At 39.0% G+C, this 63,910-nt stretch overlaps 2 protein-coding genes across 4 annotated transcripts; one reads left to right on the forward strand and one right to left on the reverse strand.

The window, feature by feature from the left end:
- The first annotated feature begins 10,814 nt into the window (after positions 1-10,814).
- On the forward strand, positions 10,815-11,968 carry LOC131684152 (protein Mpv17). Its single transcript, XM_058966744.1, has 3 exons — positions 10,815-11,066; positions 11,139-11,358; positions 11,427-11,968. Exons 2-3 carry the CDS (start codon positions 11,173-11,175, stop codon positions 11,841-11,843), a joined length of 603 nt encoding a protein of 200 aa, XP_058822727.1. The 5' UTR covers positions 10,815-11,066; positions 11,139-11,172; the 3' UTR covers positions 11,844-11,968.
- Positions 11,969-24,874: 12,906 nt separating this feature from the next.
- On the reverse strand, positions 24,875-56,254 carry LOC131684153 (voltage-dependent calcium channel gamma-8 subunit-like). 3 transcript variants are annotated; one of them, XM_058966746.1, is made up of 4 exons: positions 56,043-56,254; positions 46,455-46,656; positions 45,532-45,816; positions 24,875-28,145 (listed from the first exon to the last, which is right to left on the reverse strand). In XM_058966746.1, the coding sequence occupies exons 2-4, from the start codon at positions 46,546-46,548 to the stop codon at positions 28,048-28,050; spliced, it is 477 nt and encodes a 158-aa protein (XP_058822729.1). In that variant the 5' UTR covers positions 46,549-46,656; positions 56,043-56,254; the 3' UTR covers positions 24,875-28,047. The 3 variants fall into 3 exon arrangements, with proteins under 3 accessions (XP_058822729.1, XP_058822730.1, XP_058822731.1); XM_058966747.1 differs by lacking the exon at positions 46,455-46,656 and having other exon boundaries at positions 56,043-56,251; XM_058966748.1 differs by lacking the exons at positions 46,455-46,656; positions 56,043-56,254 and adding an exon at positions 46,022-46,385.
- Between the last annotated feature and the right edge of the window lie 7,656 nt (positions 56,255-63,910).

Genomic DNA, 63,910 nt, shown 5'->3' on the forward strand with positions numbered 1-63,910 from the left:
TTTTTTTTTGGATTCTCAAAGCCCCCCCCCCCCCTCTCATATTTTGACAAATGTCAAGGTAAGCTCAGATGCCAAATTTCACATCATTAAATGATTTTGGACAATTCTAGACTCCCGCCCACTTCGCTTGAAATTTTCGAAATTGAAAACTATGGGAAAATGTGGAGGAAAAATATATTAAATGCTATAATTTTTGAAGTCACAATCAGAAAATTACAATTTATATCTCTTTTTAAAGAAAATAACCTTAGTATTGGAAAGGAGATATTCCTGTTCCTAGAAAAATACGGGAAAGTGGGACACTGGGTCATTTTGGCCCCAAAATCCCCCATTTTTTAAATTTTTCTGCTCCGTGATACAAACCATACATATTTTGCAGTTTTTTCTAATGTGAAAAAATCTCAGGAATCGAACGGAACCTTTTGAACCTTTGTCCGAATACGAGAAGTTGGGGTTATAGGGCCTTTTGTCATTTATATTAAATTTTATCATTTTCTCGTGTATCTCTATTATTCTTCATTCATTTTTAATAAATTGTAACTTGTTGAACGTGAAAATTCTTAGGAATACAACAAAAATAGATTCGCTTGCGTTAAAATTCGAAAACATTAAATTTTTTGACATTAACTCTACAAACCACATTTTTTTCATTAAATGTCCTAAGTTGAGGTAACTTCACCTATTTTTCCAGGTATTAAACTTTTCTTATGTGATTCCTAAGCGCATTTTTCACTATAAGTAGTAAATTAAATATGAATTTTGTTGTTAAATGGAGTTAATATGTGCGATTTTTTTTTCGAGAGTTGTCCTACTGGAGCTGTAGAGCTAGGTTCTCGGAAGGGCTCCCCGTCAGAATCACATACTACAATTTGCAGACGAGACAGGCAATGTCGCCCAATAAAACACTGCATTGGGCCAATTGTAGCGGGCCGTGATTCTGAATGTGATATTCATTGTACGGTTCAGGTATGTGCGGACGTAGGGACTCGCGATCGCATGTATCATCGTTTGTATGTGTGCTAACGTGTATGTAACCTCGCGTATATAAAATCTATTTTATAACCGTGTGCATTTCGCATATTCGCGTGTGTTCTTTGGATAATCGTGCGCGGACCGTGAATCTAATACTTTATATTTGGTGTACGGCTCAGATGCTAAATGAAAGTGAGATCTTCCATATCACGAGTTCCCGGCGATGTCGCCGTAGAGCGTGTGGTCTAGTGGATATGAGCTTTATTTTTTTGATTGGTCCAACTGAATGTATGGACCTAAATTACTAGAATGAAGGCTAAAGATTTCCGGACGTGACCGATTCATGATCGCGCGCGTTTGCGGATTCGCGTTCGTAACTTCGTAAGTACTAAAACGTTCACATAATTTCCGGAGTGTTATCAAGTTTGCGCGATAGCGGGCATAGGTGCAGTGCAGTAAAATTTCATTTCATTCAATCGAAACTGAATGAACGCAGTCAATCAGTTGTCTACGGTAGCATTCATATTCATTTAACGCATCAGTTGCTGTTGATCTGAAGCTCAGTTCGTGGCACTTCACTCATCGATGCTTTCAAATGAGTTGCAATTCATATTCAACCTCCTTCGTTTGATCCTCCTCTGGTTTTCTTGTGGTAGAAACTAAACAGGCAAAAACGTCAAATAACCAGAACCTGTTATTCAATTGACAGTGAACTCTGAGTGACTCAAACGAAGACGGCAGCAGAACTCAATTGATATAGTGGTGGTATGCTTACAGTGAAAGACTCGCAGTTTCACTTGAAACGAATATTTTCGTTTGAAATTGATATTTTACCGCACTGCATAGGTGTGCGTAGATGATCGCGAAGGGCTTAAGCGTTCGTATGTTGACGTGTTTGTCGCGTGTGCTCGCGTGTATGTGACTTCGCGTGTATAAATTCGATTTTGAAACCCTGCGGCCATTCATATATTCGCGGACCGTCATTCTGATATTTAGTTTGGTGTACGGATCACATTCTGACAGGGAGTGAGTTATCCCATATCACTAGAGTTCCCGGTCATGTCACCATGGAACGTTTTGTCTAGTGGTTATGAGAGCAATTTTTTTAATTCTTCAATTTTATTTATTTTTTTTTAAATTAACATGGACCTAGACTGTTGGTACCGAGGATAGAGACTTCCGGACGATTCCGATTCATGATGGCGCGAACGCGGGAGTTAACTGAGATGTTAACCTTATCACCGGGGTATAATCATGCTTGCGAGTTGGTGGGCGTAGGTTGTTTAGAAAATCGCGAGGGGTTCTAACGTTTGTACGCTAACGTGATTTTCTAACATATTTGCGTGTGTTGTGTGTTCTTGAATGGTCGCGCGAACCGTGAGTCTGATATTAAATTTTCGGTGTGCGGCCAGAATTCTGGCAGAGAGTGGGATCCCTTATATCGATAAGCTTCCCGGTTATGTCGCCATGAGACGTGCCGCCGAATAGGTATGAGCGTATTTGCCCAATTGGTCCAGCTAAAGGCATGGACCCAGGCTTCTGGGATCAAGGGTAGACCTCCGAACGTGACCGATTTGTAATCGCGCGCGAGGGCATTTTTGTAGGTTCCCGCTTGAGACCGCGTTTGAGAATGTGTGAGTGTTAAGATGTTGGCTATCACCATCTTTGCTGACCCAGCTGAAGGCGAGAGTAGAATGGCAGTATAGGATTCGAAAAGAAGAGATAAAAAACAATATATGAGAGATAAAACAGGTACAAGATACAGCTAAAGTTATGATCATAACATGAAAGACATACATTAGTACTACAAACACTACTAATACTTGAGTACCCAACCACCACACATAGCACATCCTTTCTCAATTATCTATTTGTTACTAGTTGATTGTTGTTTATGAGCGGGTGAATAGAAGAAAGATAAAGAACAGAAAAAGGCTCCTATCAGCCCTCCCGGCCTCCTCGATACACCACTATCGAGGCGTATTGTAATCAACATCTTGAAGCGGGCTTCTTATATAAATAAAATCTTGCGTCATAATGATTGGTGGATTATTGACATAAGAACTAATTAACCTCTAGTAGTAGCACTTGGTGCAAATAGAAACAAAAAAGAGCGAAGGGTCCTTATATTTAGATAATTCGATTTAGTCTATTGTGACCTGATGATGTTTACTATACCGTCAATCCTCCTGCGAGAGGGATAAAGAAATAGATATTAATAGATAATAGAATAGATACGATAATAGATAACACAGAAATAGATATTACATGCATCTAAACTACTTTTAGGTGTTTGGTGATGTGGTTCACGTGGATTGGATTTCTTCAAAAACTACGTGTTTCAGTTTATTAAGTTGATCTAGTTGAGCATTAACTAGTGGCTGAACAGTATGTTTAAGAGAAGGTTCCATCCATAAGAGATTGTCATCTCTGTTTCTGAAAACAGTGAATCCACGAGCCAGAGCGACAGAGCGATTTAAGAGATAAAAACACCCACCTTCAGTCTGATCATCTCTTATAGATGACAGTCCATCGATCCGAATCGAATGACTCGATCACTATACTCAAGATCAAATGAGTCCACGAACAACCGAACCAGCATGTTCCCCCATTTGAAAGTAGAAACATCCATATCAGCCGCCCGCCAAAACACTCGATCGAATGATTATTAGTCATGAGATTCAGAGGTCAATGAACCAGCACTCGCTCGGATCTCCCACGCTTATCGACCAAGCAAGAGTACGCGCCCATTAGGCTCATCACCCAAGCCCAGGGAAGTTAATATGTGCGATTTTATGATAAAAATGTGAAATCGAGACTATATGTCAGATAATTTGATGTTTCTGAATTTTACCGGTAACGAATCTATTTTTAATTTGTTTCTATGGATTTTCTACGTTCAACAAGGCACAATTTATGAAAATTTGATGAAGAATAATAGAGATATATGCACGAGAAAATGATAAAATTAAATATGAATGACAAAGAGCCCTATAACCCCAACTTCTCGTATTTGAACAAAGGGCAAAAAGGTTTCGTTCGATTTCTGAGATTTTTTCACATTAGACAAACTTCAAAATATGTATGGTTTGCACCACGGAGCAGAAAAATTAAAAAAACCTGTTTTAATCCACCTAGCGGTGCAATTGTGCCTTTCTCATTTCTCTAAACTATGGCACGGAGACTTTTTATGTTCAACATAATCGTGGAAATGTCCATTACATTCTTAGTACACTTTGCACTTATACACAATGGCATGCCAGCCACGAACTTGATGAGCTACGTGTCGACGGTGAAACACTTGAAACAAAAAAATATCATGCTCCATTAGCCTAATCAGCATTAGATCAATGTTATCTGCTTGCTAACTCATTTTGTCATGCGGGGGAGGGTATGTGAGGAGGGCGAAAGTCCCATGAACGAACGACTCCCCATCTTAAATTGGTATGCTTTGTGATATAGTGGTGGTTTAAAGATGATGGGGTTGAAAGGGAGGGGTATGAGGGCTGGATGGGGTGGTGGTCTGAGGGGTGATTTAAGGAGATTTTTAAAGAAGGGGAGTGTACAGTAGAGGGGGGTGTAACCCCTCTCCGTAAACCATCAACTATGCCCCTGTTAAAATCCAGAATCCTTATGCGAGTCGAAAAAAAAATTAGGTTGACGTTTTTCAGAGTGATTGCATAACCTTTCTATATGAGAAAGGCAAAAATAGGGGATTTTGGGGCCAAAATGACCCAGTACCCCACTTTCCCGTATTTTTTTAGGAACAGGAATATCTCCATTCCAATACTAAGGTTATTTTCTTTAAAAAGAGGTATAAATTGTAATTTTCTGATTGTTACTTCAAAAGTTTTAGCATTTACTATATTTTTCCTCCATATTTTCCCATAGCACCAATTTCAAAAATTTCAAGAGGTGTGGGCGGGAGTCTAGAATTGTCCAAATGATGTGAAATTTGGCATCTGAGCTTACTTTGACATTTGGCACAATATGAGAGGGGGGCCTTTTAAAAAAAAAAATTGCAATGCTCTACTGTCTTTCCAATAAATTTTTCGAAACATTTACATGTTTTAATTGCTACAGCTTTTGCATTCTGAGCGAAATTCTTTTTTTTTCATTTTCTCCCACATCAAATAATCTGATTATTTCCTCAAACATACTTTATGTATTATTACTAATAATACAAAGCACTACACGCGTTTATCAAAGCAGTCGTCGGCTACTGCGAAATGTTACTTGAAAAACATTTTTCTGCAACTTTGCTGAAGTAAGTACCTTCCTATACCAGCTATAGCTCAAAAAATAATTTTTTGAGAAGAATTTAGCTTTAAAAGAAAGCTAATTTAATTTCCAAAAATATTCTCTCAGACATAATTTCTCTAAAATGAACGGTTTGGAAGTTATTGCTTTTTGTACCGAAAAACCGCCGTTATTCCTATACGATTTTCACTAAATTTTGTATTGTGAAAAAATTAAAATTAATTAAACAATAAAAAGTAAGAGTTGAGCCAAATTACCTAAAAATAAATTATGAGCTATAACGTCGAAATCGTATAGACGGCAAAAGTTTTGAGTTGGACCAACCCATCACAGAGAACAGACGTCCATCTTCAGCATTCAACTTGTGTACAATCTCTAACGGCTTCGAAGGTAGTTGGGATATCCAAACCAGGTGCGCTACTGTCGTCATGTTTTTTTTGTGGCTGAGTTCGACAGAATTGACAGCGGTTATTCCTCTACCCTGTCAAACTAGTCCGGAATCGGTTCAGACTTCTAGCAGGAAATTCCAGCTCAAATGCATCAACCGAGTCGGAATCGGTTGTTTTCTTTGAGCAAGATTCCATACTGATTCCATTCAGGATATCGAACCGGTTCCGGAATGGATTTGACGGGTAGTTGGGATAGGTTGGTGTGGCGGCGCTAGTGTTTATCGTATATTAATTCAAATGTTTACACACGTTTTTTAAATATTTTTGTTCGATCATGGATGTCTGTTCTCTGTGAACCCATATTCTATTATTCACACACCGATTAAAAGAAAAAAGTTGATAGTCTCGCTTACAACAAGCTATTAAATAAAAGATATTATCCTGCAGATCCAAAACCACTATAATGCATTTGGCTTAATATATTGTTGATGTCAACAAAAATCTTGTTTTTAAGCTTACGCATTTTTCAAAAAAAGCGCTCGAAAACAACAACGCCCCTAGCGCACGCACACGAAAACTGCAATATTTTGTGAGATAACATTGTGAGCTACATGACAGCCAAAATATTATCATTGCTTGGAAACACCTGCGGGTCCGAATTGGCCAGAGGTCCGAATTGGGCCACTTCCCCCTACAAACATTGACTTTAATATATAGCGCATTGCGCACATAATAAGTGCGACTAAAAGTGCGGAAACAAACAAAACTGCGCTTTTACATTGAATTGTCTTGGTGTCTATTACGCACTTATGTATTATCCAACGAGGAATAAGTGCGCCTCATACATGAAAACGATTTAATGTAAAAGCGCACTTTTATAAGAAAAATCGCAGTATTATGGTGTCCAGTTTTAAATGCCATCAATAATATATAGTGGTAAGGGCTTGTTCAGAAGCGTTTTATGTTGTATAGGAGTTTCAAAGTAGAACTGGAACTGAAACGTTCACATCCCCAGCAGAGCGTTTTGTTTTATAATTTCGAACAGTTATGTTTTAAAATTTAAAATTGTTATACGACGCCGTTCTATTTGTTGCTGATTTTAAAACACGTTTAGAACTGTGTTTTAAATACATGCAAAGTTTTCAGCAGAGACACTTGGACCCGATAGACTGGGGAAAAATAAATTTGAATGCAGTGACGCTGAAAGCATGGCGGAAAATGAATTTTAAACTGAATAGAACACCCGCTAAAATTGCTGCTGGGGACAGCAAGTTCTAGTTTTAATATTTTTAGTTTTATTCTATAGAACTGTCAAAATTATGAATCTGGTACTGAAACACTCCAGAACATGCCCTAAAACATGTTTTCGTCTGAGACGGGACTCGCGGAGAGCAGAGTGTATGTAAGGAGAGTGAAGACAACTGTCATGATTATCCGTCAGTGATATTCCAAATGAACAAACGAGCTGTCAAAATACATGAATTTGACTCGTTTGGAATGACACTGACAAATAATAATTGTTCCAATTTTGACAGTGTCGTCACTCTCCTTATATGCACTCAGGCGGAGAGATGGTTTTTTCCTTTTTAGTGTTCATTTTATCGTACGTCTCGCATCGCCACTTATCCTGCATCACGGACTTGAAGCGGACTACCCGTATAAATAGATACCATTCCAGAAATCAGAACCATTTCTAAACTATTCATATAATACTCACCATATTGGGAATACTACTGATATGTACCATCATTATAATTGAACTGTTATACTACCATACCCATTTTAGTTACCATTTACAATACCTTCCGTGTATCCTATATTGGAGATTTCTTGAGCGTTTTTTCAAAACGTCATATCTGCAATGAGTTACTCTCTTTGTTTACTTTCTCTTCTGTTAATAATTCGGTCACTTTAACATTTATCCCTCAGCTCTTTGCATAATATGCTAGTTAAAACCACCGTCTTTCGATCTGTACTGTAAAATAGGTGAAAAGTGTTATAGTGACGCTGTAAAAATCGAAAGAGAAAGTGTAAACAGAGAGTAACTCATTGCAGATATGACGTTTTGAAAAAACGCTCAAGATTTGTATACTACATTGTACTTTTGTGCCAGAGGTATTGCATATTGCTCTGGTGGTCTTTGCTATTCGTATATCTGTTTACTGTTCCAAAAATCTGTAGTTTAAGATGGTCAAAAACCTCGTCTTCCAATAATATGGTGATAGCTCAATTGGATAAAGGGTCAGTCCACTAAGTGTCAACGAAGCTTCTTCAGAAGATGGCGAGAGCAAAATAATATTTCATCAATCGATAGAATTGAAATGTGAAGGGCAAGAGATTTTTTCTCCAGCTAATATTTTATCCATCGCTAGACCTAAAATATGCATGCCACCATAATCTGTATGTTCCTTGAATGGTATGTTGTCAAAATGTATATGGAAAACAGCACATTTTGGTATGGTGACTGTTCTTAACAACCCGTTGTTTGTATGGTTGAGTATGGAAACACGACACTGGTTATGTTCGATATTATACTAGGCAATGGTTAATCTATTGTTGAACGAACCATATTGAAAATGGTTTTGAAACGATTGATGCAATGGTTGGCATATGGTACACATTTATGCGGGTAGCTGCGTATGATATAGTCTCCACTGGTTGCATGGAACGTTAGGTTTTTTCGTATCCGTCAGAGGTTTTTACTATTTGCACTTTTAACGCCATTGAGTGTTTGGTCACACATTTTTGAGTTATTTCAAATGAGCGTACAGAAGGAATGATCAAAAGAACAGTGACTCTTCTAGGCCCAAACGCAATGGCGACGGAAGCGGAACGGCAACGGTACGCGGAATTGTCGCGGTTTGTACTAAATAAAATCTGCGACCATTGCCGCATATTCAAAACGCAATGAACATCAGCGGTTAGAGCGCGGTTAGCGCTTGACATTTCTTTGTTGACAAATTTGGGCCAAACCAAAGCGACTTTCCTTTTACAAAGCTCATTGCAGTGAATGTCTGCTTTACCAATCGTGGTCGGTCCACTCGTTTCCTTGATTAATACAGCAAAGATGTAGTAAATAATGGCACAACACTACCAAGAACTACAATGCGACAACCTTGTTCACGGATTCTAATACAAAAATTGGTTTAATCATTGCATGCTCGAATAATATAAACCTGGTTCAATCATGTGAAATATTTTTGTTAGACTGTCCTTGATGCTTTCACTGAAGGGGGAATAGATTAGATATTTGGTGATTGATTGCAATCGCTTCATCTGCTGCGGGGTCGCAATGTAGATTTGGATAAAAATATAAATTATGCAAATTAATGCATGACATCTATGTTTTTTAAAGAAAAACGGTTGTCAATTCTACCAAGTGGGTGCTATCGAAGGACATAGACATTCACATCACATTTTTCAAAATAGCTGGTCATACAACTTCTTTGCTGCGTTTGGGGAATCCGAACCTAAACTGATTAAAATAATGAAGAACGCCAATAAACCAACGAACCATGAAGAACGCCATCGATTCGAAAGCATCCAACGCACCGACTTCAGATCTTTTGACCAAACCTGTAACATTGAGAACATTAGAATCGCAGGTTTTATTATATTCGAAACTTTCTACCAATGACCCAACCATGAACCGGTATCTTTGATATACTGCTGATAAATGGTTTACGTATCGTATCCGGTAGCGGGTTTCTCCTTTTCAATCAATGTCAATTGGTTTATCCTGGCTAACGCTTGCTTTGTGCACTTGCTTGCAAAGTGGCTTAGGAAGTTGGTCTGTGCATCCAAATGGTTTTTCGCGTTCGTCAGAACGTAAACTGTGAACAAAACTAGAGTAACAAGAAACGTAGCTGTCTAGTAGATAAAATAACCACGGGTCCGTAGTGTACCCACCGACGTGCCAAAGAGAACAAATAATGCGCCAGTTGTCCTAATTGTTTAAATTAAAATACGTTGTTATACTAGTGGCATCTGTATAATGAATGGTTCGTGTGGTAGACGACGATAAATCAACAGTACGATAAATCCAAAGTGTATTGACGTTGTACCAGATATGCTAGAACGAACAAACTATTTTTTATTCTTGTTAAACAATCGTTTCTTATCTTTCCCAGCTTTTTATTATCTGTTGTATGCACTAATTCACAAAACTGTTCGTTAAAAGAACAAAAACTAACAGAGCTCTTTTCTAATGCGTACAGTTTCAACAGTGAATTTCGTTCATGTTTTTCATGCCGCCATCTTTGAATTTCATCGGGTCCATTAGTACGGCATACGAAAATTGCTTACTTGGGTTCGATTCCCAAACCCGCACATATGATTGGAGATTTTTAGAAAAAAGCTTTTTCTACCCCACAAAAGACGAACGACCCTCAAGTTAAAACCTCTAAAATCGAACGAAACAAAAAAGCTGCTATTAAGTTCACTATCTGCCCAACCTAAATATCCGCAATACAATACGTTAGATTCCACTGAATATGGAATCCGGTGAATTTGAATTAAAACAGTCTGTTTACCGCGTTTTCGAATGCCGCTCTTTTTGAATTTTTTCAAAAAAAAACGCGGTTTTGTTCTTTTAGTACAACGCCGCGTTTACCGTTCTGCCATCATTGCGGACAACCGCATTGACTTGCATGTATTCAAAATTATAATTGACAGCCGCTTTCCGTTGCCGTTCCGCTTCCGTCGCCATTGCGTTTGGGCCTTAATCGTTCCGGAAGGAATGAACGTCTTGTCTCTAAAATTTAGAGCTTTTAGTCAAAACCACATATCTACAATGAGTGACTCTCTTTGTTTACTTTCTCTTTCGATTTTTACGGCGTGACTATAACACTTTCCACTTATTTTACAGTACAGATTAAAAGACGGTGGTTTCGACTAGCATATTATGCAAAGAGTTGAATGATAAATGTAAAAGCGACCGAATTATTGACAGAAGAGAAAGTAAACAATAAGAGTCACTCATTGTAGATATGTCTTTTTGAAAAAAGGCTCAGGAAATAACATACACGGAAGGTCGTTCCAACCATTACAGAATGATTGCCTTCACTATCCTATGGATTGTTTTGTTTTATCCGCCATTCTGCGTTCTTTCATTCCGATGCGAACAGAATGACATTTCTGAAAGCTCCACTAATTCTGCACTAAACGGGAACAGATCTGCAATCATGGTTTGTTTTTATTTTGCCGCATAGCCGACAGTATTGTTGAAACACGACACCGTTCAGCATATGTGTGTATAAGCAAACGTTCCACAAAACATGAGTTTAGTATATCGATCGATACAGAACAGTAGTCCAAACTGATTTGTTCAGTTGATAGAACTATTTCTGTCGTATCGATCGGACTAGTGTTTCCCGTGTTCGCCAACGTGACGAGCGATCTATCTTTTAGATTGTGAGCAGTGATAAACCGCAATATTGGTTTCTGGTGAGTAAATCCTTCTTCCTGTAATTGATTACATTTACATAGTACATGTTGAATTTATGGTTTTTAATATAGATTACAGTATTCGGTCGCTGTTAAAATCTGGAACATGTCTTTATCCACTTTGTACAAACGTGCTCTAGTCAAGCACCCACTTTTGATGCAGTCGGTGCAGTCAGGGATTCTGATGGGATCAGGCGATATTATCGCGCAGACTCTAATTGAAAAGCGTAAACTTAGCAACATTGACGGCATGCGAGCGTTTAGATTTCTAGGAATTGGATTTTGCATTGGCGTAAGTAGTTTATTTTGTGGAAAGTTTATTTAAGCTAAGACATAAACACCCAAACAAACATTTTACAGGGTCCGGGTCTGCGAAAATGGTACGGTTTCCTTGACAAACGCATTACGGGCAGCAGTAGGGCTGCGACTACTTTTAAGAAGGTAGCTCTGGATCAAATGGTCTTCGCACCGGTCTTCCTCGGTATGCTGATTGGAACAATCGGGCTTCTACAAGGGAACAATAAGGATGAAATTGAACGCAAGCTTAAAAATGAATACTCTGACATTCTACTGACAAACTATTATATTTGGCCCTGGGTTCAGCTGGCAAACTTTTATCTGGTACCGTTGAACTATCAAGTTCTGTTGGTACAATTTGTAGCGGTCTTCTGGAACACGTATCTATCATGGAAAACGAACTGCAATGATGTTGCGAAAGTAATGGCAGTTAAAACGGATGCGGTTGGATCGGACGAAGCGAATGAGAGTGCCTGCTGAATGGAACAAGACAGAGTTAAAACATTGGAATGTGATACAAATAGGTTTTGTTTTTAGACGTTAAAGCATACGCCATGTTGTGTTTATGCGAATACAATTTTAGCTGATAGCAGTTAAGCAAGTAATTTTATATTTGTTTTGTATTACTACCGAAAGGCTCCCGAAAAAAAATATTGATAAGTTGTGTATGGTTTTTGATATGGTTGGCCGATGAAAATTTTAATTTAGATTTTTGTTTACAATATTCCGTTATTTTGTAATGTGTCCTGGAGATGAAACAAAATAACTTAGCATAGCTCATCTTAGGTAGCCTAGCCGTAGTTGCACCGTAGTGATTGACCGGATGAGTGAAAATACTTAATGATCCAAAAAATGATGCTTGGGCGGAACAAATCATTCTCACTGTACATGTTTTACTGACCCAACATTTTCATAAAATGGTCAATAGCGATCGGTCACGTCCAATTCTGTTCTACAGGGGAATGAAAGGAATGCTGGTATCACGGGAAAGGAATTGTGTTAGTAGAAAAGTTCAACGTTACATAATAAGAAAATTATAAGCGGCCCAAAATGAGCATTAACTGTACCCAAAGCTTTACTTTGTATGACATTAACAATTCCACGCGTGCGTCGTATGATTCCCTTCCCTGTCACCATACGACCCATGGATCATCACTAGTGCAGCTCTCGCCCGAAGCGAAACTGAATCAGGCTCAGACTCCAACAGCTGTCAAAATGTTTGAACTGAAATTCTGTATCAGAGGTGAATGGCGACATAGTTTGGCCTCATGTTGCACAATAATACGACATTTCCAACCGAGAAGATGTCCTGCAGAAGAAACAAAATAGTCGCAAAAACAATTGCGCAATAAAATCCGTATATTGTTTTGCCTACAAGATTGAAATCCACAAAATAACGAAACAAAAATTAGTTTTGTTATGTTTATCATCGAACAGTTTTCCGTGTAATGAAATTTTTTGAATAATTAAACCCATATAAGATAAGCAACTGCCGTTCCAAACATATCTGTACCATATCTCATTTTATCGTTTTTATCTTTTCATCGCCAAACGTTATAAATTCAGGTGTATTTTCATGCAAACACTTTAAGAAATATTGTTTGTTGAAATTTGAAAAAAAATTCTATTTGTCCCATCGTGAAAGTTCCACGCATATCTATCCCAGTGAAATAAAATCAACGAAACATATATTAGATGAAAGTATAAATATTATTCTCCCTTCAAATAAGAATTAAAAGCAAAGGAAAACTATGATACTACACTCCAATGCGGAGCTTGCATTGTTGTTTTGAGTTGTCATGCACAAACGTCATAATAAATATTCCCAACCACGGCCCGAATATTTAACCACTGCTTTCTAAGACCAGGGTCCCTTTACATCTCACATTGCATGACGGATACCCCATTACAAGCGGGCCGACTACAGCAGCATTTTGAACATTTTACAGAGCATTAACTGGGATTCTGTGCTAAGTAAGGATGATGTGAATTCCTACCTACCTCATCGATCGTCTCGTCCCTAGGTTAAATAATCAACGAACTGATCAATCCCCCTGGCAGCCAGCAGAGCTGCGCCAGTTAAAACAGCGAAAAGAGCAGCATTACGAAAGTTTAGCAAACGCCGTACCTTGTCACTGAGAGCTCATTATGTCAGACTCAATCACGATTTTAAAAAACTGAATAGTTTTTGTTTTTCAAATTATCAACGGAAAATGCAACGTAAACTTAAGTCGAATCCTAAATCGTTTGGGAGAATCGTCAATGAGCAGCGGAAAAAAACCGGTTTACCTTTTACAATGTTTTTGAATGGTGAAGTAGGGAATGATTCACAAGATATTGCTCGCTACTAACTTTGCAAGTGTATTCGTCGATAAGACGAATTGTAGCAGACGAACCAATTTGAATTCGAGTAAATCCTTTCTTGAACACATTTTCCTTATCTTAAAGATGCAAATGTACAAAAAAAAATATTTTTTTAAATTTTACGCTTTAAATGAATAGAAAAGAATAAAAAATAAGGAAAATTTATATTAAATAATCAGAAATAGTTATGAGACTACATCAAGGGACAAAAGAAGAATAATTTAACAGCTTCGGTTCATTTTAATGATAGAAATATGTCCCGATTTAGTCAATGTCCCCGTTGCGTCAGCCTAAAATAGACCGTTGGACTGATAAAAAAGGGTCTATACTGTATTTATCATTCACTGTGTCCCACATTAGTAGGTACATCCCATTTTTTAAGGACAATTATGGTTAAAACCGACACCTTAAGCTTAACACTTTTTCTAAGTTGCCACAAAACCAATAAAATTATAATTTTATTGCACAATTCTTCTTTAGAAAATTCTTAACAAGACTTAATTTTTTCAGCGCTTCGAAAAATTAATTTCATTAAAAATTATTGGGTGTAAAATTTGGAAAACAAAGTGACTTTTTGTAGACACTGCGGGTAAAACCGACACCCTATAGGGGTAAGATCGACACCCCCTTTAATTTATTTTCTCTCCACTTTATTAAAATCTTTATCTTTATTAAAAATGAGATATATGCGTGATTAATAAAGTGTGAGTATGTATGATGCAAATATGTGCTTTTTATTGCTTCATCATGTAGTGAGGGGAACAAAGTTCGAAAGCGTAGTACTATAACTAAGAGTATTTTATGCTATAGGATTATTTATTGATATGAGTATTTCCAAATAATCCTTGCGCACATCTTTGCAACCTCCAGTGTCATTTTATTTCGTAAGAGAAGATTTGCAAGCGTTCTACGTTCTGCTAATTGGATTCATTCACTTATAATTGACACACACACTTCTTAGTAAAACTATCTTTTTCAGATTTGATTTTTCGGACTCTGATCATCAACGATCTATTGGGGTAGGGGAGAGAGGGTAACGGTGGATCAGCAGGAACTATGAAACAATCGCAATAAAATCATAATGCATGAACATAATCGTCTCATTCCCTCATATTTCATGGTTTCTAATTCTTTACACGTGTTACTATATTTTGGAAGCTTTCTGATAACTCTATCTCTTTTAATGGATATTTGTTTGTTTTATAACAGTCAAAGTAAATTTGCAATAAAGATCATTATTCTATTTTTATGAGTTACCGTTCACCAGATAAATGTAAATTCTACTGTTATTTGTAGCAAATTTTTTGCTCAACATTTTCCGTGAACAAAGTTTTTTGGTAACGCGTCATGGTTCTGTGTAATTTGACAATCTTCATAAATAGACCCATTGGGTAACTGTGAAACTGCGAAAATTTCTTGTTTTTGTGATCTATATTAAAATGTGAATGGGTTCCGATTTTCCACAATAAATACAACTCATTAAATGGAAAGTTTGTCAATTTGGGCAAGTTTTGTAAAAATTATCGCTTCTTTCAGGATTGCATCTTATATGCATATATGGTGGTCCGATATTACGCGATGATATAGTAATATCTTGCGTAAACAAACGATTTGCGTCTCAAAATAACTTTAATAGGAAGCTTTAGGATCTTTATTCGTCAAAACAAAAGAATGAAATTCGCAAGTAGAATATTTCAGTGTAGACGACGTCGTGTTTCATAGTTCCTACCCATGGGGCTCACTGGTACATTTTACCACCGACTGTTTATTAACCACAAAAAGTTATTTCCCGTGAATTTTACCAGCTGGAAAAAATATATGTATTAGTTAACAACAGAATGAAATTATGTATCACTTTTGGCTACATAAATAACATGTATTGTCATCAAAATTAAATCGTATAAAAATGTGTTTCATTGTTACCCCCTCTCCCCTATACATAATATCATTGTCTCATTGTGATAAAGTTCGTCTATGACAAACCAAGAGCACACTAGAAATTCGGTTTGATGAGCTTTTTGCAGAAATAGCAAAAGCTTCGATAGAATCAGATAAGCAAAAATTCCAATTTTTGATTTTTAAAGAGACTTACAAGAAATAAACACAATAAAAGTATTTCTGTGTATTTCTGCTAATACTATAGTGTTCTAACAGGCTAATTGAAGTGTCACAAAAATCCCCAGTATTTTGTAATGAATCGCAAGTATACACAACCATCTTAACAGCGTGTCGGTTTTACCCTAACCATAGGGTGTCGGTTTTACCCCAACAGCGCACATTATTTATAAAAGCAATTAAAATATTGAATTTCTCAAACTCGTCTTCAATGCACCTAGTTGATCATAGGAAAGGCCGATAATAATAGGTACTGAAAAATGGGGTGATTTGAAAAGTTTTTGTTCGGTTAAAACCTTAAAACCTACCAACGAAATTTTACATCCAGACGAGTATGAACGCTGCTGTCGTATGTTTTGTTTATATTTATGACATTCGGTGCACCAACGTAAATCGTAATTTTTCTTCAAATGCTCTACATAAACGTACTAATAATAATGTGTCATTATGAAATGAATAAAAATTTGATTTCTTGGAAAAGTTGTGGGGTGTCGGTTTTACCCACAGTGTCGGTTTTTCCCACAATTCCCCTACAAGCCAAACAGTATCAAATGACTTTAACTTCAGAATTATTGCAAATAAAATTACTTACTACCCGTTTCGTCAATATTTTGGCACTGGTGAGATTTTTCCTAATATAATAAAGGTTTTGTTGGAAGCTACGACTCCCTTGTGAGTGAAAAAACCTTTCTGTATGAGAAAGGCAAAAAACAAACTGCATCACTTCGCCAGTTCATGAGCTGAATCATAGGTGTCGCATGACTAAGTTTAGTTTTGCCGCGAATCGCTAATTGCGATGAGTCGTCAGAGATCGAGTAAAATAACAGCGACAAATTCTCGTCAAAAAAGTCTAGATGTTTTCTTTAGTATATCTAAGAGTTCATAATATCTATCGGCTAGCCTTAAAGCCACTGCTCATGCTTTTGGTATGCATAATCAAATATCGCAATTTAGTACATATCTCAATGAATATACAACTGCCATCATAGAGCTGATTATATTGTACAATATTTCCCTAATATTTTTGTATTAAAAAGTAATGTTTGTTTATGTTCTTACCATTGCTCATCGCAAATTTCAATTGCTGCCACTTTCTATCACATCGTATTTAATGGACATTTTACAAAACGATGTACCGGAACGGAATCAAGCCAACGCGATCGTAAATGATGCACACTTTAACATTGAATATCGCGTGTATATGCCGGCTAACGTCGTTAAAATAGATGGCGTTGTAATGAAGTTGGAAGAGTCATTCACTCTCGCCGACCTAAGGAATGATATGGGTATCTTTAAAATCCAAAACCTTCCGCCTGAACTCAGTATCAGCCACAGGCGATTAAAAATTTTTCACCACTTCGTAATCATTTCGACTGACATTCGAAGGAGCTGCGCTACCAAACTACGTACTTACGATTCGCATGTACGTCCCGACAATCGTGAGCTGCACTGATTGCAAATGGTTAGGTCACACAAGTGCCTACTGCTGCAACAAAGTGAAGTACTCAAAGTGCGGTGATGCACACAAGGATGACACATGTACAAAGAAAGCTGCAAAATGCCTTCTTTGCGGCGGTGTTCCTCATTCTGCTCGTGATTGTCCGACATATAAACTACGCTCAGATAAACTTAAGCGTTCCACAAAAGAGTGCACTATCGGGGAAAATTTGAAATTATCGAAAAGGACCATTCATAAATTACGTAACGCTTTTAGGGGGAGAGGGGGTACGACAAGTTGTGGCATAGGGGGAGGGGGTAAACTAGATGATCGTTACGTAACATGTTTTCACCGAAGAAATTTTTTTCATGGAATTTGTTACGTAGTAGGGGAGGGGGGATGTAAAAATATATGACAATTTGTTACATGGGGGGAGGGAGAGTCAATTTTGGGCAATTTTTGCGTTACGTAATTTATGAAGGGTCCCAAACCGTATAACATACCATTGTAAAACATCGAATTTATCTGACGATTTTTTATTCTTAGTGCGAAAAGGAAGAGAAGTGCTGCTTCCAATGGCGGATTCAGACAAAAAAAAATCGGGAGGAATCTCTAATAATCATAATTGGGGTCAAATTTGGTTTCAAATGATTTTGAGTAAGATATTAATATAAAATTGAAACTAATTTAAAATAACTGACAAATTGAAAAATTTCGGGAGGGGTCCGGACCCCCAGGATCTTCCCACCGGTTACTTCCTCTCCGGAACTTCCACGTGAAAATAGGAAAATTTAAGCTACTTTAAAGACCAACAAACTAGTAGCCGCTGGATTCAAAATTCAAGACAAGGACTTTCCGAGTCTCCCCTCTCAAACAAGACCGCAGGCAGCATCCCACCACAGCAGGAGAACAAGACTGGAACAGGTCCCATCTTCTTCACAACAATTGTAAAATCTTCAATGTTTTTGAAATTCCAGATCAATACAAGAGCATTATCTTTATCTGGGTCCCAACTACAGTCGTGATTCGTTGGTTGGGCCACAGCCTATGTCCAACTAACGAATTTAATTCGCTAGTTGGACCGACTGACAAATATTGGATCCCTTAACAGTAAATCTATTTCCACTGGGATTCCACCTTAGTTAATTATCTTAACCTAATTGCACATCAATAAATGTTTGTCTCAGCTCAATTTGTTTTATTTGTTTTGTTTGTTTTTGTTGCCATTGTTCATGGGCTAAGACAAGTAGCGGACACTACCAGGGGGATCTTGTATGAGTTCTTTGGTGTGGGGAGTGTGGTGGGTAATTTTTAAAAAAATATCAAAAACTCTCCAAAAAAGACATTAGTAGTGTAAAAAATTGCTAGATAGATTGTCAAAGTCAATTTGACATGAGATTTTGACGTTCAGATGCTTTTTAGTTGGACAACGGTCCAACTAGCGGAGGTCCAACTAAAAAGCGGCCCAGTTAAAAAGTGTCCAGGCAGCGAATCACGACTGTATTAATGATTTAGTTAAGCTACTATAGTTGCTAAATGACTCCTCCTGTCTTCACTAATCAGTTTCGATGGCTAAATCATCGAACTGGGTTACGGACACTATCGTTATACAATGGAACAGTAGGAGTCTTATCCCAAAATTAGACACATTCAAACAACTTGTGCGCACACAAATTGTGACAAGTTCGGGAACATGGCTTCAACCTGATTGAATTTTGAATTATCGTGGTTTCAACATTCTTTGTCTAGACAGAGACGACCATCATGGAAGACTACTTTTGGAAATCGGAAAATGTTACTCCTACAGAATCAACCCCTCTGTCTTCCCAGGTATTGAAGTGTTCGCTTGTCAAATACAGATCAAAGGAAGATACCTATGCGTTGCGTCAGTTCATATCCCATTAAGAGTTCCGTTAAGCTTCCAGAAGCTCAAAGATATAACAGATTCTTCCCGCACCCCGCCCTATCCTAGGGGACTTCAATGGACATGGTCTAGCTTGGGGGAGTCCTAATCAAGCCCCTCTTATTTTCGACATATGTGACAAGTTCAGTTTGGCTATTCCGACCTCAGATTTTGGACCTCTCTTTGTGCTCGAACTCACTGTCGCTCGATTGGAAAGTTATTCAAGATACTCGCGGTAGCGACCATTTGCCGATCGCTATTTCTATTACCAATGGACCTAACCCAGCGGAGCCACTAGTTATTTCGTATGATCGGAAACGGTAGTGAGGACAATTGAGTCTACTGCAGTGATGTCACCATTGGACGAGTAAAATTTCCTGGTCAGCCTAGCTGAAGTGAAAGCACTTTTCAAGCACGCCCTCCAAACCGATGCATGAAGGGACACAGAGTATGAAAAAATCAATTGGCGTCGAGAAGGCAAGCAGGAACTTCGTGTCGAATATACCTCATTTGAACGCAGGCTAAAACGCCTCATTAAAGCAAAAAAGAATCATTTCGTCGATGGCGGCGATGATCTTGGAATTTTCGACTTTGCGAGGAAGGTATCTCCCGATTCATGTTCGGCACAAGAATTCTTCCGAGACACTTCAAATGACTCTGAGCTCGCTTTCTGGATGGTTGACTTCTAAACAGATCTATTATCGTGAAACAATAATGCTTCGGGGCCGGATAAGATCTATTTTTCTATGTTGAAAAACTTCCCTGATTGAGTAGACACGTTTACTGACCTCATTCAACTGTTCCTGGAACAAAACATTGTTCCGCTTCACTCGTGCGCCAAGTTGTGCCATCGAGAAGCCTGGTAAACCAGTTTCGGATCATCATTCGTATAGACCAATTTCTATGTTATCCTGCATACCAAAATTGTTAGAGAAAATGATGGTCGCGATCCGGCTAAATTCCAGCTTCTACTAGGTGGCAAGCCAATTATCCAATCGTTTTTTTTGAATATCTAGGAACCTATTTCGATTTCTAAGAAACGTGGGGCGAAACACATTGGTTATCCGAAACTTCCTTCGCTCAATTACTGGAACTTGGTGTGGCGCTCATCCACTCAATTTGATTAGATTGTACAAAACAACTTCTGCTACATGCAAACAACTAACACGATGAGCCTTGAGGTACCAGCTGAAGTGCTTCCTATTTCTGTAAGGTTTTATAAGCTTTCACTCCAATTTTTGATGCGTAACAAAATAATGAACCCACTTATATTCAACAATTTTGAAACGCTACTCATTTCAGAAGTGCATAAAAACGCATCGCTCCGTTATGACTATTTGACGCTGCCTAGCCCATCAATACTAGATTCCATCGAAGATTTTTCGCTGCAGTTTAACAACTCGCAGATTATTTTTGATCTAACTATGAAACATCTTACGCGAAATATCCCAGATCATCTAAGATCGTCTATTACACCAGCAATTTTTCCTTGTAACTACAATCATATCGATCAAGACGAACAATCCTTCACAGCATCAAGTATTGATGAATCAATAGGTTTCGGAGCATTTAACGTGTTTTTCATAAACTGGAAGAGCCATGTAGCGTGTATGTGGCCGAATAGGCAGTAATACATTATGCTCTTAGGTTAGTTAAGGTTATACCTTCTGCCAACTATTCTATTTTTACAAATAGCCTCTTTATGGGACTGATTTGCGATCATGGGCAGCTCTATTGAGGTTCTCCAATCAATGAAACCGGCCAAGCATGGTTCACATTTCCTGTTAGAAATACGAAGGACTCTAGTCAACTAGTCATTCCACGTGACATTTGTGCGGGTTCCTGCCCATTGCTCAATTCAGGGTAATGAAAAGGCGGACGAACTCGCAACTGTAATGAAAAGGCGGACGACGCAACTGAAGGAAGTATTCTCGAGAGGCCTATCACGTGCAAAGCATATCTCAATGTTCTTCGGTAAAAGGCCCTAGCCGCCTGGCAATCGACAACTTTTCATTTTTATTTTCATTTTGCAGCGTTTGGTAAGGCAATAAGAGCGTAAGTCAGTCCAAGGCCGCTGATATTAGGGATAATGGCTGAATGCTTCATGCAGACCAGAAAAACGCCGAGTGGATGATCGCGAAGAGCTCAAGCATTTGTATGTTCACGTTTTTATCGCGTGTGTCAGCACGTATGTGACTTCGCATGTATAAATTCGATTTCGTAACTGGGGCCATTTACATATTCGCGTGTGTTCCTGAATGATCGCGCGGTTCGTGAATAGAGTGATTTCCCCCATATCACTAGAGTACCCGGTCATGGCGCCATTATTTTTGGTTCTAGTACCGAGGGTAGAGACTTCAGGACGTGAGCGATAGATGATCGCGCGAACACGCGCATTTGTGGGTGCACCTTTTAGACAGCGTTTGTAAATGTATAAGTGCTAGATGGTCCACTTTATCACCGGGGTGTTACCATGTTTGGGAGATCACGAGCGTAAGTATGCGTGGATGACCGCGAAAAGGTGCCACAGATCATCCGGTATATTGTCATCTTTGGGAGTCTTGGCACGGGACACTTCAAGTTTAAAAGAGCCCTAGCCCACGGCACCTCTATAGAGAACTTGACCCTAAACCCACTTTGTACATTATTTCGTCCATGGCTAAGTGGGTAATAAAGGTCGCCGAGTTAAGCACTGAATTTAATCGCAATGTAGCTTAACTAAAAAGAAAGTAGTCGTACTCAAAGCTTCTATGTGATATAATCACTGTAATACTGCTTTAGTGGAGAAAACCCCACACCAATCAAGATGGACAACTGCTGATAAAGGGCGGTGGGTACACTCTATTACTCCAAAGGTTTCGCTTAAACCTTGATTTAAGAGCTTTGACTTATCAAAACTTTATTCGCTTCACTTCAAAATTGACGTCAAATCACTGTAACAGTAATTCTCATCACTCACGCATAGGGCTTGCCGAGAGCGCCCTTTGCTATTGTAGTAAAGCCAATCAAGATATTGACCATATCGTCTGGTCGTGCTCAGAGCCTGCCTCCGATTGTCGCAGAGCCAGAGCAAAAAAAAACTTTGCAGGCGCAAGGAGGATCACTCGATATACCGATCCGGGAAACCCTGGCAACTCAAAACCTCCAAATTATTTTCCCCATATACCGTTTTCTTAAGTGTAAACTTCATCCCTTCTCGTTACATATGTCCTATCTGTAACGGGAACTGGGATCTCCTTGTGACCATCTGTGAAGAGATTCGGCATCAGCGCGCGCGAGGGAAGTGCACTGGATTAACAACGGACGATATTGTCATTGTCATTTCTCAGCCCACACCCTGGCAGACGTTCATCCGCCCATCTAGACTCTGTCAAGATGAGGACCTACAAAGCCTAACTGTTCGTATGTGCTAGTCCGTATAGCACACCAGTTTCTTCCACAAGCAGGCGCCGGCTATTAACCAGTCCCACAAGTTTCAGATACATTACATAGAGGATAGTTGGAGACAGAAAATGAAGAGATAGTAAAGAGATTTTGGTTTGCTGAAACGAGACAAGAAAAGCAAAATAATTGTGATCAGTTTTTTTTTATCGGGAAGATGGGACTGCAGCTTAACGTAACGTCAAGTTCTCTGTTTTGTCTGGTCCAATGTATCCTGCTCCTAACAACGCGTGCTAAGTCGTCAGTGATGCAATTAAAACTTCGCATTGATTCCGCTTCTATTTTCTTCCTGATCTCCTCATGGGTCCCCTAGGTCAGAAGCGGATCAATCGACTGTTAAGTAAATTAGAGATCGCAGTCAGCCGTGATGTCCGCGAATTTCATACATACATACAAACTATTTGGCGCAAGTTCAGAGCGTGTAACGTCGTGTCATCTAGTCTGTCACCCTATGGAAAATAATCCTACCATCGCCTTGGGGTCAACGTCATATTGGCAAATTTTGCATTGAATCCGCTTCTGTCTCTTCCTAATCTCCTTTTTGTCTCCTAGGTCCGAAGCAGATCAATCGACTATTAATTGAAACGGTAAACATACTAGCAGTATTTGTCCTTACTCGCGAATACTTTTCCTTCAACTGTGCTGTTTCATCTCTATCTTATAACATAACTCGATTATCCCTGTCCTAGTCAATATACATATTCATTACATTATGGACCAGGCAAATCCTTAATTTTCTATTATTATTATCCTGAGTAGCTATACCAGTGAAGGTATTTTAGGATTTCGCAAAAAGAATCTCTGCCAATAAAGGCGTAAGAAATATTTATCCACTATTGACCATAAAGTTTGCTCGAACCGAATGTCCGCCTGGTTCGACTCGAATAGACCACACGGACCCGAAAGGGTTGCTTATCATTTCTGAGAGCCGGTGTGCTTGGTCGAGTTTAGTAATCATAAGAACAAGTCCTGAATAATTAACTATCTCCTAGGTGCCAGTCCTGCACTCCTTTCCTGAACTAGCCTCATACTCACGATCAAAAGAGTCGACAACTAGTAGGATCCACATGTCCCCCACCCAAGTGAATTGATCAACTTGCAAGTAGGAGCACATATCTACCAACCAGCCAAGAAGACTTCCGAATCAATGAGAATGGACCGTGCCAGTCGAAGGCCACAGGCCCAGCGCCATCTCGTACAGTGTCATTGTCATTTCTCAAGATGAGAACCTACAAAGCCTAACTGTTCGTATGTGCTAATCCGTATAGATTTTGGTTTGCTGAAACGAAACAAGAAAAGCAAAACAATTGTGATTAGTATCGTAGCTATAATAAATAAATAAACGATTTCTCCTCTGTTGTCGGTTTCCCTTGTTCGTAGTCCTCCCTCCTGTTCCTGGTCTGTTTGGGCCACTGGCTTTCCGTTTCCTTGGCCGTCACGCTCGATCGATTTAGACATCATAGCAGGAGAAACAAATGAAAAGACAAAACAAAACAAAATGAAAATAAATGGACGTCTGCTATCTGTGCCTAAATTGATGTTGATGTTGCTTCTCAGTTTTGCACGACCCAGGGGGGACTTGGCCTTGATCCCAATGCTCTGTCACCGATGTTACGTGATATTCGTTATGGAATATTCTTTGTGTGGGGCCATTCATAAGCAATGTTGTTCATTTTTTTTTCATTTTTTTTATCCCTGATCCTCTGATACGTCTAAAATTCATTTTTAGTTTTTATCTCGTTACGTGACGCTCTTCTCTATTGTCAATATCCAACATCATTTATGAATGGTCCCCTGGTGATATATTTAGAGCAGACAATCCAATGAAAAATAGGATTGACAGGATTTTAGTGCGCTGTTGGAGCCTTGTGTCACATCTTCATGTTTGTTATTCATACTAACAATACCAAAGCATTCGATGTGATGACCGGAAGATTAGAGAAGCAACTCCTCCCCTTCCCCCCCGCACTGGATTAACAACGGACGATATTCTACACGAATTATTAAGCATCGGTTACTGCTACAACTATACCGAAAGTTGGCTGCGTCAGTAACATAGCATTCCGTTTAACCCTTGGTATAACGGTCACGAGTGGTTACTAAAACAGGTTATTCCAAGAAAATTAAATCAATCCCATTTTGCAAACAGACCTGAACCCATATTTCTCCGTCGACAGTGCCACTAAATAGGGCAAATTTCTCAAATTCTCTATGCGCATCGAGACATCAATTCATTTATCTTCACGTGGATTTACTTTTCATTTGTTCATAAACGTTTATTGTTCCGGCAATAAATAATTTATAGTTATGTAAATATATAATAATATAATAACTGTCACCTACAGCGTCATTTTGGTTATGCTCAGCGTATAAAATGCGCATTTTCCTTCGCTACTCGGTACAGTTGAACAGTTTTGTGATTTTATCTTTTTGTGGGCATTGTTACAATTTCATCAACCTCTTAGTTCTAGATCCGTATGTTTAATTTCAAAGATTTGTATTTTTTTGCAATCAGTATTTTGGTATATGATAATTGTATGCTTCTTTAATTTGTTTGTTGTTTCTTTTCAATTCAATTGACAGAATATATAAGATTGAATCGGTGTGGTTCGACATTAGCAGCTTATGTATATGACTTCGAAAAATGTAAAAAGATGCAGCAATTCGTTCGTCTACGCAAACCACTCATTTTTTTCCTATCCTTTCTATTTGAACAAGCGTCTGCACTACCACATGCAAAGTTGGCTTTGTGGTGACATTTTTGACTAAGCAATTTTCTAAAATGTAATTGCGGTAATAACGAAAGAAGTGTTGAAAATTCGTTTCTGTCCATTAATAGGAACGTTTACGTTATTTTTTTTCTGAAAGACTCGAGACAAACTAAAAATCGCCTATAGATTTTACTATGAATTACTTCGAGAATAGTTTTTTCTTACTAACGTCTAAATTTCGACCTAAAACAATAAAGCCTGCATCAACTAAGTAAGCAATGTGCACAATACATATAATTAATTTCATTTATGTCATACAATACTGTTCGACGTGGTTCACAGCAAATTTGTTGTGTGCTGTTCGATGATGAACGCTACTAATACCACTAACGATATATAAATCAGATGATAATGAATGGTGGACTAGACTAAAACTAGTTCCTATTAGGTGGATACATCTCTTCGTTTCTACTGTCAAAAATATTGTTGTCGTTAACTATTTGTTCAATACACGACTTCTGGGCTGTTGACCAGACTTTAATTGTAGGTAATAAGCACCAAACGTCTAATCACGACTAAGCAAATTCAATGTTAAAATTCAGTATACCGTGAATGTCGAAATGGGAACCATTACTTTAAATTATATGAATTGGGAGCTGTGGTTGCAAGATTGAATTCGTTGAAATTTATTGGAGTTTAATTTATGGTCATCGGATTTTTATATATGATCTTACTCTTCTATATAATGTGTGATGTAATATTAAATAGAAGCGGTGCAAGCTCCGCCAGTTAATAAGAACTAAATACCTAAAATACACACTAGAAACCTAGGTCAATATGACCTTGTCTGTTTTTTGTTTCTTTTTCTATTTGATTGTTTTATGAAGAGAATTGAACATTTAGATTAACAGTTCGCAGATTGTACAACATTTCTTTCTTTGGTACCATATCCTGACTGGATTTTGGCCTACATCTCACTCTACATACCTATCATAATACATTTCACTCGTGGAGATAGAGTGAATACAAAACTTTACATCAGGTTTTGTAGCAAAAAACGATTTGTTGATCGTCTTGGGCTTGGGAAATTGTAAGATCGTTAAATCAATCGCAATTATGCCAAACACTAGAACCATAGAACAAAGCCTGATCATAACAAACTGTTAATCACAACACGAACACACCAAATATTCCATAACCGTTTTACTATTATATTAGGTAATTACTTCAAAGTTCCACTGAATAACATTTATTGTGTACAGAATAATATACACCATTGATCAGAATTTGATTTATAAGTGTCGTCGCAAATTGATTCTGCACGAACATCCTGGATCAATAAGATCATTAAACGAAATATGCAAATCATGCGCCACAGCATTGGCGACATAGAAAGCACACAAATATTATTCGATCTCATTAAACTGAGTCGATTAGGGGCTTCTGTGAGAAATTCATGTTTTGGAGCGATCGCGTAACTTTTTTTATGAGCAAGATAGAATCTATGTAGTCCGGCAAAAATGCCATGTCTTTGTGACTGAGACGATCGTATATGGTTCATTAGACGAAATGTGCCATAGAGTTTAGCATTCTACAGTCTCATGTTTAATTTCAAAAAGAAAAGGTTTTTTCAATCGTAGGTATGTAAGAAAATGTCGTACAAGTATGTGTTAAACACGTATCTTAATAATAATAAACGTATTCTAAGTTAGATTAGTAACACTTATTATCGTGCAGAAAGTTAGTTCCAAATTAGTTGGTCAGAACAAATTTTGAATTTAAATCAATATTGCGACCCAAATCGATAGAAAATCAAAATCAAACTGCTCACCTATTTCTCATTGGAAACGAACCGAACCGTGAATGATCAAATCTTGAGAACTTACATAATTTAAATTTGCTATGCAACATATTCTAGCTGAATGAGATTAATGTTGGGTATTAATAGTGATACAACTTAAGGAACATGCTAGAGTGCGGACACGCAGCATTAAATGCAATGTCCTCAAACTAACTTATGATGACGCAGCGAACCAAGCGTCGATTTGTTTCACCCAAGGGACAAAACCAAAGCGCGAAACTAATTTGTACTCTCAAGAAATACGAGTAAGATCACATCAAGTGTCGTTAGCATACCAGCTGCCTAAACCTAAACTATGAACTACCTCCTAATACAGCTCCAAGTAATCTCCTTAGTCGCAATCTTGACGAATCACCAATCCATTGATAAAGTTAATAAATAGCCAATACATATGTACCTTTCTAGCCAACCAGTCTTGCGAACGAATGGCAAAATTCTATGCGGAAATAATCATGTAAGGGTACAAATTTCTACTGAGATTAGTCTTCTGCTAATCCGTTTAACTGCACTTGTGCGTTTCGAATCGAATGATCGATTATGCTCTCGTATCCATCGGCAGATAAAATTCCATGGGCCGTTAAAAAAAACTGTACGAGTATCACGCCGCCTGTCACCTTCGTTCGGCGATCTTTATTTCACGAGAGCGGCATATCTTTTCTGCAGTGTGAAATGGTACAAATAACAACTAAAATTGCAGATTCAAACCTCGCAGCACGACTACAAGCACAGTCTACGATCAATAATGCAATCCGAAGAGTCAACAGATTTTGTCAACTTGAGTCAGAGGGCTTACGCTTAACGTTTGTGGTTACCTTTTTAGCAGATGTCTAAACTGTATTGTAGAGCTTGTTTTAAGAGCCGCCCCTAGCGGTTGTGTTGGCTGGATTGTTGCTCATCATCGCGGTACCGTTGCCCGTTACTGACGTGTTGGGGGGTTTGTTGGAACATTCTGTAAGAAAATGGTGTTGGTTATTATTTTTTTTCGACATTAAAAACCTATAATCGTAAGTCAACCCATCTAGATGGGGAATACCAAGAGTTTTTTGACTGTTACAGTCTTTCTCAAGATTATTTACTTTTGCCTTAACCCTCCGGAAGTTGCACAGTGCGCAACATTGTGAAATTCATGCGAAATCGTCTTGGGGCCGATTTCTTCACCCTCGCTTAACTTTTAAACCAGGTTCATCAGTACGTTTAAACCTGACTTAAGCGTGGAGCTACGGGGAAGAAATCGGCTCTTAGAGCTGCAGGCAGCTTGCTAAACATAGATAATAGCGCGACTTTCGGTTAATCAGTTTTTTTTTAATCGAGGTTGTGTTTTTTACTACTTTGGCTCTGTGATTGCCAAAAAAAGCAATCGGTCAAAACTACCGGGATCTTTTTCGCTCAAGCTCAACCACATGGAATTTTATTATTCCGGCCTTCACCCTCCGGCATTTATTGCTGTGGTGCCTCTTTACCCCAAGTGATAGTTTGACGCGAATGCAGTGTCCAGGCCTTGGGTCAGTAGCGCAAAAAACAAGTGATCTAGACCTTTGCCTTTCCGTGAAAAAATCGTTTAGTGATAAAAGTGGCAAGAGTCAGGAGTGCACACTTTTAAATAGGTAAACTACTCGCGCCTCCACTGAATTTGAAACGTTAAAACGGTGAACGAATCGCGTTTCTACCACCAAGAAAATTCAAATCCGATGAAAAACTTGCGTCCCCATCGAAGTGATGGCAGTGAGCGAGTTGTATGCGTGTATAGTAGGGTGGGACAAAAATTAGATTTCAGCTCCGAGCAACTTTTGACATTAAAAATGTCTTACTCCACTATCTGGGGCTAGGTGTCATTCTAAAATCTAAACTATCTCCCATGTAACGAAACTATGTAAGGTTTGCACGCTTATAACTCCGATATTACTAGATGGATTTTAATCACTCATACACCAAACGATTCAGAAACACCTAACTTAAACATTGGTAATAATTTAATATCTCCCCAATAAAAGTAGACTTTCAGAAATTGGTAAAATTAAAAAGTTCACGAAAAACGGGAAAATTACCATTCGTAAGGCAGATTTCTCAGACACAGCCGTCAAGAGAGAGCAGCTTAGTTGCTCAATGAAACACGAAAAGTCATAAATAGAAGCAACGCATGTCCGTTTAAATCAGTTGTTGCTCTTATCCCACACGAGCAACATCGTCTCCGGGCGATGCAATAAGCGCTATCGATTTTCGGTAACGTTGGCATTTGCACACACTCGCACTTAAGTGACTTAACCATATACGGCTAGTTTATAAATAGAGGTGACGCGTACCCGTTTGAATCAGTTTTTGTTCTTATGTCGAACGGGTAAGATCATGGCTGCAGCGTCTGGGCACTACAATAAGCGGTAGACGCTATGCATTGTCGGCAGCGGTGGCCGTGTGCGGATTTTTCGGGTACCAGGCTGGTACTACCAGCACGGTGTCACAGAATGATTTGCAAAGTGGGTGGGCGGGGTGGTTTGGATTTAATTCAATACGGTGCGTGCTGCTTAAGAGTGTTGCGTTTGAAAAAAAATATTATATTTATTTTTATGCATGCGTGTGCGTTGTAACTTGTTAATCCATGTTTACGGCGCTTTGTAGCTGCGTAGGGTAAAGAGCCTATTGGTTTTCATGTTTCATATTTCGGTTATATGTTTTTTATCAGTAAGGCATCTGACAACGTGCTTCTGTAGCTATTGCACTGTTCAGCAGCGTAGTATTTTATATAGGAGAGTACATTCAGGTTTCTTTATGCGGATTTTGAAATTTACGCGGTTTTCATTTACACGGCCTGTATCCCCTGCGTGAAAAATCTGACTGTAATTGCATCGGAAACAATCACATTCCCAGCAGAACTTTTTGTTTTCTAATTTCAAACACTTTTGTTTCGTACTGTACACAACGGAAAATTTTAAAACAGAATTTACCGTCTCAGCAGCAGTTTAAGCGGGTGTTCTTTTTCGATTCAAATTCAAGCCATGTCTTAAGCGTTACTGGACAAAATTGTTTTCCCAGTTTATCCAGTCAGAATATCTGTCCTACCCTATGTATTTAAAACACAGTTTTAATTGCGTTTTAAAGTATACAACAAATAGAACGGTTGGGTATACTAATTTAATTTTAAAATAAATCTGTTTTAAATTATGAAACAAACCACTGTACTGAAGATATAATTATGTCAGTCCTATTACCACATAAAACACCTATATAACATAAAACGCTGCAGAATTGGTTTAATAATACAATGTTTACACTACAGAGTTATAACACGTTTTAATAATTAGCAGCATGAAAAATGTCACCAAGATAGCATAAAAACCCGTTTTAACTGGTAGTGCGAACGTTGCATAACAATGTAATTTATCAAATAATTTCATTTTTTCCACCACTAATCGATCAAGAAATACTTAAACTTAAGATTGTTTACTTAAGTTTATTAGTACATTATTGAAAATTTAAATGGAAAATGAAATTTAATATTTCATGGAGAATCTGTATATTTCCGTTGGCGGGCGTGGGCTTCCTCATCACAGTTCTCAATATGGAATTTTTCTTTTGAATATATTTTCTGGACAGACCAGCCTATTTTTACTAGATGGATCAGCGAAATAATGTCAATCACCTAGTGAGGTACTTGATTAAATAATAGATTACCGTTAAATGACCTTCAATAAATTATGTTTTAATGGGGGGGTATATAGCAAATTGTAACATATGAAAACAGGCGAGTAAACAAGAACGTGAGTCGATATGTGTGATAGATAAAATTCATTTGCACGCTCTTGAAAAAATCTACATTTTTAATGTCACCGTGGTCGTGTCCTGTACACAACCCTTTAATTTTTTTAGTTACTATTTGGGTCCTAGAACAACTGTGCAAATTCTTAGCTCGATCGATGAAACTATATTTTTGCGCCCACTGTTTAAAGTTTACATAGGATTTTGTATGGGAAAATTAACTTTTACAAATTAATTCCTCCAGGAGTCGCCCATTACTTCCTAAAAATAAATCGTTACGTGGCTTTTATAGGAAATTTAACTAAGAAACAAAGTCTCGAAAACCCGGAAACGATCTGACGCTTGAGAAAAAAGTTATTAAGCAGAAACCGATTGATGCTCTGACGATTGATAAAATATTCATTTTTTCTAGCACCACTGCTGTTGGTTGTCCAATTATACGCAATTTTGTTTTAATCCTCTCTTAATATGTCTAGATCGTTTATCTATACCGTTTGGACACTTCGCAAGGTTTTGAGGGATAAATTGAGGCTTCTTTTGTACATAATAAAAGAAAGTTAAATTTTTTGTACATAATTAGAACGTCAAAAGCAGTGATGCTATGAAAAGTAAAATTTTCATCAATCTTCAGGGTATCCATCGGTTTTTGCACAATAACTTTTTTCACAATCATCAGATCGTTTTGCCGTCTTCTAGACTTTGTTTCCTTGAGAAATTTCCTATAAAAATCAGACATCTACTTATTTTAGGAGATAACGGGCGACTCTTAGAAGAATTAATTTGCAAAAGACAATTTTCCTATACAAAATCCCATGTAAACTTTAAACAGTGGGCGCAAAAATATAGTTTCACCGATCGAGCTAAAAATTTGCAGAGTTGTTCTGGGAGCTAAATGGGACCCAAAAAGTTACTCGGAGCCAAATTTTATTTTTTTTTCATACAACCATGTCCCACTCTAGTGTATAGTCTCGAACCCTAAACGAGTATGATTCAAATCGATCACAGGTGATTTGATTAAGACAGTGACAAATCTCAAAAGGAATTGACAGAGTGAACGGGCAGTGCAATACGTCGGCAAATAAGATACGTGACGCTTCCTCTTATCGCCCTCCTTGCGAAGTCATGAACAAACCATCCTCCAAGCAAAAGGTAGCGTCCCCTCCGCCTAACTGAAGTAGAGAACCCTCCCTTACCCTTAAATCCCCGGGTACATGAGTTCCGGGAACGTAATTGATCAGCAGACGCTATAATCGAGAGCCATCAGCGAACCAGAGGATTCAGATACGTACTGAGATCTCGATCCAAGAAAGCTTTCAACGGCCTCAAAAAAGTATGATCAACTTTTAGGCGACCAAAGGGTTGAGATCAACCGTCAATACGGTACAAAGAATCATATACGACCCTAATAGAAATAGCGTAGTAGAAGCTAAACTTTTCGAAGGGTTAAAGGGTCCGGGGGTCACCAAATTTCGTTTGTTCACTTACTTCGCACCAGCATCCACCCATACTAATCACTGCCGGTGATGAGCTTCAGGTGCAGTGACATCGAGCACGGTTTGCCTCAACCTGACTCGATACTACCATAGCTCTACGGGAACAAAGTCAAAGAAGGGAAAGTACTTTACACCGGATCCCGTAGCCAAATCTTTCGCCGGCCCGTATATCCAACCAGAGCTTATCCCGATCAGAAACACATAACAAGAATATTTCAAAACTATATCTCCCGTTGTTACTTGTTATAATTTTCTGTTATTTTAACTACTAACGAGACCAAATTTATAACACGATATATTACGAAAATTGCATTCTGTTATAATCTTGTTATTTCATTCTGATCGGAATAACATCCAACCACAAAAAAAGAAATCCAGGAATGGTTGCACCGATAAATTTAGTTCCAACCCAAAAGCTATTCTCAATATGAACATGCTTGCACTTGATCTGTTCTGCACCATGTACTGGTCTCGATCCAGCTCACCAGCAACGCCTCAAGCCAAGAACTCTCATCGGATTTTGACGAAATCTCCGAATAAGCACACCAGCCTACCGAATGCAGCTGTCAGGAAACAACAGCAACCAAATTCAACAGATAAAATAAAACAAACAGCCCTCGTCGATCATAGCCGGGGACGTTCCGGATGAAGCAATCCCGGCGGCTGTTGGTGTGGCTCTGAATTTTACTCAGGATAGTACTTTTACACGAACTGCCTCTAAACCCTTCCAATAAATATTCGTCAAGGGCACCTCACCGTCAATCCTCGAACGCCAAATAATAAACCAACCAAAAATAACAGATTTCGAAATTAGAATGTCACCAAACCAACTACAGCACCAGACCCTAGTCAAAGGGGTAACAGCATCACAGATCGTCGACTACGTAGGCAACGCCCTATCGCCGGTCACTTCCCACATCAAACTTGGCAACGCATCAGCACCGAGAAATGCAAAAAACTATACTCGAACAACCACAGATAACATAGAGGAATCCAAAGCATAACTATCACTATCCCGTAACCACAACCCAATAGCGGGTTGTTCTTGGCACTACACAGACCAGTAACAACATTTGATACCTAAAAAACAAATAGTCCTCGCGCGTCGACCACGATCGGGAATGCTTTGGGTTCTTCCGATGCACCCACAGTGGTTGTTGGCGTGGGCCCGGGTTTTACCCAGGCCAGTAGCTTATCACAAAACTCTTCAGTAAACAACCAACTGCCCCTAAACCATTCTAGGCAACACTCCTTGAACGGCACTTTGCTGTCAACTATCCGAACATAAAACAACAACTGAACCAGGACCAAGAACCCGACTACTGAGAATAGCCACCAAACAACCGAACCCCAACAGCAATACAAATCGTCGGCACTGCAGCCCAAGCTCCAACTCTTCTACGAGTCTCCCTATCTCCTTAACGTGTAGCAACCAATTCAGCCCAGGGCCGGCGGAATACGTGGGTAGTGTGGGTAGTACTACCCACTCGAAAATTACCGAGGGAAGAATTACCCACTCGAAAGTTTAGAACAAACCACAACCTGAAATTAACTACGTAGTGTCTCGCGCACAAAATGCATACGTCTGAAATTCTCGATGTACAACAATTTTATATTAAACTTGCAGTTTTTTGACAAACATAAAATCACTGTCCGGACGTCACGAACCGAATCGCCGACTGGCCTCCTTGGATCCGCTGGGATCAGATTTCCAGGATCGGATAACTGGCGCTAGAACACTAGGCGCACGACCAAACAACATGTTTAATGTTGCGATAACCGTCACCGCAAGCTCAGAAACTGTTCTCCCCGACCCCAATACTCCGAAGAAGCGCATTCAACGTACCATGATAGGACATGACCCGATATATCACCCAAAGGATTTCACGACCTTCATCCATCCCGTTTAACCAAGGTTTGATGTTACCTTTCGGAGTCCAAAACTTTCATTGCCCCACGAAATTTGATAAATTTTCAAGCGTCCTCTGACAAGATATACTGAAAAAATCGTTGAAGCTACGCGGTCATCCATAAATATCTCCTTCTAATGCCAAAGTGTCCGCCTTCTCATTACCAAGCAATGTGAAAGAACTCAAACTAATTTTTGTATCTGGTAATTTCTTTTCGTTTAAATCAAGCCAGTCAAACGTTGTACGCTTCCACCGGAGGAATTCTTGTTTTGATTCGATTGTTTCGGATGTTGTGGACGCGTAACTCTTTGAATCAATGGTCACACTAAATATAGCAAGGTCGAGTACAATGATAAATCTAACACGCTAGGCCGAGCTGGTGGAGTTGGCGTACGTGTCATATCCATCGTAGTCAAGATGGTCATATTGAAATAGTGACGAATATCATACATTAAGATAGATCGGTTATCATCGTGAAGACAAGCCCATGGCATACCGTGGAAGTCGAAGTCACCTAGAATCAGCTGAGTTGCGATGAGTATGGAAACAATATCAATTTGTCTTTGCCTTTGATTCGGATTTGACAAGCGACAACTTCAATACCTGGTACCGAACAAAAGCTAATCAGATTGAAATAATAGCATTTTTTGATCCCAAAAACGCTCCTCCGTAGTGTACTTGCTGACGAATAATGTTACAATTGTGGAAGATCTACGTCGAAAGTTAATCAGGTTTTCTATAATGCAAATAGAAATTAGTCGTGGTCGGTGACGTAGCCCTCTTTAATATTTCTTCTCGGAGTGGACCTCAAAAGAATGCTTCAATGTTTCCCCTTTTAATTTATATGTGGGATATGTCGACAGTTCATGCGGAGTCTCTCCACAGAAGGAAAACTTTTCACTTGTTTCTGCAATGGGTAACTATATAACCCTATTGTTTGCAACGTCGGTAGTTCATGCGCAAAAAGGCGAACAGCTGCCTCGTTCGAAAGAATAAAGTTAGGAAGAACAGATCCGGCGAAAGGCTCGAAATGAGGCCAATGGAAAATAAGTTGTTTTCTTATACTCGTCGATTGTTGCTTAACGCAATGGCTTGCATACCAGAATGTTGACTAACTGAAGCGAAAGGTTTTGGAAGGAGCCAATTTCATACTTCGCCATTAAGGCCCCTCCCGGAGACTACACCAACAATCTCTACTTCCCAGGCGGGCACGTATACAAATAGTTAGTTAGATCACGCGATATGATCCGGAAGTAGACCGTCCAAGAACCGGGCAAGGTTTGTATTGAAAAGGAGACTTATCAGCATTATTTTTGTGATCGGAGAAATATTCAAATCGTTCTCGTTCGGTCGTCGGAAATACCTCCCCATTGGTCAATATTATCCTGCGGGCTTCAATATCCACCAAAGAATGTACTATCGCAGGGAATGCATCGACATTGAAAAGAATGGAGTGATTGGTACTTAGCTGTACAAATGTTCTATGTAGTATCTGTAATCAATAAACACATTTTCGCTAAGCCGTCGGTCATACAGCCCGTTAACAAAGGGTGTTTCCAAATGAATACAAGCTATTATCAGGGAGTTTTCATTTTCACTTACGACCCCCGTACAACTCGACAATGATCTGGTAACTGAGGCGGAAACAATCTCTTCCCCTAGGATGTATGAAATATTCCGAGCCAACCAGATAAGCTCTTTCATCATAAAGAGCAGCACTTCCGCCTCGGATCTATTCACCGCCTCCAGCTGTCTTGTCCGGTCTTATACTTTAGCCGTAATTGTTCCAGCTACATCAGGACGCCCGTTGACTGTACAATCGTGCAATTTAGTCAACCTACAAACAATCCATCGAACGACTCCCCCTCACTTTTCTACTTGGGAACCAAGAATAGCCATTTTTCGTCACTCACGGAATCAAGCCAGAAATAAGATCGAAGAAGCTAAGAAGAAAATCTGGCTGAGTTTTTAGATTGTATCTCGGCCGACATACCAAACTCTGGAGGATAGTCAACGTTCTCAACAGCTGGAGCAGACGGTTTTGCCCTCGAAATCAATGATATTACAACAATGGGTTCACTGTGCATAGCTAACGAAATGGGAAGTTACTTCTTCTCGTTATACACTGATACCGCTCTATCAACGTCCTTTGTCAATCGAAAAAAAACTCTGTAATCTAACCCAACTAGGATAGAAAGCCCTTATTCATCTCGTTAGTCGGGATGTCACACTATTTCGTTGATAACTCGACTTAGAGTGACTGGATTGCGCTTAAATAATCTTTGCTTCGTTCCTAAGAAGCAGTACAGTTAAAATTTTAACCTGGAAAATGTAAAATGCTTGCGTTTGAACGAAGCGAAAAGTCGAGTACAAGCAGCCCGGGGACAACTTGACAGATAGTGCTTGTTTCATATATGTACCACAAATTTGATGGTGGCGCTAGTATGCCTTCTCCGTACGAGTACCACGAACAACGAAACGAAATAGTTTCAAGAGAAAAGCGTGTTTCGTTACGTGTGTTATGAACGCGGTCAATGCAGCAAGAACAACATTTAGAAAAAGCGTATTCCAAAATGTGGATAAAGAAAACAATTATGAGAGAATAAATTTATCCCTAACTGGAAACTGTCAGCAAGGTACATAAATCTTATTAAAAATTTAACTGGAAGTCGTTGTTTTTTGGTTTTATTGTTGCGTGAAGTGTGTAATCGGTAAATCATTTGTGCTTTTTGCCCGAGAAATATGAATGAAAATCATTTTGGCCAATGAAAGTAAATCATAAAGCTTAACAATTCGTGAACATATGGCATTTTGTTTCAAATTAATTAAGAACGTCAAGAATTCTAGAATGTTGTTTGGGAATATAAACGAAATATGTAGGATTTTCTACACAGTTAGCAAAATTTGTGCGCTTTCACCAGAATTCTGGCAGCAAACCGGTAGTGCCCGGTTTTAGCAAGAATGCTGCCAGGAATATACAATTATGTTCGACTCTTGCCAGAGTTTTGTTCGACTTTTGCAATAATTCTGTCCAAAAGATTTTGCGATGGTTTTGGTACGGATCCCTTCAGAATTCATTTCGCATATTACTCAGCTCCAGCCCGACAGAAAACTAATTGAACGGCGTCTACCGGAGAATTTCATGTTGGTTCGATTCAGAAGATTTTTGGAAATTTCAATATAAGTGGAAGTGGCTCGATTTTGAAACCCATCTTCTTGTATTTCTGAAAATCGATTTATTTTTCTTGGATTATTTAGATCCAAAATGGAATCTATGTTTCTGTTAAGGTATGAACAGCTTCTAATTTGAACAGCGAAATAAATTTGGTGATAGAAATGCTTAAATTGTTCATTTTTTTACAGATATAGAAAACAATCGATGGGATGCGCCTTTTTTAAATTTTGTTCCATTCGAGCCGCCATGACATCACCAAATCACCACAAAATTTGCTTATGAGTTCAATATATGGGAGCTGTCAAGTTGTCCCCGGGCTGAGTACAAGGTACCCTTATTCATCCTACCATTTGAATTAATGTGTTGAATAGAGATAGCAGACACTGCTCTAACTAATGTGTTCAGATGGGTGGGATGAATGGAGGAGCTGAGATGAATTAGGGCGCAGTAACCCTATTATACTTTTCCTCCGTACTCAGAATAGGACTTTAATAAACCCTTCTCTAGTTCCGAGCTAAGCCAGGCTTCTACATTAACTCACAGAGAAGCAACCAACCTGTCGGCTATCGGCTTCTGCGGCATCTGTTCTACTAGCGAAAAGTTTCAACCAACCGTGACAAGAGAACTGGAAAGCCGTCCTGATTGTACCAATTATAAAAAATACGAAGTTACGTGGACACCAAAAGATTTTATGTAGTTCTATCAGTTCTATTAGCCTGATATCATGCAAAGTAAAAACCGCATGGTTAATAGAAGGGTGTTGTCTTGCATGGAGGAGAGCACTCCCTTGGGCAACCGCCAATTCGCATTCCGATAAGATCTCCGAACCGGTATTCACCACGGATCCCTCGGTAACATAGTCAGTCAGGCCTACAACACGGTTTGGCGAGAAGCAGCGCTCCGTCAACTACACTAAGGCAAAATGCATAGCGAATTTCATAAGATTCATCTTATGATGACTGGAAAAGTACACTCAGGCAAAAAATACAGCGAATTTCATAGGAATATCGTATAATTTTTAGCCACAAGTAGCACGTATGTAAATCATAAGAATATCTTATGAAATGGCATTTATTTTGTTAAATCGGTTTGCTATGATTTCATGTTCCATAAGGTATCTTTGAATTATCATAAGACAATATTATACATTTCTCTTATGTTTATGAGAAACATAAGATGCTCGTATGCAACTCGAACGACTGGCATATGCAATAACTTATAAAATGTTAAGGTAATTATACAAGTCGTACGTTTTTCATATTAATCTTATGAAAACATAGCTTTGTTACTTTTCCAGTCATCATAAGATGAATCTTATGAAATTCGCTATGCATTTTGCCTTAGTGCAACAAAGCTATGTTTTCATAAGATTAATATGAAAAACGTACGACTTGTATAATTACCTTAACATTTTATAAGTTATTGCATATGCCAGTCGTTCGAGTTGCATACGAGCATCTTATGTTTCTCATAAACATAAGAGAAATGTATAATATTGTCTTATGATAATTCAAAGATACCTTATGGAACATGAAATCATAGCAAACCGATTTAACAAAATAAATGCCATTTCATAAGATATTCTTATGATTTACATACGTGCTACTTGTGGCTAAAAATTGTACGATATTCCTATGAAATTCGCTGTATTTTTTGCCTGAGTGTATACTAATATAGAATGTTACCCTCTTATCTAAAACTATCTCAGCAAGCGTAGTTTCAAAGTTTGCATCGTCGGCCACCATTCAGATAGGTTCAACGAAGCCAAAGGAGTGTCACAGGGGCCAGTTCTCGCCGTAACTCTGGTGAGCATCAATTTGTCATTCGCAATCTTACCAAAAAGTGTGTACATTTTCGTATACGTGGATGACATTGTTATCGTGGTCGTCGGAAAGCATACGAAGAAATCTGTAAGCTGCCATTAACGCAGTTAGACGATGGGCAAACTCGGTCGGCTTCAATATAGCCTTCCCCAAGTATGTTATCACACATTGTTCCATCACACACCACTAGAGCTTCCATCCCGGGATTTTATTTCCCGGGAATCCCGGGATTTTTGGATTTCCCGGGATTCCCGATTCCCGGGAAATTGTTTTTTCCCATTCCCGGGATTCGGGAATCCCGGGAAAAGTTTTTCAATTTATTTTAAAAGGCTTAGGTTCTGCGAAAGAAATTCTGTAGGAAATATCTTTATCGGCAAACATTTGAAGTGAGCAGTGAATGCAGATGCTTTTCCAACTGATTTGCAGATCTTTGGACTATATATCATTAGGCTCGCTGATATGTTCTCATGATTTTTTAGGTATATAGTCCAAGCCTTGCTCAAAATACTACTAAAAATGTTGATATTTTCATGCAAAAATGGATTAATTTGCCGGCCGTTGTACCGAAGCATTTCCTTACAGTAGCGTTAGTGATGCGCACGATATCTCTGCAACCGATTTTTGGATGTATGAAACGAAAGACATAACGCTGTAGCTGTCCAATATCACGCGCATCCAACCTATTTGAATGTCGCTTTCAAGGATGCAGGAAGGATTTTTGAAGGAATAAGATCAAGCAATCCAGATACTCGCCCATAACAGAAAATTGATGGTAGGCTTCATCCATCGCTGCACAGTTCGTCCATTATCTGCTTGATTTTGATTCACACTTAATTCGGGATGATGCTGATCCTACAGCGACAGAAATAGATTCCATATATCACATTTTCTCATTTGATAGGAAATAACTGCACAATACCCTGAAGCAGCTTAATCGTTTCATTCAAGATTACCAAAGAAGGTGCTATACATTAAATTGATCCTTTGTATCAGAAAAACGAATTCCAATTTTGGGCAGTAACTCCGGCAGCTGCGTTTAGTATATCGTCCCAATCGTATCCGTGATTACCAAAATTTAGGTTATACATATAGTCAAGAAAAATCAAAAGAAGTTGATGTTGCGTAAACTTATCGACGAGTTATCAAATGATTGAATAATGTGTAGGACACCAAATCGCCTTTTTCTGAGAACTGCTTTTAGGACAGATATACATGCAATCAAACGGGTTTGATAACTTTTCAATTTATTCTTTTTTTCATAAGAAAATCATTCACCTTTTTATTTTTCTTCTGTATTCCCGGGATCCCTGGATTTCCCGGGAAATTTATTATTCATTTCCCGAATCCCGGGAAGCTGAAAACCGTCGGGAAATGGAAGCTCTACACACCACCTGCCAACCCTCCGGTTTAATTCGCAGGGTCTCCCATTCCCTACCGACGAGAACCCAAAATTGTAGGAGTAACGATCGACCGCAGAATGACATTCCTCCCACACTTCGGGTAGGTCTAGGGGGACTGTGAATGTAGACTACGACTCATCCGCACCATCAGCTATCGACACCCGAAATGAAATAGAAACACAGTTCATCAGCATTTCCAGGCCGTCATCAACCGCCGGATTTTCTATGGAATCAAAATCACTCAATTTAAGCGACCTGATCGACGCACTTGCCCGTCTATACAACGGAGTCATACGATATGCCTCAAATCTGCTACCTAGCATCCCTGCTGCAGCTACGTGTATTGATGCTGGCATGCTCCTGTTCCATTGAGCAACCGTCCTCCCCATTCTTAGGTGGGCTCTTAGCTATCTCGAGAAAACTTCCGAAGATTATTGTGCCCTGCTCAAGTCAGTAATAAATTGGTAATAAGTTGGTGTTAGTTACTGACAAAGGGATAATTATAGTAATTATATCCTTATGCACAAAAAAAAATGTTTTTGGTCTTATCCAAAAATATTCCGGCTTGGGAACTTTGCATCGCATTCAAGCTAAGCGGACCCTTTGCCTCACTACCCGGTGTAGGTGAAGTTTCCCGCAGCCCATAACGACAGCCAGCAACATGCTCCACAAACGAAGGCACGTTAATTGATACCTTCTACGCGAACAATACGACACTGAATAGCCGAAACCAAACGTACAACCTTTCCGTGGATATCCCGGATTCTTCCAAGACTCCACGGCTGTCGGAACGAGCCCTAGTTTTACCCAGATGAGTACTGTTTTTACAAAATACATACGCATACAACCGACTGCCCCAGACAATGTATCAGGCAGAGACTCTGCTTCTGAAAGAAATCACAACTGCACATCGAACACACAGTCTAATTCGGGTATTCCACCAGCCTTCATCTGGCTCAGATGGAGGTCAGGTTTTCAGAAACCCATAGCAACAACCACCAGCGCCACTCAATCACCTCAGCTTTGTAACCAGCGCTTCGACGAGCAGGACACTCCTAGCGACCCGGAAAATTGCTGCTGATGAAAACTATCAGTAACAACAGCAACTCGAGCATATATAACACGCTCTGCCTTTCTTTACTTTAGATGGAGAGGAGGCTTCCCCCGTAACATATTTACACAAGCACCCAGAAATCCCTACCACTTAGTGACCAACTCAATGAGTGACCCAGCAAACAAAGTGAAAGCTCTATTGGGTTCTACCACGGCAACGCCAGCATTCTATCTTTCGCGACAGAGCTGTGCGTTGTCAGCTGCTCTACACGCAACTCAGGAAGTTTTGGAAAAATTGAAATGCTCTCATAAATCGAATACTTGGCTATCAGCTTCTGTTTGTGCACTCGGTTTGTAAGCCCACTTTCTATTGCTCTGTTCAGGAAATTTCAATACATATCTTTCTCCGTTAAATCAGATGGCAAGCCGAGCCTATTCCTGGGATGGTAGAAAATAAGTATATAGATTTTGACGGCCCTCATCACTCCTCGGTTGGAAATAGGTTACTATCATAAGAAGCAAATACTAAGGAGGTAAACGAGTTCCTGAATTCAAAACATTTAAAAGTTTTCAAATCGGTTAAGAAAAGCCATCGTTATACTCGGGTACCCATGCCGATCTGTTAGCCCCGTCATGCACATGTTGTTTATACACAATTACGTTTTTAATCAGCAATCACTTTTGGTTTAGGCAAAAATTGCTCCCAAAAGCAAACAAGACTAATGAATGTAACTATCACCTTTCATTTGAGCACTACTAGTTACAAGTATTAGCTCTAGAACTGAAGTTATTATAATTAGTCTGATTGGATTCCGATGGAGCAGTACTGCCAGGGACAATGTACATTGACGACCAAAAAAAAACATTTTTTATATTTTCGTTATTTTGTATGATTATTGAAAACTGACAAAACCTATCAAGTTAGACTGTCTTCGACTCAGAGCTGGAAGAACAAATCTCAAATCATGCCCTACTATGTTTGATTCGCAGTTTTTCGTTTGCATCATTCATTCAAACAGCCGAGCTGTTCAATCATTTTCCATTCATTTTCGATTTCATTGACCATGTGAGTATCTCTATACTGGGACATTGACCAGGTTTTCAAGCGAAACTACTCTGAACATAGTTCTTACTGTCCATGTAAGATTGAAAACGCAAAATATGTCAACATTTTACCTAAACTGGCCTCTACAGAGCAGATGACAACTTTGGTTGGTGAATGAAAAAGCACCAATTTGAAATGAAGACATACGGTTTGTTTATGAATATCCCGCCAACTTGAAAATGAATGATAAAGGGAGGCTTTGAATTTGAACCATGGATGGGTTTGATTGAGCAGAAAGTTGGCATTTGAAAATGAAAATTTGTACAACTGCTTCGACTACATTCTCCACGTAATTGGACTATTGTAAAAATCCTAGGAAAGTTGCATTAAGCATTGGAAGATAAAACAGCTTCTAGCACTGCAATGGAAGCATTTATCTTTATGAAAAACGTTTATCATGTTTCGTGATTCCACAGTTTTGGACCCCTGTATGCGCCAGAAAAAAAATTAAAGGGTTGTGTACAGGACACGACCACGGTGACATTAAAAATATAGCTTTTTCAAGAGCGTGCAAATGAATTTTATCTATCACACATATCGACACACGTTCTTGTTCACTCGCCTGTTTTCATATGTTACAATTTGCTATATACCCTCCCCATTAAAACATAATTTATTGAAGGTCTTTTAATGGTAATCTATTAATTAATCAAGTATCTCACTAGGTGATTGGCATTATTTGGCTGATCCATCTAGTAAAAATAGGCTGGTCTGTCCAGAAAATATATTCAAAAGAAAAGTTCCATATTGAGAGCTGTGATGAGGAAACCCACGCCCGCCAACGGAAATATACAGATTCTCCATAAAATATGAAATTTCATTTTCCATTTAAATTTTCAATAATGTACTAATGAACTTAAGTAAACAATCTTAAGTGTAAGTATTTCTTGATCGATTAGTGGTGGAAAAATGAAATTATTTGATAAATTACATTGTTATGCAACGTTCGCACTACCAGTTAAAACGGGTTTTTATGCTATCTTGGTGACATTTTTCTTGTTGCTAATTATTAAAACGTGTTATAACTCTGTAGTGTAAACATTGTATTATTAAACCAATTCTGCAGCGTTTTATGTTATATAGGTGTTTTATGTGGTAATAGGACTGACATAATTATATCTTCAGTACAGCGGTTTGTTTCATAATTTAAAACAGATTTATTTTAAAATTTAAATTAGTATACCCAACCGTATTTGTTGTATACCTTAAAACGCAATTAGAACTGTGTTTCAAATACATAGGGTAGGACAGATATTCTGACTGGTTAAACTGGGAAAACAATTTCAAGTCCAGTAACGCTTAAGACATGGCTTGAATTTGAATCGAAAAAAACACCCGCTTCAACTGCTGCTGGGACGGTAAGTTCTGTTTTAAAATTTTCTGTTGTGTGCAGTACGAAACAAAAGTGTTTGAAATTAGAAAACAAAAAGTTCTGCTGGGAATGTGATTGTTTCCGATGCAATTACACTCAGATTTTTCACGCAGGGGATACAGGCCGTGTAAATGAAAACCGCGAAAATTTAAAAAAACGCGTTAATGAAAACCGCGTAAATTTCAAAATCCGCGTAAAAAACCTGAGTGTACTCTCCTATATAAAATACTACGCTGCTGAACAGTGCAATAACTACAGAAGCACGTTGTCAGATGACTTACTGATAAAAACATATAACCGAAATATGAAACATGAAAACCAATAGGCTCTTTACCCTACGCAGCTACAAAGCACCGTAAACATGAATTAACAAGTTACAACGCACACGCATTTATAAAAATATATTTTTTTCAAACGCAACACTCTTAAGCAGCACACACCGTACTGAATTAAATCCAAACCACCCCGCCCACCCACTTTGCAAATCATTCTGTGACACCATGCTGGTACCCGACAAATCCGCACACGGCCACCGCTGCCGAAAATGCATAGCGTCTACCGCTTATTGTAATGCCCAGACGCTGCAGCCATAATCTTACCCGTTCGACATAAGAACAAAAACTGATTCAAACGGGTACGCGTCACCTCTATTTATAAACTAACCGTATATGGTTTAGTCACTTAGGTGCGAGTGTGTGCAAATGCCAACGTTACCGAAAATCGATAACGCTTATTGCATCGCCCGGAGACGACGTTGCTCGTGTGGGATAAGAGCAACAACTGATTTAAACGGACATGCGTTGCTTCTATTTATGACTTTTCGTGTTTCATTGAGCAACTAAGCTGCCCTCTTTTGACGGCTGTGTCTGAGAAATCTGCCTCACGAATGGTATTTTTCCCGTTTTTTGTGAACTTTTTAATTTTACCAATTTCCAAAAGTCTACTTTTATTGGGGAGATATTAAATTATTACCAATATTTAAGTTAGGTGTTTCTGAATCGGTTGGTGTATGAATGATTAAAATCCATCTAGTAATATCGGAGTTATAAGCGTGCAAACCTTACATAGTTTCGTTACATGGGAGATAGTTTAGATTTTAGAATGACACCTAGCCCCAGATAGTGGAGTAAGACATTTTTAATGTCAAAAAGTTGGGCATGAAAGGGTTAAAGGACGCACAACGGTTAAGAATGTGAATTATTACCTATTGACGAAATGTAACCACTGATCCAGAATACAATCGAACTAACTCACCGGCGGTAGACAGCGCACCCATCTGCGTCGGCAGATCGGCCGTGGTGGTGGTACAATGTGATCCCAAAATGTCCGGGAGGGCATTCCGTCTACCGATCCGTCCCGTATTGTAAAATTCACTGTGAAACTCGTCACCTTCTCCTGTGCCTCCACCACCTTCTCCACCACCGCCGCCGCCTCCGGCACTTCCACTGGCCCCACCGCCGCCACCAGTCACCCCGCTAGCTCCCGTGGCCGTCGAATCCTTCATTTTGTCCATTATGGCGAGTTTAATTATGTTTATTACTAGATTTTGGGTGAGACAAAAAAAAAAGTTCGGTTATTGGGTGCTTATTACCATTCTAGCGTTGGATAAGTATCAAATTCAATGTTAATGGAATTATTGTACGAAAATAGCATCACTGTGCGTGCAAATGCGATTAGGATTTGTGTGTACGGTTTAGAAGCGTTTCTCTATCTCTTTGTAGGTGGGCAATGTTGAATTTATTACCAGTTGTACGAATAAAATCTACGTCACACCGAATCTAGTCAACGACGACGACGACGACGACTGTGCTCGAAACTGTTGATTGTTATTAGCCGATAAGATATGGAACTCGACAGAATGCTGTTATCTCACAAACAAAACGATAATATTGTACCGAATTCACACGTTGCCTGTTCGACCGGTCGACCGTTTGTAGTAGGTCCGTTCCGTTTTCGTCATCACGCGATGCGAATCAGTATGAAATTAGTGCACTCATCGAATTGACCTTCCACACAAGCTATTGTAACATATAGGACAATTCGGGCTTCGACGGGGAAGCAGGGGGAGAGGGGAAGGCAAGCGAGTTAGAATTCTAAATTAGCAAACCATGCCAATGAGGGATGACGCGTATTCTACCGAATCCGGAAGACATCTCGTCTGGACAATGAATAAATACCTTTCGTGCGATTTAACCGTTTTGTAAACTTTTGCTTGGCGATTGGATGATCGCGAACCGTGTTCGGCATGGTTCCGGTTGGCTTCCTCGGCATTACCGCTGCTGTCCTCCACTATCAGGGAATCGACCTTTTCAACGCTCTTTTGCGAGTTAGCGCGATTCGACCGTTTTGACACCGGCTACGGGGCAGTTCAAAAACGTACTGGCCGAAAACAAAAGATAAGGCATGAATGACAACGATTGTGTATAACAAGGAACTTTGCGCTTTCAGAGAACGATAATGGGGTTCTATAATGATTGTTTGTTTTTCTCACAGAAGAAAGGTTATACTATCACACCAAAAGTGGAATTTGAATTTCGTAAGGTATACTTTGTCTTTGCCTCATAAAAACTTTTTATTATTTTTTTAGAATTTAGTTAGAATTAACGTTTCCGCTTAGTTGCATCAGTATGTGACGGCCGACTAGGCCACCACACTAAATCCAAAACGGAACACTACACTTAGGCAAAAAATACAGCGAATTTCATAGGAATATCGTATAATTTTTAGCCACAAGTAGCACGTATGTAAATCATAAGAATATCTTATGAAATGGCATTTATTTTGTTAAATCGGTTTGCTATGATTTCATGTTCCATAAGGTATCTTTGAATTATCATAAGACAATATTATACATTTCTCTTATGTTTATGAGAAACATAAGATGCTCGTATGCAACTCGAACGACTGGCATATGCAATAACTTATAAAATGTTAAGGTAATTATACAAGTCGTACGTTTTTCATATTAATCTTATGAAAACATAGCTTTGTTACTTTTCCAGTCATCATAAGATGAATCTTATGAAATTCGCTATGCATTTTGCCTTAGTGTACTTGTGCGCATAAGCAATCCGCTGGCCACGGATGATGTCCCGTGAGTACAGACGTTCTGATTGCAGATGAGATCATAGCAAAATTGAAACATGATGCGACTAGCAAGTCTTATGACTTGTACAGTATTTGTTTTAACCGGCCAAAAATCGTGTAAAATTAAGCTTCCAGATGTTGGTAGTCCTGATGACGCGAGCGATGTCATGCCGACTGGCAAGTTGAATGATTTGGTATAATAATAATCAACAAGAGATCCAAACAGATGGTTCGGAACACAATTAGTTTCTCTTTCTTTTAGACAACCCTATAACATCGCATTCAGTATTATAGTTAGAACCACATAGATTCATATATTTTAACATACATACTTGTCTAAGGTAACCTTCATCCACGCGAATAAGAACGTAATGTAAAGAATATAAGCAATTAAACTGACTATTAACTTTTCTTTCAGCACAATCATTGAATTGGTCAAACCAATCATCAGTTAGAAGCTGGTTGTTAGTATATGTAGGTAGTAGTTTCTACTTATTCGATTTGATCGGGTACAGTTAATTGCCTAGCTGGTTCTAGTGCGGTTACCTCGAGTGATTCAGATTCGTTCGGCGCAGGGATTTGTGGCTTTTGAAAGAAGGGATGGGCAAGTAACAATAAAAGATTTGTAGTAGACTGCTACGATGACTCTCATCCCTCTCCGGGCAACTATCTGGTGATACTGCCAGTTCACTTATCTTCGCCATGGCCACTCTACAGGCGTCACCCCCACGGATTCGAATTTGCGTTGGAATAAAGCTCCTCTAGGCAGGTTTTCTTACTTTCTTGATTTTCTTGTTAAGTGCGGCTCTTGCCCCCCACTGGTCTTAGAGCTGCTCTTTCAGTGTCGTTGTGGGCTCTCTGCACTCTCCTCTGTGCTCGGTGGCAACATGCACGTAGGTCAGTAATCGTCGACTTCCACCAGAAGCCTGGCCTGCGACTGTACCTTGGTTTATCCTGCTCTGGGTCAATTGGTATAAAGTCATTTGGCATAAGGTCATTTGGCATAAGGTCATTTAGCATAACGGTCATTTGGCATAATGGTCATTTGGCATAATTTTGAGAATTGATTACACTGAAGGGCATTTGGCATAATGGACATTTGGCATAACGGTCATTTGGCATAATGGTCATTTGGCATAATTTTGAGAATTGATTACACTGAATGATATTTGGCATAATGGACATTTGGCATAATTTTGAGAATTGATCACACTGAAGGTCATTTGGCATATATGACATTTGGCATAACGGTCTTTTGGCATAACGGACATTTGGCATATCGAACATTTGGCATAGTTTTGAGAAGTGATCACACTGGAAGTCATTTGCCATTTTTTCAACTACAGGGAAATTCATTATTTAAGACTGTGCGAGAAGTCAGGCAATTCGGCATAATTTTGAGCCGTGCTACTGCTAAAGATCTTTCCGTACAAATATTTTTATGTTAGGGAAGCCGAGCAAAAACTCATGGGTTCAAACACCACATAGCCCCTTGTAAAGACTCTAAATATGGTCCATGACTAAATTCACAACCATCAAAATATAATAAAATGGTCTCAATAACCCATAAATACACCAACATATGGTATTTTATATGGGATCTACCGGACCATGGTGATGGTATTTTCATGGTTTGAATCCATTTTAAACAACCACGTCAAATCCCATGACCATTAGCATAACGGTTGTTTGGCATAGGTGTATGTGGTGATAAAGTTATCGATTACCAGGATGTTTTTGAGTATATCCTTTCCTGTATGTATTATGCATTTTGATGTATTGACAATAACGATCATCGTTGGAGGGAAAGTTAGTTATGCAGTTGGAATGTAGCTCAAATGTTTGAGCACAACGGCAACTACCTAAATATTTAAATGACTTTAAATGAGTTTGTTTACCAATAGTACTAAAATTGAACTTGAATCAAAATTAATTAGATTATTCTTCTTTACTAATTAATAAAAACATTTACGACTAATGTGGCTTCGCCACATCGCTTCAAGTTGCGTGCTCCGCCGGACTTAAACCAATTTATAGCCCCTATCTTTGAGTAAGCCGGGCAAACAAGTGTATCAAAGGTTTGCTTGCGAGGGGCCGCCGTTTCCGATGGCGGGTCGGCGGCCACCTCGCCCAGCGGATCCTCAGCGGAAAGATAATAAGGATAATTTTAATCATTGAGATATTGTATGGAAAACCAAAACTCACTGGCTATCATAATAATAATGGCCAAAACAAAACATGCGTCGGGTGGATCGCAGTTACACACTATTCTATACTAAAACGTATGTCATAGCAAAGAAACTCAAAAGAAATTCTTATATTTAAAAGAAGGCAAAATCAGTTATTAAATGTTAAAAATTCACTCGAAATATAATCAATAATAGGTAATGGCTAACACATTATTATTATTGCTTAGTGCAGCTTCACCTGATAACCTATACATTCGTATGTTATGCCAAATGACTCAGTGAGATCACTTAGCAAAATTATGTCAAATGTCCGTTATGCCAAATGTTCATTATGCCAAATAACCGTTATGCAACATGTCGGTTATGCCAAATGACCTTCATTGTGATCAATTCTCAAAATTATGCCAAGTGATCATTATGCTAAATGACCGTTATGCCAAATGACCTTCAGCGTCATAAATTCTTAAAATTCTGCCAAATGACCATTATGCCAAATGACTGTTATACCAAATGTCCGTTATGGCAAATGACCTTCAGCGTGATCAATTCTTAAAATTATGCCAAATGACCATTATGCCAAATAACCTTTATGCCAAATGTCCGCCAAATGACCTTCAGTGTGATCAATTCTCCAAATTATGCCAAATGACCATTATTCCAAATGACCGTTATGCCAAATGTCCGTTATGCCAAATGACTTTATGCCAAATGACTTTATGCCAAATGGTGCGCTCCCTGTTTGCCCTTCCTTTGAATCGCACGCTCTTGTTAATGCCGTTATCACTTCATCTGCACTGAAATACAGATGAAGGTACTCAATCCTCAAAGCTTCTCTAAACCTGACCTCCGCTTGTTTAATTGAGTCACACACGCTTCCAACTGCCTATTGCTTCCGATAATGTACCTGTGGTCACTGTGGGAGTACCTTGTACACTCGCCAATTCAAACTTTCTACTAGTCAGGGGCGTCAATAACTGTTTAACTGTTTCTTGATCTTCCCGGCGGTAGGTGCTGGTTGAACCATTGTTGGCAACATCTACGTGCAGCTTAGCAAAGGCCTCGAGTTGAGTACTCCCCCTTAGGTTTATGAAGCGGCTACCTCATTCAACTGCGTAAGCATTGAAATCGCCGGCGATGACTGGTCTCCGATTGATCCGATTCTGGCAGCTCATCGAGCATTTCTTTGGATCTATTCATCGTCCACCGCGGCGGTCCGTAGCAGTTTCAAAAGAAGGCTCCATTGATGTTGGTGATTACAAACTTATCATCTGCACAATAAACCGTTTCCTGAAATTCTCCCCGCCCCGTCGTCCGAATCGCCGCTTGTTTTGCGTTATCTGATATCCAGTTTTCATCTCTGGCCGGGAAACGGTATGGCTCCAAGATGATAGCTACAACGGACTTAGATTCCGCTATCGATTGCTTCAGCAAGTGTTGTGCTGTGTCGCAGTGGTTGAGATTGATTTGCGTCACCTCCACTGTGACATCGTTGCAGCCACCTGTTTCAAGGACGGACATCGTAGCCCTTCTGTAACGTGGTTGTTACCTTCTTCGTTTGCGCAGATCAGACATCTCGGAGCCTGTCGGCAGTCTTTTGCATTGTGGCCATCTTCGTCACACCTTCTTCATAATCTGCTCCTGTCAGGTCCACTGCAGTTTCTAGCCAGATGGCCGAACTCTTGACACTTGAAGCACACCTCCGGTCGCTGAGAGCCACTCAGTAGACATACCGACCAGCCAACTTTGATCTTTTCGGGTTTTAGTACCTTGTTTTCTGCTTCGATTGGAAGCCTAACCAATCTCACTCGTCTGCCCTGCTCTAAGCACTGTACTCGCAGAATTTCTTTCAGCTCTTTTTCCGAGGTTATTTTATCAAGGTCCTTGCACTGGATGGTTGCCTCCAGGTACATGGCTCTTACTTCCACATTGGCACCCGTGGCTTCCTCGGTGAGCCCTTTGAAGAGCTTTCGCTTTTCGGACCTATCCTTGTTTTTCGTCATCCGTCTTGTGCTACTGACAACATCTTATTTGGTGTTTTTACCCACGCTAGTCGCTGCTTCGTTCGCTACGCGTGCCACGGCGCCGGAAACCTCCTTGTGTTTCTTGGAACCTCCTGGTCTTACATTATCTGGTAAAAATCATAATCTCTGCGGCATTGAGAAGGAAACGGTTTCCGTTCCCTGTGGTTTGTCTTTTGCGTCGTAAATTTCCCTCACTTTTGATGGTGCCCTGTTTGCCTTATTTCCAATGACTTCTTGATCACCGCCGATTCACTTTCGATTAACTCCGCTTTCTGCTCCAGGGTTCTTCATTCCTCGGCGGTTAATCCGAAGTTTCCTTGTATCGTTCGAAACAGCGTCTTGATGTATTTGTGTACATTACTCCTGCTGTTGTTGTTTTTCCTGGCCGTGTTGTTGTTGCACTGGTTAAACCACTTTTGGCAAAGGGGTTTTCCGCTCCTACTCTGTATGTGTAGGTTTTTTGCTCTTTCTACATTTATTGGGTCCCTCCGTTCTACGCAGTTGCCTCTTGTGATCTCTTGGTTACCTATGCAAGCAGGGAGGTCATGCCAGGGGTGGACACTATTGTTGATGGGGAGTAGTGTTCAGATCCGGATCGGCGTAACATCAGGAATGGTCTATCCGAACCTAGTACCACCAACTATTGGTAACGAGTTTTGAACGTACCCGGAGACCTGCCAGGGATTCGAAAGAGAGGCAGCCGTTTTGTTAGTCCACTCGCCATTTTAAATCGGTGTCATCCTTTCTTACTCAGGGAGTAGAGAAGTTAACTTATCAACCCAAAGCCGCCATCCGATTCGTGATCCGTGTCGTGTTCGTTGACGTTCGCCATGACCAGTATGTCGTAATCAGTAACTGCAGTAAATCCTGATGTGCCGGTTGACACTCCAGACCGTTGGTTGATCGTCGGAAGGTACTCCTTACTCCACCTCGCCCACATTTGATTCCGCAGACCTGTTGCGAGATCTGTCGCCTCCATGTCTGCTCCACACACTGTACCTCTCAGAAAATGGCTCGGCATCAGTGCTTCAGCCTGGTCCGTATATCGCGGCAAGTATGTCAACGGACGCGTGTTGATCGTGTCGGTCGCTTCCGCAAGTGTTGTCACCAAGATCTCATACGTCAGTTTTTATTCGTCGTCGAGTGCACGAAACACTTCTTTCTCCGACCTCCTGGCGGAATGAAATGCCTGGAGGCTGTAGAACTGCTCACGATTTCTGCGAACTCTTCGTTTATACGCTTCATCCTGATCATTTCGTTATTTGCTCCTCGAAAGCATTGCTTTGGTTGCCGAACTTGCTACGGAAACGAGCGATGGCCATCCAACACGATTCCGTAGTGAGACTGTGAACAACTTCCAGACGTATAGCCAAGTAGGTGAAAACTGAAACCAGAAGTTGGGTTTCAGTTTTCACCTTACGCCGTCCAAACGTGATTTCCACCGGATCCAGGCAATCTAGCCCCACGGAGCTGAAAGGCCGAAGATTGTATGAACAGGTTACTGGAAGGGGGGCCATTCTTGGTGATCGTGGACGGCACTTGTGGACTTTACACCAGATGCATTTACTCACGACGACCTGCTATTGCCGTACGCATTTTTGCAATCTGGAACCGCTGTGTCATCTCTTTGAAAACTGTCTCCGAATTAGCGTGTCCGAATTCTTCGTGATAGTGCTGAATCAGGTTCTGCATAACCTGATGTAACCTCGACAGGATTATGGCATACTGTGATTTCCTCGGAATTTGAACGTCGGCCGCCTATGCGCAGGATACCGTCGTTGTCCAGCACCGGTGAACTCTTGTAGATTGAACTACTCTTCTTGACTGTCTCCATTGGGGTCATGTGACAGCAGGCTCAGTAGGACAGCTTCCCGGATGAAATGAGCGCACCAACCAGCAATTTGAAGCGTCAGCCGGGCGACGCTTCAAATTGCTGGTTGGTGCGCTCATTTCATCCGGTAAGCTGTCCCACTGAGCCTGCTGTCATATGATTCTTTCAGCCTGCTGGAGCTCATCCGGTCCAAATGGTGCTATCACTGACACGTAATTCGCCCCGTCGCTTTGATCACCTGCCTCTGCTTCTCCGTAGCTCGTATAGTGACTATTGACTCTCCTCTTCTCTAATTGTTATGTCTGTTAGTCTGTGTCCGAAGTTCAAGAACCTAAAGTATCACTTTATCTTCAGCTCAAATCAACAAATTTACCGAAATTGTTTGTATAACGTGCTCGTTGCTGGCACGGAATAGGCTGCCTCTATCCCTAAATCTACAACTTCCTCCTGTTTCGTTCAAAATGGCCCTTGCAATGCAATAGATTATCCTAAACATTTATGGCACCGTATTTAGAATTGTAGTTTTCTAGATCTGACAAATGGTAAATTAAAATAAATGAGATATTAAACCATTCTAATCAAGAATGATGATATTACAAACCTAGTATTGATATTAAAACGATCTGATCAAAATTAAACAGAAATAGCGATTGATAGGGTGATGTGCCTATTATGGCAGTAGAGCCTATTGTGACCCTATTTCGTACCCCTTGGTTTCGACCCAGCATATGAGATAATGACAATATCGATTTGGCTAAAACAGGTGTGCAAAAAAGCTCAAGTTATATTCTTTATTTGTTGTACACATACGTATTCAGAACTATCCACTAAATCCAACTTTTAATTAAAACAAAATCACCTTATTGAAATATCTGCTGATCCGCCTCACTCGCGTAGTGAACCGAAACAGGACGCAACGGCGCTTAGCAAAATAAACACTTTCGAGCCAGCATTTACCGCCTCATATCTCGTTATTCCGGCACAAATATATCAAATATTGCACTGATACATACCTTTATTTTAGCTGGAGAACCTTTTTACGATTATTTCACTTTAAAAGCACTCGTCAAACACTAGAATAGGCCTAGTGTTATAATAGGATAAAACTAAATACGGGGGTTCCTATTATTGGCATGTTTTGCTGATACACTACCACAATCAAAACCAACTTTTTGCATCCATCATACAGAAAAGAATCACCAGTGCGGCCAAACCAAAACATGAACTTGAAAACATAATGTTATGCAATTTCAGGTATAAGTAATCAATTATTTCAAGTTATTCAACTAATTGTTGATCGCAGATATTTTATTTTCAACTGCACATACAATTTGGATCGGGAGGAAGTAATGTGTGATGTGAACTTTATATTCCAGTTGTTAACTTTCGCATGGTTATTTCCTGCATGCGCAGTTCTGGGCGCTCTTCTACTAACAGCTGATGAGTTTCTTTCGTGTGCGTAATGTTTACGTTTGTTTTGATCGGCTGAAAAAAGCAGAATAATTCGTTTTACAAATCACGCGTTGGCGTCCATGATCTGGATACCTAGTTAGAATCGACGCAAATGAAATATGAGGCATTGCGTTTCAACTAGATTGTTTTTCGATGAGGTGGAAATCGGCACACCCATGAGGCGATAATTGGAACGTTCAGGTGGGAATAGATGCACAGAATAGAACATTTATTTTCATTTATGCTGAAAATTGAGACAATTCTGCCAAATAAGCATTATACAGATGTTTAAGAAACAGTACACTGATACTTTATTCTGAGAAAGGTTATAGGTAATATGGCTTCTTTTTAAGTTGTTCAAAAAATAGTGCGACCCTCTCCATAATGGTGCCAAAATAGGCTCATCACCCTACTACTTAATGACTCTGTGTATTGCCGTTTTCCAAGGCTTCTTGTTAGATAGAGCTATTTTTTCCTGCCTCATACATATTAACTCAGCAGGGAAACAGCGGGGCAGCTAGGTGTTACTCAGCCGGCAAAAACAGACACGCGATAACTGAACACTAGCATGGAATGGTTCGCCCCCACCCGTGCTTAATGGACATTAATGAATGTTGTATGTGTGTATTTCAATAATTCTAGATGTAATTATACTATCTTGCTTGCGGGAAATTTTATCATCTTACCGTTCATACCTATATAAATTAATTATTACCTCGTGATTCGACCACCAAGCGGTATATCAGTCTCGAAAGAAAATGCTATACTTTCATTTAATACATAATTATAGAGCTGCTTCCCGAGAAGGTATATGAATTTAAAACGTACGTCACTATCCTCTTTCATTATACAGCAACGTTCCTTGACTAAATAAAAAATGAAAACATTCAAGGGCACCGATCACACGAAAGAAAAATAAACGTCCATCAAGTTCAAAGCTCAAAACGAACTCATCTCACAGACGAACCGCAGTCCCCTTCCCCACCGGGCACGATAATGCCGAAACAATAACGAACTATAAATTTATTATGCAAATTAGCTTATAATTTCGCTTCTCCATATACATGAAGCAATTTTCCAATGATTAATCGAATCGAATCAAGTAAGCTTTCGTACGAACGGATCGATGCAAGACGTAAAAGATTCAGCATCATAGGAAACCGGTTTTCCTCACGGATAACATACCTGGGTCCGGTCGATTCCTCTAAATCCAAGTTTTCGTCACCTGGAGTAGATTTTCCAGCTAAATTTTCACCAGTTTTCACAAAGCTCGCTAAAATATAGACCTAATAAATTCTATACACCTCTGAAAACACTAGAAAACTTCACACGACGAATATGTTTGTTTCGTGCTGCAAAATGCCTGCTCACTAGTTTCCGAACCGATTATTATGACAGTTGAAATGACCCGAAGTGTGACATTCATTCGGGTTGGATAACCTTTTCGTGTCTTGCGATGTAAACAAAATATACAGATGACATTTGCGTTGTGAACTGGCAGCCTGGCAGTTCGAATAAGAGCCTGTTTGGGAAGCGTCGCTTCTAATAGTCTTTTAAAAATCATCACTCACCCTTGCAAAGTTGCCATTATGCCAGATTTTTCATAATGGCACACACTGAGAAATAAAAATATGCATGATTAGCATACTTTTTATACCCGTCTCTTTTATTCTGCTGTGATTTTTATGCATTTTCTAGCATATACTTCTAGTAAGCATTCAATGAGTGGATAGACCGAACATGTCCAATGCATAAAATTTACAGCAGAAGAAACGAGAGGCAGATAGAAAAGTATGCTATCGATGCATAAATGAAATTCTGCGTGCGCGCAGAATTTTATTTATGCATAGATAGCATATTTTCTATCAGCCTCTCGTTTCTTCTGTTGTGAATTTTATGCATTGGATATATTCGGTCTATCCACTCAATGAATGCTTACTAGAAGTATATACTAGAAAGGAGCTGACCTGAGGAAGGTCCAGCCCCACCAGGGTGGCCAGACCTACCGATTTATCGGTAGTCCTACCGATTTTGGTCTTCACTGATAAAATCAAGTACCCATTAATGCGTAGAAAACTACTCATTTTCAATAAAAGTGGAATAACCTATTAAATGGGTAAAGCGTTTGTACCCATAAATGAGTACAGACCTTGTACGTCAACCTGGGGATGTTTCACCCATTATTTTTCGCAGAACTGTTACAACAAAATGCGTAAAAAATACCCATTCATGAAATTCGCGCCACGATGAAAAATACTGTCAATAGAATTATTTCTGAATTAAAAAAAAAAAAACAAAATAACATTCATTTCACATTATTGTTTCCTTATAAAAGTATAGGAATCTAGATAGAAATCCTATTCTAAAACTACTTAACAAAATAAAACCGTCAACTGGATATATTTTTGATGGCAGGATCTTTTGGCTGCTCTAAAAATGCCGAACTGGCGCATATTTTCAACATCCTCAGTAGTCTAAACAGACGTTGTTTTTGGAGCATTTCCGAAATGTTCCGTTTCCGCCACGGACTCCGATGCAGGGCGATAATTTGCAGGTTCCACTACGATCTTTAGTTTGCAGCTTAACTCGCTTGAAATAATGCTTAAGGATTTTTCACCCATTATCAAGATCATTATACCCATTGACATTACCTCATCGAGTAGTTGTGAAATGAATAAAAAGTACTCATTGTTAGAAACAAAAAATACCCATTTTTTGACAGCTCGAATAACTTCCGAAAATGGGCAATTTGAATACATAAAATGGGTGAAGTTTTTTTTACCGTGCAGAATTTTTAATGGTAGAGTTGCGTAAAGAGGATTGACAACATTGGATCAATCATTGGTCTTTTTTAAATTTTGACAACCTTTTATTTTTAGTTGAATTTCAAATGACTTCACTCAGCTTCAGTTAGAAGTTAATTTTGTGCGTTTCGAAATTTAAATAAAGTGTTTAGTTTTATTTTGTAAAAATTAGTACGATAAATAACATCGTATAAAGAATTTAAGATTTTCCGGTTCCCAACTGATCCGCAACTAAGAACGAAATGTATTGATTTTTGCCGCTTGCCGCTTGGGACTGACAAAAAACAGTCGAATTTGCCATGTAAGATAAATTCGAATAAGTACATATATATAAGTGGAATGCATACACAAATTTGTCAAACTTTTAGCTGCACTTTAAATATGAGAAATACCTTCATATTTCCACTGTCGGTGGAAGATTATTAACTCTACCTTCCGGTGTTTGAAATAGTGCCAAATTTAAAAATCAGTGCGCATATATTTTTTAATAATTATATCTTTAATATTCCTGGTTTGAAATAATGTTAATATTACATCATTGAATTTTTTCTCATATTATAATCACATAATAACGATACTCCCCACGCATTCGCGCATTGTTCTTCTTCCTGTCCGATAGGTAGACATTTTGAGTGTTCAATAGGTAGATTTGCTTCAGTCTTTGCGCAACTGTTCTTTATAAACTGTGGCATACCCGAATAGAATGTTACAATAGCATTTACCCTACAAACAATCATAAAACAATAAATATTATAGTTATTACTGTTTCAACATTGTTCGACGCAGAGTTCTAGCAGGAGATTTACAATAAAATTTCATGAAACAATCAATTTGAAGAATTTGTTTTGAAGAAAAAAATGCATGGAAAAAATCGATTTTTGTAATGTTAAGATACATAACCACCCCCTTTTTTACTGTAAAAGTCGATTTTACATTGAAATATACTGTAGAAACGTTTAAGTTTAATTCACTGCAAATTGTTGTAAAATTACTGTACTGTCACAGTGAAAATCAGAATTTTGTTACTTTACATTTCTATTCGGGTATTTTTCTATCTGCCTCTCGTTTCTTCTGTTGTAAATTTTATGCATTGGGCATATTCGGTCTATCCACTCATTGAATGCTTACTAGAAAAATATGCTAACTATGTATATTTTAATTTCTCATAGCACAGCAGCAGTTTTTGCAGCCTACACGGTTTTGTCTATACAAGTTGGTAAATTTCCGAAGCCCTAGAGCATAAAGTTAAGTTAACCAAAAGAAATTCCACGAAACTCGCTTCTGTTACCTTGACAGTATATAAATTTGATGGTCTCTTTAGCCCTTGGGGAAAGTTCAATCGTTCCAGCACCATACATTTCTTTGGTAAATGCATCTTTTCTTCGACGGTCAGATCCAGCTCGTACAACAGATTGAAATAATTAGTTTTCTGCTTACAAGCATCTAGGTACACTAATTCAGTAGCTCCCGCTCCTCTTTTGGCTCAGTGATTGGAAACATCGGCCGTAAAAGCTCCAGTTTGTTTACAACTTTTTTATCAGGTCGTGCTCCGTTTTACAGCCAACAACGAGAACGACAGCATTCGGGATCATACCCGATGCACGGCATTTAATATTGAAAAATGATTTAATTCCTATGTCAGATGTAAACAATAATAATAGCAAATCCAACGCACAAAGAATAAGTTTGAAAATAAGTTCGAAAATTCCTCAATTCAATATTTGTTTGTAGTGTATTTATATAAAATCATAATGTCGCTATAATTCTACAAAACCATAAATTTTTAATATTTTATAATTTATTGAAAGTGTTACGCCCCTGAAGAACAATAATATCAATATAACTGGCATTTTGTGCTTTGTTTTTTGAGTCTATTCATTTCGAATACTCTTAGGGGTATGGGATCACCTGATTGATGATTCGTTATTTAGTAACAGTCGAGGGTGTGACACTCTTTTATAAAAATATATCACCTGGTTTTATATTTTTTATATCGCTCTATATTTATTTATAATTATCTATAAATGTTATAAACGTATTCGAAAACAATGAAAAAATGGTATAGCATCAATAAGAAGTGGTAAGTACCCAAATATTTATTCATAATTCTTGCTGGTTTAGTTAGTGTCTGCCGGGTACTAACTAGAGCCTGCAAGAATAACGACTTACCCTGTTATAGTGAAAGCAGAGCCAGAGAGAAAAACGCGACTTTGGCAAATCCCAGTCTTGTTTCTAACTAGTTATTTACAGCACCTCTTAACACCGGTAGTGATTCAGCCATCCCAACCGAAACAACAGCAGCAAACAACCACTATTCCAGCGCCTTTCGTCAACATTTCACATCAGTAGGAGAAATCCAAGATGTTCCATCATCAGTAATTCAGTTCACTATGGCGTTGTGGCCGTGGCACCGGGGTGAGATATTTATTAACATAAAAAACAGCCTAATGACTTTTTGATATTTTTAGTTGCTGTCTGAGACATACCAACACAGTGATTTCCTTCGATCGATTTTGAAGCATGAAGCAAAAATTCAAACGGTTGCAGATCAAAAGCATTCATCCTAGCAAATGGTCATGCTGAGGGATGTCAACAACCTGCGGGTAATGGGGATCACCACAATGGCCGATATAGCGATCTTTCGTCACTCAAAGTTTTTCAATAAGCAAATTTCACGAGAAAGTGTATTCTTGCTGCCAAAAGAAAGAGAACACGGAAACAATACTTGTAACAGTTATGTGCCAGTGGTAGCAGTTCCTGTAACGCAGAGTTCCGCATCAAAATCGGTTGTTTCCCGTTAGTATCTCGCCCATGCTTGTAGAACCGTGACTAATATAGGTGGTTATTTTTAGATCCAATCATGACGGGTGTTTCCAGAACGCAGAATTACACTACCTGGATTAGGGATAGATATCAATAGAGGAAAAACTGCCAATGAAGTTTCAGAAAAGAAACCATCTCTTGTGCCGTTCGGCCACTTTGGTAAGAATTCTTGTGTTTTCCTATTTTTTTCTTGATTCTTGTGGCAATTTTTTTCTTGATTCTTTTGAGACAACATCGAAAATCGCCTAGATTCAGTGGGAAAAGATTCATCTTATTCGATAGTTTCCTGGCTCGATGAAAAAAATAAACGGAAACAAGTGATGCGCGATATCCTTCAGAAGATGTAATACAGACAAACAGACATAACACATTGAGCAACAGGACAAAATTTTTATCGATCATATTTATAAAATCCTTTTTACTTGCCACTAGCGCCACCTATCGTCATTCCTTCTCAACTTCTTTACTCACCTCGTCGAAGATAGCGACGCTGGTCGCCGTTGCCAGGTAAAAGTTTCATAGTGAAAGTTTGTTTGTTTAAAAATTAACGGTATGTTGAGCATAATCATCACAAAGAGAACCTATGTAAAGTTACACTTCAGAAAATATATTTTACTATTTGTGCGACAATGCTATACCATCGAATCGAAGATTTAATTTAAGTGGAAAGTAAACAGATATACTTGTTCCCATCGCTAAACTTTTCATTATCGCGTTGCATTCCCGCCTGAAGCCAACATGTCAAGTTCCGTTAAATATCATCTCCAACTAGACCAAGACATTGTAGTTTTTATCCGACTCACATAATTCTGGACTTAAATTGCCAGAAAGCACAATTTTGCACACAATAAGCGATGTTTGCAACGATCAAGAAGATGGCTTTACTGTTCGCAAGTTAAAAGTACATATTAAACTGTAACAAATATAATTTATCTGCACTTCAAAATCTGCTTTAGCGATTTCTGTTTGTAAAGTATCATAAGCCGAATGCAAGTGTCAAAGAATAATCAGGAATTGTACAATAACCTGGGTGTCTTTCTTCAGTTCGCAATCTTCGTTTTTAGGGTAGATGTAGGGTAGGGTGCTTAAAAAATAGTTTCATATCTGACGGGAAAAACGTTTGAGAATTTAATTATGCTACGACATGGTTGTTAATTGCTTTTTATTCATGTTTAATTTGAGAGTAATACAAAGAAATAGTGAATAAAACTAAATAAACTAAACTCCGTTGTAGTTCGATCATCTTGTATCACATTTACAAAAAATCATTCTTGCCGTCTTGTATCCACAACTTAAACACGTTCTGCAATCACATATAGGCACTTGAGTGCATCCAGGTTTCCTGCAGCATCTTTCACCTTTAAAGCCAGCCCCTACGCTTTGCCCTAAGTTCAAAATTTCGCAGCGAAATTCACTGCATATAGTAACTAAAGTAAAAGTAAAAATACTTGGAAGCAACTCATCTTGCAATCTAAAATAGCATGAGTTGATCATCGTTAATTTAATCCAATGATTCTAGCTTACCCTTTTCGAGGATGTGGATGATTTTTTAAGCCATCGACTGGGAGTGATCGGCATAAAATAGACTTTTTTACCTATTGGATTTCTTCGAGATTGATTATTCCATCAGTTCGTCCGAGCAACAAAGCTGCACCCAAAGTAGACAACTGAAAACGAATCTATTGTATTATTGAACATTTGAAAAACTATTTATATATTACATGGGAGAAAAATGTAGAAACCGGAAAACGATTTTCTGATTTGACAACACAAACTCGAACCGGAGACCGATTTTTACAGTTATTTACCCGACTACTACGCGCGAACTTCTAAGCATGCACACAAACGCCACCACCCAAAGTGTGGCGTTCCTGCACACTAACATATTCATAAAATTATTGTTTTCAACATGAGCGATGGTGAATTTAAGAGTGTTATGTCTGTTTGTCTGTGGATGTAATTCTACAAATTTATCCTCGTCAACCAAAGGACTTCGATTGCGATACAACGAGCGGGAAAGTACCTGTTCGTCTCGGCAGTTTACCAAATCGAAAGCAGCTATCGCCACTGCGCGGTCCGTAGAAAAAATATGGATGTTTCCTCCAAGAGTGCCAATCGACCACGTGATCATAATTTCTTCATTGTCACTTGCACGATCAAAAATTAATTTCTATGCCATGTTGCTGCACACGGAATGTTCAAGGTTTACGTGAATTAAGGCAATCCTTCAAAAACATGGATCGAGACATTAAAGAAAACGTAATCTCTCATGATGTTCCGACAAATAAATTTTTACACTACTATTCTGGGCAATACGTTATGCTGTGTCCTAATAAACGAGTGTAACGATTAACCAATGAAAAAATAAAATTTTCTTCGACTCTTTCAAACATTATTAATCATATTCTATATCATATTAATCTTATTCTTAATCATATGATCCCTAATATGATCCCGGGTCACGCAAAACATGATTACGTTACAAAATTATGATGTCCGTTAAAAAACTTCACGCGCCGTTCGACCGGAGCATGTATTGCTCCCGCATCCTGTTAGCCCATGTATTACTCCCGCATCCGGGTACAGGTTGAAACATCCCACGTGGCAACAAACCTGCAGCGGCAATATTGCTACGAGAAGACCTCAAGATTCGCATCCGAGTGCCTTGCCTTCAATGCTACATTTTCAAACTTGCCGTGGAAGTTCTACAGGAATATTTTCAAATCGAAGTTGGGCGAAACGAAGTGCTCATATTCCGGAGGGAATTCCGTAGGTAGATTAAGTGTTTTCAGCTTTGGTCACCGTTCGATTCTGCTTACTGGTTTCGGTTGATGTTGTTCGGTGAAAAATATAATAAAACTATTTCCGTTGTTTACGTTTCAGCCTACTCATTCTTCGGCCATCCTCAGAAATTTAAGCCCGCTCGCTTCTCGCTCGCGGGACTGTCCAAATAAAACTAGTTTTATTTGGACAGTCCCGCGAGCGAGAAGCGAACGGGCTTAAATTTCTGAGGATGGCCGAAGAATGAGTAGGCTGAAACGTAAACAACGGAAATAGTTTTATTATATTTTTCACCGAACAACATCAACCGAAACCAGTAAGTAGGTAGATTAAATTTCTTTGTGATCTTCAAAATGTTTGTTGAACATTCTGGAAGAAGGGAAAAAAGTAAGATTTGTTTGAAGATTAATATAATAACAATTATTGTTGGTTGTTTACCTGCTGCTCCATAAGTATTCTATTCTACGTCATATGCAATCAGATCGGTTCCGGATGAAATCATTTTGAAGCAGATTGCGATTTTTGCTTTTTTTTCAATTTAACATTGTCAACAACGAAAAATAACAAATAAATTCACCGCACACTGAGAATAAGTTCGAATATAAGTTCGAAAGTTTTTGAATGTATAAGTGTATAAAACTATAA

Source organism: Topomyia yanbarensis, chromosome 2 (assembly GCF_030247195.1).
Source record: "Topomyia yanbarensis strain Yona2022 chromosome 2, ASM3024719v1, whole genome shotgun sequence".
Classification (NCBI taxonomy): Eukaryota; Metazoa; Arthropoda; class Insecta; order Diptera; family Culicidae; genus Topomyia; species Topomyia yanbarensis.

What these genes read in the sequence shown, in the direction of transcription:
- LOC131684152 (XM_058966744.1), top strand. Translation starts at nt 11,173, where the DNA reads ATGTCTTTATCCACTTTGTACAAACGTGCTCTAGTCAAGCACCCACTT. An exon ending in GAATTGGATTTTGCATTGGC is followed by an intron (nt 11,359 to 11,426) that starts GTAAGTAGTTTA and finishes AACATTTTACAG; the next exon opens with GGTCCGGGTCTGCGAAAATG.
- LOC131684153 (XM_058966746.1), bottom strand. Translation starts at nt 46,548, where the DNA reads ATGCCGAGGAAGCCAACCGGAACCATGCCGAACACGGTTCGCGATCAT. An exon ending in ACGGTTAAATCGCACGAAAG is followed by an intron (nt 45,817 to 46,454) that starts GTATTTATTCAT and finishes CCCAAAATCTAG; the next exon opens with TAATAAACATAATTAAACTC. An exon ending in GGGTGCGCTGTCTACCGCCG is followed by an intron (nt 28,146 to 45,531) that starts GTGAGTTAGTTC and finishes ATTTTCTTACAG; the next exon opens with AATGTTCCAACAAACCCCCC.